The 72,089-nt window shown below is 44.4% G+C and overlaps 2 protein-coding genes across 2 annotated transcripts; both read right to left on the bottom strand.

Annotated features, from left to right (window-relative positions):
* Positions 1-24,223: 24,223 nt before the first annotated feature.
* On the bottom strand, positions 24,224-40,784 carry LOC115462424 (perilipin-2-like). The gene is made up of 8 exons (XM_030192435.1): positions 40,700-40,784; positions 39,587-39,648; positions 39,310-39,505; positions 36,777-36,859; positions 36,008-36,260; positions 30,678-30,859; positions 30,155-30,304; positions 24,224-25,192 (listed from the first exon to the last, which is right to left on the bottom strand). The coding sequence occupies exons 2-8, from the start codon at positions 39,632-39,634 to the stop codon at positions 24,785-24,787; spliced, it is 1,320 nt and encodes a 439-aa protein (XP_030048295.1). The 5' UTR covers positions 39,635-39,648; positions 40,700-40,784; the 3' UTR covers positions 24,224-24,784.
* A 16,533-nt stretch (positions 40,785-57,317) lies between these two features.
* Positions 57,318-58,322, bottom strand: LOC115462020 (taste receptor type 2 member 8-like). Its single transcript, XM_030192067.1, has one exon. The coding sequence runs from the start codon at positions 58,320-58,322 to the stop codon at positions 57,318-57,320; it is 1,005 nt and encodes a 334-aa protein (XP_030047927.1).
* Positions 58,323-72,089: the final 13,767 nt, after the last annotated feature.

The raw sequence follows: 72,089 nt of genomic DNA, 5'->3' as shown, positions 1-72,089 counted from the left end.
GTTAATGATAAAGTTTATCACACTGATATTGTATTAAGATCTCTTGTGAATTGGAGCATAACAAACCTTGTTTGTATAAGTGACATGACAGCTGGTAACATAATCTTTCTGTCATTTGCATCTCTTCACAGAACATCCCTTTAAAAATATGGAAAACTTGTCCTTGTTATAGGCTATAAGACACCAGCAGGCAGTCAGAGAGTCCAGACTTGTCCTTCAGTCTAACAGTAGCAGGGCAGTAGGACTTTGAGATGGGCTCCTTGTGGCTTTTTCTTCTGATATTACACAGAGAGCTGCGATGTGATCAGTGATTCTACAGGAGAAGATGTTGCCTCCAGTTAAAATTGCCATCATGGTCCTTGTCACTGCTTTCACAGTGCTAGGAAGTGTGATCAACATCTTCTTTGTGGTTATGAATGGTACTGAGTGGGTGAAGATCAGACATTGGAATACCAGTGACATCATCCTAACCAGTCTGGGTATGGCTAGATTCCTCCTCCAGTGTTTAGAAATGCTGCATTGGATCATATTTCTTTTTTATCCAAATATCTATACTTTGGCAGAGTTTCTTAGTGTATTCTATACAATCATGGCATTTATAGACCATGTTAATATTGGGTTTGCTGCTGTGCTTGGTGTTTTCTATTGTGCCAAGATTGCCAACTACAGCCACCCTGTCTTCATTTTTCTGAAATTGAAGATCTCTTGGATAGTACGCTGGTTGCTTCTGGGATGTATGTTGGCATCTTTGGTTACCAGCATTCCTGTAGTCTGGGCATACAAAGAATGCTACAGCAGCTCCACCACTGATCTCTCTGTAAGCAACAGCACAGTCATCAATTGCTCATTAGTCTGGAACTTGTGCAACTCTACCAAAGATACTTCACCAAATATTGCTTTACAAGGAGTTTTATTGGGCTGCACTAAGTATACTTTTCTGATGGTGCTATTATTCCTTGTATACGCTCTCCCTTTCTTCGTAGTCTGTGTGGCACTTCTTCTACTGATCAGATCCCTTTTGGATCATATCTGGCACATAAAAGGCAACACCTGTAATCCTAGGATTGAGGTGCATTTTTCTGCCATTAAAGCCATGCTTTCCTTCTTGCTCCTCTCTATTGCAAATTTCATATGCACTATGATTGGACTATCAGGTTTGGCTATCCTAGGAGGACCATTGTTTTGGGTTGTTACAATTTTTAGTACTGTCTACCCCTCTCTACACACTGTAATCCTGATTCAGAGCAATTCCAAGCTCAAGCAAGTCTTAGAAAGAATTTTCCATCGTGCAAAGTTCCTTTCAGGAGGAGATGTCACCTAAAATCTTCAAACTGGAGACCAGGGGAAAATAGATCTTCCCTTTTACAAAAAAAGGCAAGTTTGTTTGATTATTAAACACTCTGTGACTTCTGATAGACATCATGGAAATAATTTTGCCCTTTGATGGTTCAGCTTGGTGTTGGACTTACTGAAAAATGTTTTAAATACATGTTTTAAATTGCTAGAATATTTGTATTAATTTTGAAAGTGTCGCAGAAATGTACTTTTATAGGAAATATATGTCAAAGTATCAATATCTTGGAGTCAAGATGGCGATCCGAGCTTGAGAGGGCGTCGGAGGAGTGCGCTGTAATTCTCTGATTTTTCTTTGAACTCTCTTACAATATGCCTCATACTAAGAGAAAGGGGGTGGTTAAGGGTTTCCAATCGTCAGCCCTTATACCTACCCCCACTCAGCAAACGCTGCGATGCTTCTTATCGAGCACCCCAGTTGGAACCGGTGAGAGGGACCCCGCAGTTGGAACGTCCGGAGGAGCGGCGTTTCCATTAGGGGCTGAAACATCGCTATCCCCGCCGGAACTTAGTCAACCGCTTTTGTCCTGCTAATCTTCGGGCCATGCAGGAGGTCTTAACGGAATCGGAAGTCGGTGACCAAAGGGCCTCAGACGGTGGTGCACAGCCCCAAGCAGCAGAAGAGACGATCATGGAGCTTGCTGCTCCCCAAGCGGTAACCTTACAAACTATCTGGGCAGCGATACAAAATTTAACTAAGGCAGTTGCTAAAACATCCCAAGACACTGCTTTATTAATAAATAAAGTAGATTCTTTATCGCTGGCTTTGGAGACTGTTAAACAAGAAGCGAAAACTCAAAACATTCAGATACAAACTGATATGACATCTCTTAGAAATGTTACAGACATGTTAATAGTGGATAAAATGAAAGTTGCTTCAAAGCTGGAACAGCTAGAGAACTATAATAGACGACTAAATCTTAGGATTTAAAATTTTCCTATTTCTATTGGAATTTCACCAATGGATTTTCTTAAGAAATATCTTCTTGAAATTCTGGCATACCCTCAGTCTGCTATTCCGCTAATTAATAGAATTTATTACCTTCCAGAATCTAAACAGTCTGAGGTGAATCCAATAGTTAATGATCAAAACCCTGAATTAAATCTTCAAGATATTTCAGCTTTATTGGAGGAATCTATTTCAGAAGTGTCTACTCGAAGGACTTTACTGATATCGTTTGTTTTTGAACAAGACTTGAAGGATCTTTTGAAATTATACTTCAAAAATTCACAAAAAATATTTTGTGGACAAAAAGTGTGGATCTTTCCAGATGTAATGAGAACTACGCAGGATCGAAGAAGAACCTTCCTAGCTTATAGAGAAGAAGTTAGATCTTTAGGAGCTACCTTCTTGTTAGCATACCCTTGCAAATGTTGTATAAAGTACATGGGGAATAAATATATTTTCTTTGATCCAGATCAGCTTAAAAAGTTCATAGAAAATAAGAAATTGCCCAGATAGTTGGTGTAAAGGTTCTAAGGGAAATATAAAGATACAGGGGATTTGTGGATCAGGCCATTTTTCCTTTTACCTATATGTCATTAGACTCCTTATTTGAGTACTCCTCCCAAAATGATGGTGGTCTAAGGAAGCTGTATTTGCCTTTACTATATTTTTTTTATTTCTTTATAATTGATACAAAGATTTTATTGTTAATAATTCTGGCTATTACTATTTACTTTTGTAATTACTGCTGTGTTGCAACTTATAAGTTTATTTTGTAAACTGTAAGAAACTAATAAAGAATAATTAAAAAAAAAAGTATCAATATCTTAAGCAAAATGCAATAATAATGTCATACGTAATCTGCTTTCAGTGTTGTATTAAAGCAAGATTTCCCAAACTGAGGGTCACAAACCCAAATGTAATTGCACATTTGGGGTCGTGACCTGGGTGGCTTGCCAATTCAAACACTATCCACCTTATAATCGAAAGAGAAAAACGCCCATATTCCGACCTAAATCGGGAGATGGACGTCTTTCTCTCGCAGGCGCCCAAATCGGTATAATCGAAAGCCGATTTTGGGCATCTTCAACTGCACTCCGTCACAGGAACAAATAAGGTTGACAGGGGCGTGTCGGAGGCGTGGTGAAGGCGGAACTGGGGGCGTGGTTATCGGCCGAGGAGAGATGGGCGTCTTTAGCTGATAATTGAAAAAAAAGGCGTTTTTACCGCGATTTTGGGTCACTTTTTTTGGACCCTTTTTTTTAACGGACAAGTCCCAAAAAAGTGCCCCAACTGACCAGATGACCACTGGAGGGAATCGGGGATCACCTGACTCCCCCAGTGGTCACTAACCCCCTCCCACCAAAAAACCCCCCACTTTACAAACTTTTTTTGCCAGCCTGTATGCCAGCCTCAAATTCCATACCCACCTCCATGACAGCAGAATGTGTTCTATCCTCTGACAGCCTTTCCCTGGTTCTGATGTGGGTCTCGGGTGAGTGTGACACCTTTTCTGTTAAGGGCACTGCAGAGTTATATTAGCAATACATTGTGGTGGGTGTAGGGTATTGGGCTCCATGATTCCACTAGCTTGTGTTAAATGCTCACGATGTTGGTAGGCTATACTCCCATGGTGCTTTTCCCTCTGCTTACTGGGTCAGAGTGTGCCCTGTTTTGTTTCCAGTAGTCCATGAGGTAGTGGCCATTTTTGTAAGCCAGTTTTAGATCCTGTTCATGTGTTAGCCACGCTATAGCACTTAGTTCTTACCTTGAATGTTGCTGAAAGAGGACATTGTACACCATTCTGCCAGCTCGGACCTACTGCGAGACTCGTTGCCAGTGGGGCACAACCTCTGATCTGCAGTTAACTGAGAGTAAACGTGCTTATTCAAATAAAGGACTTTTTCAAAGAGATTAGTCTTCAGGTGTCAACTAGTGTGCCAAGGTTATACAGCAGCAACAAGCCCTGTCCCTGGAGCACTTTTAGCGGGTACTGCAGTGCACTTCAGGCAGGCAGACCCAGACCCAGGCCCATCCCCCCCACACCTGTAACACTTGTGGTGGTAAATGGGAGGCCTCTGAAACCCACTGTACCCACATGTAGTTGCCTCCTTCAACACTAAGAGCTATGGCAGTGTTGTACATTTGTCCCTCCCACGACCAAATGGCTTGGATTAGGACGTTTCTGAGCTGGACGTTTTTATTTTCCATTATCGCAAAAAAAAAAAAAAAGCGCCCAGCTCAGAAAGGACCAAATCCATGGCATTTGGTCCGTCCAAACCATATTTTCGAAACAAAAGATGGGCGCCCATTTTTTTTCGAAAATATGGTCTGTCCCGCTTCTTCATGTACCCGCTTTCGGACATAGACACCCATGGAGATGGGCGTTTGCGTTCGATTATGCCCCTCCACGTGTCATAAAATTTGGTATGTGTGTCCGCAAGTGTCTTTTTCGTGTGCTTCCGAGACTAAAAATTCACACTGTTGAAAGTAAAAGTAATGGCAGGGTTCCTGCCAGAACCAACCCATGTGACAGTTTATGAAAGACTCCAGTGCATTCAGGCTTCCTAATAACTACAGGCAGAAGAGAGACCCACAGTTTAGTAGGGTGAAAAAGTAGGAAAGGAAAATGAGCAAGGGAAAGATAGTGACTGCAATAATGAGGTCACGGCCAAAGAAACTTTGATAAGCACTGTATTAGAGTGTACATATTGAAGGTGTGTGACTCTTTGATTAGAAGTTCAGAAAATAATAATAATTATTTCTCTCAGAGTTAGAATTGTAAATGTTAATCTTGGTTTACCCTGCTTGCTTAAGGCCTCTAATTGGACTGGTTTGAAACTTTCCAAAAAATATTTGGGTCTGAAATAAGGTATATGAAGCATGCAGGAGGCACAACCCACCTAAATTTACCATTATCAGGCTCTGCTCCATCTCTACATTTATCAAGTCCTTATCTGAGCTTTTATTCACTTTTAGGGCTTCTTATTCCCACTTAGGTCAGGCATTATTGTGGCAGCATCCCATTTCCCCAACAAGTTCCCAATGCATATTATGGGAGGAAATTTTCAGCTTTTCTGTTCCACCCAGACAACTCTATGGGCGTCAGTTTTTCCTTTTTGTATGGAAATATTAGAATGAAAATGGGACAAATGAGGAAAAGTCCAATTTGATGCTATTTCTAATACTTTGTAAGAGACAGTGCTGCAATCACTACGTCATACTGTTCCACCTGTTTGATGAAAAGCAGAAATGGCAGTCATTACCTATTGTACAAGTTCTCCATCCACTACCCTCTCTTTTTCATACATCTTTCTCCCAAGCACTCTCACATGCACATACTATTGGGACCTTCAGAGTACACAGACACTCACATTCCTGCACTATCAAACATACATTACAGAAACTGTTAAAAATACCAGGACACCTAATTAAATGGAAAATAAGTTAAATTAACAAACTAAAAAGGAGTGGGGGAAAGCATTAAATAAATTCTTGCCTCCTCTCAGTGAATGGCTGAGATGCAGGATGATGGTCCAGATGTTCATTCTCCAGCTCTGGGGAACGGAATTTACCTACTGTTGTTGCTCTCAAAGAGAGAACATGAATATGGCCAGTTAAGGCTAAAAGAAAGAAACAAGGTAGAAAGGGCATGGGAAGAGGAGAGTCATTTCTTTTAGTTTTGCTTTTTTTCAAATTTTCTGTAAACTTTTCAGTTATTTTACTTTTATTATCCACATAAATTTAGTTTTACATACATAAATTCATTTTTATCCACACATTATTGACTGATGTGCATAAAAAAACTTTTATGCACATAAATGAAATGAAAGAATCAAAATGCACATTTCTTGTATATGGTATACTAGAGGTTGGAACTATGTGTATGACATCTTCAAGTGGTGACTGGTATGTGTTAGTGAATGAGTGCTGATGTTTGTGTAGGTGACTGGTTGAATGAATCTACTTGAGTAAATTTGCAACTACATGGATAGTAAGTGACTGGGTGTGGTATGTTTGAATGGATAGGTGCATGAATCGGACCTTCTCTCTCCTCCTTCTTCCCTTTCCTTCTGTCTCATCTCACCCTCTTCCTCTACCTCCCTTCTCTTATCTCTCTCTTCTCTTTAATCTCTACTCACACTATCTTTCCCTTGTCCCTTTTCCTTTCCTACTTTTTCATCTCACTAACTGAATATCACTCTACTGCCAGCAGTTGTTAAGAAGCCTGCCTGTACTGGAGCGCATCATAAATTGTCACATGGGTCTGATCTGGCAGGAACCCTGCCATTACTTCCACTTCCAATAGTGTGAATTTTTAGTCTCGAAAACACATGAAAAAGACTTGCAGACATAAGTACATAAGTAATGCCACACTGGGAAAAGACCAAGGGTCCATCAAGCCCAGCATCCTGTCCACGAAAGCCGCCAATCCAGGTCAAGGGCATCTGGCAAGCTTCCCAAATGTACAAACATTCTATACATGTTATTCCTGGAATTGTGGATTTTCCCCAAGTCCATTTAGTAGTGGTTTATGGACTTGTCCTTTAGGAAACCATCTACCCCCTTTTTAAACTCTGCCAAGCTAACTGCCTTCACCACATTCTCCGGCAACGAATTCCAGAGTTTAATTATGCGTTGGTTGAAGAAACATTTTCTCCGATTTGTTTTAAATTTACTACACTGTAGTTTCATCGCATGCCCCCTAGTCCTAGTATTTTTGGAAAGTGTGAACAGACGCTTCACATCCACCTGTTCCACTCCACATACCAGATTTTATGAGACATATACAAGGAAACGCAGGGTGGATGGACTCCACCATCCAGACCTGTCCTCCAATCCCTTGTACCCTTCAGATGCCTCCATGAGCCAAATGGATATTCTTGACCCCTCAAATTCAGTCTTTAGGGAGGTAGAAAGCGGAATGACCGGCTTGACCTACAGAACCAGCAAAAGCTGCATCCTGAGTCTTTAGTCTCAAAAACATTTTAAAAATTTATTAAATAATCATAATTGCACTATTCCATGAAGTCTAAACCAAAGTACTAGTCTAGAGCAAGGATCTTCATATCCAGTGGGAATGAATAGTGTGAACACACATGGGAAGTACAGTTGGGATACATGGAGGCTGGATGCATGTGGAAATATTTGCATGAACATGTTTGGGTGGGACATTTACTCAGTGTTCCGCCCTCATTTCCTGTTTCCGCAAGGGCGGGACGTTGAGAGAGAAGGGGAAGGCTGAAGGAGAACCTGCTCTACTCTGCTTCTTTTGCAGTCACGACTTCAGTCAGGTAAAATGAGTTCTAAGCACTGGCTGGGCGGCAGAAAGGCAAGGAGGGCTGTTGAGGGAGAAGAGGGCGGGCAGGTTGGGCAGGGGGGGTTGGAACTGGAACTTGGGGGGCAGGTGTGGAATGGGGCATCACTGGACATGGATGGGAGGGCAGAGGAGCATCGCTGGACATGGAGGGGAGGGCATGGGAGAGAGGAGAAATTGCTGCACATGGAGGGGAGGGCAGGGGAGAGAGGAGAATTGCTGGACATGGATGCAGGGGAGAGAGGAGAGTTGCTGGACATGGATGGAGGGAAGGGCAGGGGAAAGTTGCTGGACATGGGTGCAGTGGAGGGCAGGGGAGAGAGGAGAGCTGCTGGACATGGATGCAGGGGAGGGCAGGGGAGAGAGGAGAGTTGCTGGACATGGATGGGGGAGGGCAAGGGAGAGAGGAGAGTTACTGGATATGGATGGAGGGGAGGGAGGGGAGAGAGGAGAGTTACTAGACATGGATGCAGGGGAGGGCAGGGGAGAGAGGAGAGTTGCTGGACATGGATGGAGGGAAGGGCAGGGGAGAGAGGAGAGTTGCTGGACACGGATGCAAGGGAGGGCAGGAGAGAGGACAGTTGCTGGACATGGATGGAGGGAAGGGCAGGGGAGAGAGGAGAGTTGCTGGACATGGATGCAGGGGAGGGCAGGGGAGAGAGGAGAGTTGCTGGACATGGATGCAGGGGAGAGAGGAGAGTTGCTGGACATGGATGCAGGGGAGGGCAGGAGAGAGGACAGTTGCTGGACATGGATGCAGGGGAGGGCAGGGGAGAGAGGAGAGTTGCTGGACATGGATGGAGGGAAGGGCAGGGGAGAGAGGAGAGTTGCTGGACATGGATGCAGGGGAGGGCAGGGGGAGAGAGGACAGTTGCTGGACATGGATGGAGGGGAGAGAGGAGAGTTGCTGGACATGGATGCAGGGGAGGGCAGGAGAGAGGACAGTTGCTGGATATGGATGGGGAGGGCAGGGTAGAGAGGAGAGTTGCTGGATATGGATGGAGGAGAGAGGGGGGAGAGAGGAGAGTTGCTGGACATGGATGGAGGGAAGGGCAGGGGAGAGAGGAGAGTTGCTGGACATGGATGCAGGGGAGGGCAGGAGAGAGGACAGTTGCTGGACATGGATGCAGGGGAGGGCAGGGGAGAGAGAAGAGTTGCTGGATATGGATGGAGGAAAGAGAGGGGAGAGAGGAGTGTTGCTGGATATGGATGGAGGAAAGAGAGGGGAGAGAGGAGAGTTGCTGGACATGGATGCAGGGGAGAGCAGGGGAGAGAGGAGAGTTGCTGGACATGGATGGAGGGGAGGGCAGGGGAGAGAGGAGAATTGCTGCACATGGATGCAGGGGAGGGCAGGGGAGAGTTGCTGGCCATGTATGTGGCAGGGCAGGGGAGAGAGGAGAGTTGCTGGATATGGATGGGGGAAGGAAGAGGAGAGAGGAGAGTTGCTGGATATGGATGGAGGGTAGGACAGGGGAAAGAGGAGAGTTTCTGGACATGGATGGAGGGGAGGGCAAGGGAGAGAGGAGAGTTGCTGGACATGGATGCAGATGACAGTGGCGTAGCCAGACAGCCAATTTTGGGTGGGCCTGAGCCTAAAGTGGGTGGGCACAAAATTATCTCTGCCCCGCCATACCTCCACCTCAAAATATAAATAGCTAATGAGGATCCTCAAGCTCTGTTAGCTGAAGACTTTCTCCGAACTCCCTTTTACCAAGCTTGGCAGGCAGCAGCAATGTCCCTAAGCCACTAATGCCAGCACCATATGCGAGCTTAGTAGTCGGTGGCTCAAGGATGCTGTCACTGACTGGAGAGTTTGGTAGAAGGGAATTCTGGCTGCCTTTGGAGGAGGTTCTCAGCTGGGGATGCTTGGGGTTCCCCACCAGTTATAAAGCAAGGGTCAGGGCCAGTGTTAGACACGCTATGGCCCAGGTCAGAAAATAAAGGAGGGCACTTTCTCTGATCCCCTCTCCTTCCTGCCTCCCCTCCAATTTCCCCACCTGCCAATACTAATCACACCGACAGACCTTCACCAAATACAGACCAAGGGATCACAAATTAGAAATTAAAATATTTACACAAAAATTGAGAACCCCAAGAAGTTAAACTTAACATATACTACAACACTGGAGAAATAACAACAGAAATGCATTTCCTTTCTATTGAACACAATTGCACATTTCCGAAAGCTGATATATTCTATTTAAAACATTCAAAATAAAATGCTTTCTTCTACCTTTGTTGTCTGGGTGTTTTATTTTTCCATTATGTTGGTTCCAATTTCCTGTCATCTACTAATTCTCCTTCAAGCGGCTGCTGTACATTTGTCTTCTCTCTGCTGTCTATTCCCTCACTACACCTACCTCTGATATAATGATAATTCCTTTTTAGTTCTGTCCTCTCATTTTTTTCTTTTCCGCCTCTGTCAACTCAAATTTCACCCTCTTTCTCATCCTTCTCCTTCTTTTTACTTTTCAGCTACCTATCAGATTTCTATCTTCTTTCACCCACTAGCTCTCTCATTCCCCATCTCACTCCTTCCCCAGGCTTCCATTTCCTTCCATCTTTAATCTATTCTCCATGACCATATTTCTACCCTCTGTAATCACTATCCTCTCATCCATTTTCTTGCCACCCTTCTCCTCCCCTTCCTGACCTCTCCCACATGGTTCCACCATTCCCAGCTCCTTCCTCCCTCCACCTTTCTAGCCCAGCATCTGCTCTCTCTTTCTTCCATCCCCACCTTTGTAGCCTGATATATCCTGTCCGTTCTCTCTTCCCTCCTGTCCTGTTCCCTATGGTCCAGCATATCTCCTTCTCGCTTCCCTCAATCCCATTGTCTGGTATCTCTCCATCATTTTCATCTGCTCCTGGATCCATCTTCTTCTCCCCCCTCTCCACCTGTGCATCTCTTCCTGCCTCTCATCCAGTCCCATGTCCTACATCTCTCTATCCCCCTCCCTTGTACCCCAGAGCCAACTTCTCTCTTCCCCTTCCTCCCTCCCATGCAGCATTCATGCCCTTCCTCCGCCATGTCCAACATTTCTGCCTCGCTCCCACTGTCCACCATTTCCCTCTCCCCCCCTCCTTTGTGCCCCAGGTCCAACATTTCTCTCATCCACCCCCCCCCCCCAATGCAACATCTCTCCCTTCCTCCCTTCCACTGGCATGTCCAACGTTTCTCCCTATTTCCCCATGCACATCTCCCTCTCCTTCACCCCTATGTACAACATTTCTATTTCTCGCACCCCTCTCAGTCCATCCAACACTCCCGTCCCTCTTGTGCCCCCCCCCCCCCGGGTCCAGCACTTTTGTCCTTTCCCTAGTTTGGTGCCCCTCTCGGTCCAGCACTTTTCTCCCTTCCTCGCCGCCAGTCCCTGGTCTGGCACCTCTGTACTTTTTTTCTCTCTGCTTCTGCAACTTACAGCATTGGAACTATCCGGGCCAGCAGCGATTCACCCACGCAGGCTCGCATTGTAGCTCCGGAGTTCCCTGGCTTTGCTAACGTGACGTCCCATCCTAAATAGGAAGTTGCGTCAGTGAGGGCGTGACGCGGCGTCAGTGAGGGCGTGACGCGGCGTCAGTGAGGGCGTGACGCGGCAGAGCGAACGCTGGAGCCAGCCTGTGGGAATCGCCAATCTTGTAAGTTGGAAGCACCGCGGTAGAGAAATAGGGAGGAAAAAAAGAGAAGAGCCGGATCTGTGGGATGGGGTGGGAGTGGAGGGAAGGGATCATGGGTGGGCCTTGAGCTTAAGTGGGTGGGCCTGGGCCCACCCAGGCCCACCCGTGGCTACGCCCCTTGCAGGTGAGGGCAGGGGAGAGAGGAGAGTTGCTGGACATGGATGCAGGGGAGGGCAGGATAAATGCTTTGACATGGATGGAGGAGAGGGAAGACAGGAAGGAGATGCACATGGATGGAGGGGAGGGGAGAGAGGAGAAATACTGGACATGGATGGAGGGGAGGGAAGATAGGAGGAGATGCACATGGATGGAGGGGAGAGAGGAGAAATGCTGGACATGGATGGAGGGGAGGGAAAACAGAGGAAGGAGATGCACACGGATGGAGGGGAGAGATGAGAAATGCTGGAAATGGATGGAGGGGAGGGAAGAGAGGAAGTGAGATGCACATGGATGGAGGGGAGAGAGGAAAAATGCTGGACATGGATGGAGGGGAGGGAAGAGAGGAAGTGAGAAGAACATGGATTGCGGGGCGGAGAGAGAGGAAAAATGGTGGACATGGATGGAGGAGAGGGAAGAGAGAGAAGAAGGAGATGCATAAGCATGGAGGGGAGTGACGAAAGAGGAAGGAGATGCATACTGACAGAGATGAGGGAAAGGGAAAAGAGGAGAAAAACTACACACGGATGGAGAAAATAGATGCTGGATGGAAAGAGGGAAGAGAGGGGGCAGACGCTGGATGGAAAGAGGGAAGAGAGGGGTAGACGCTGGATGGAAAGGGGGGAGAGTTAAGATCGAGGAAAGAAGACACAAGAGACTGAGAAACACAATTAGAAACAGTAAACAGCCAGACCACAAAGGTAGGAAAAAATGAATTTTATTTTTAGTTTACGATAAAGTAGTGTGGTAGCTGTGTTAATAAATACAGAAAATGGAAGTAAGATGATATCTTTATTGGACTAATTTTAATACATTTTTTTACTAATGTTTGGAGACCAAACCCTCCTTTTTCTTGTCAGAACAGAATACCATAACAGCAGTACACTGTCCTGACCTGAGGAAAGAGGTCTTGGCCTTTGAAACCTAATTGAAAAATGTATTTAGTCCAATAAAAATTATATTATCATATTTTCCATTTTTTGTTTTATTTGTATTTGTTAACCTATAGTATAGTGATTGAAATATGTCAGTTTTTGAAATTTGCATCTCTTTATATTTGCACAGTACAGGGGGACTGAAGGGTAGGACTCTTCAGGGAAGAAGTCTTGGTGCAGGTTGCAGGCAGCCTTTGAGTGGTGCTGCCACTGCCCAGGTGAAGACTGCAGCAGACAGGATTTTAAGGTGGGGGGGGGGGGGGGGGGGGGGGGGGGGAGAGAACGCACTGCCTGTTAAAAAAAAAAAATTCAGCACCCCCAATAATATGGAAAATTGGCTCCTGTGGTGCCTAAAACTATGTGTATCCATTTACACAAACAAAAACATGGCGTAAATCTCAGTACATAGATTTAGGTACACTGGGCCATATTCTATAACTAAATGCAGAGATTTCGGAATGCCCGCCTATAACCATGCCCATTTTGCCTGCACACATTAAAATTTAGATGCTCTGCATTACAGATTAATGATTTGTGCGAATAAATTCTAATTATTGTCAATTAGACCTCATTATTGCTTGTTAAGTGCTATTAACAACAAATTGGCTTGTTAAGCCAATTAAGTTACACATGCTGTTATAGAATCCACTTGGACTTCAGCGCAGAACGCTAGGCGCGCTACATAGAATTTGGTTGATAATGGCTGGTTATCAACACTTAAGCAGCCAAGTGCTGACTCTGCCCTCAACATTGCCAGCATTGAGAGCCAGATGAACAAAGGTCCCGTTAAAATCCATCTGCATTTCCAAATTGGTAAAAATTTACCGATTTAGAAACACAGAGGGATTCACAAAGAGAATCACATGCAAATGAGCTGCTTGTTGCTTTTGCGACCCAGTTCATTTGCATGCGATATGGAGGAAGCCAGTTAGTGAGCTGAGCATGCGCAGAACAGTCAATCACGATGCGTGGCTGCTCTGCGCATGCCACAGACGGCTCTCATACATGCAGACAAGCTGCGTGTATGAAAGCAGTAGATGTAGCCCTTTTTTATTTTTGCAAGCACAAAAGCGTGTTTATTTTTTTGGGATGTACAGACCTTAATTGGGGCTCCCCGCCTTATCTCTGCTGGGAATATGCTCACTGCTGCTCTGGACTCTGACTCTGAGGAATCAGCATCAGGGTTTGGTTCCACCCCCCAGCTGTTCCTGCTGCTTCCTTCTATTGGCTGGCTGACATCCTGGAATGCCCATCTCCCTGAAGATGGACTCTCATTGGCTGGCTGCTGTCCCAACTCCTCCTCCCTGTAGTTCTTCTTTGATGACATCACTCTAGAGCTGTGAGCTGATTGGATCCAAACTTCCTGGCATCCCCCTCCAGTAGTGAGTAGGCGGGACATCCCATGCTGACACTGTCCAATTGGTTTAGCCCCTCTCTGTTGTACTTCTAAGCATGGGGGATGCTGTTTCCCAGCAGAGGCTGTTTGACCCTTGTCTTCCTTGCATTTTTGGTAAGTCACCATTACTTTTCTCCTGGACCTATCAAACCTAAGCCCCCTCCCCACAACACAAAAACCCTGGTGGTCCAGTGGGACCACAATCTATCTAGGTAGCCCGCCCTCTCCTTGGCGGCCTACCTCTCCAAAGTGGTAGGTGGAGGAGGGGGGGGGGGGGACTAGCACTCCCTCCCTCCTTGTCAGGGAACCTTCTCAAAATGGTGGCATCCTGCCCTTCCTGGTGCATCCCAGGATGCACTAGGCTGCACCAGGAAGGGGCCCAAAGAGGAGGGAGGGAGTGCTGGTCTCTCTCTCCTCAACTACTAGGTTTGACAGGTGTGGGAGAAAATTCCTGTCAAACCACTTTCAGTGGGTCTCCCCATTGCTCCCTCATTGGCAAACCCTAATGCCAGCTCTGAGATGGTGTAGGGTTTGCAGCAGGAGCAGCACCTTTGTTCGGCATGCTGCTCATGAGGGAGGAATGCAAGAGACCCTTGTTTGCATGCATTTAGTGTTCAGAGCCTGTGAGTGCATTATTCCATCAGGTGGGAGCAAACACAGGCACTAGTACTGCAGTGCTGGCCTCTAGTGCCTGCATAGGCATGCAGGAATTTCTAAGTAAAGTTAAAGACTTTCCTGTGGTTACAATATCTCTAGCAATCGGGCACAAACCAATCACACATCAAAATGCTATTGTGATTTAAAGGTCACTACTGATAAGGCAGAGTATAAAGGTGCGCTTTTGAGAGGCACGGGGTGGCTATCCTGATCTCACTCAACTCAGCACCGATTATCCAGATCATGGATCATGGACTCACCGAGATCAACACCACTGGCCAGCCGCCAACAGAGCCGCCCAATACCACCAAGGTCGTATGCTTCTGATATCCTAAAAGTCTGAGAACACCTGGGGATTTAGGATCTGACTTTTATGGTAGCGAGTGTTGATTCATCTTACTTTTATATGATCTTTCATTCTACCTATTTGAACTAGGAATTTGTTCTTCAGTTTATTTCTTCGGTTACATGTTATTTTGCCTTTTTTGTAAATAAAACTCATATTGTTCTATTATTATCACGTAAATTCCTGCAGCTTATCAGGGAATACTAAGAGGGAGGAGTTCAAACTCAGGTTAGTTAAACATGTGTCTTTCCCAGAGTGCTACAAAGTTATTAGTTAAGCAAATTTGTCCTACCTCTAACTACTAGGGGGTCAATGGTGATTACTGGTATTCCCTCACAAGAACACAGAAGCAGTGCAGCATAGGTGGTAGGTGAGGCAGGAGAGCAGCGATGGATAAAGCTGTAGCCAAAAGAGCAGAGTACCAGGCTCACCCTGTTCTCAGCTGATTCATGTATGGTATGGGTTAAGCCAGATGCAGAATCTGTTGAACCTTCATGATTTCCAGATATTGAAAGTATCACAGCTGAGGAGGATTTTTAAAATCTAGTGGTTAATGTACTAAGTGGTGACACAGTCAAAAGTGATACTGCCGCAGGTAGGGCAGTTAGGTGGAAAGTGTGAAGTATTACCCTGACCTTTCATCTTCTGCTCTTGTCCTCTACCCCAGTTGCACCAACAACAGCCCCAAAGGACAGAGAAAGGAAATGGGAGGGCCCCATTGGGAGATATGACTGGATTGGGGAGCCAGTATAGTTTCAGGGACAGTGGTGTTCCCTTCCATCCCCAGTGAGTGTTAAGGGGAAAGCACTGAACGCTAATGCCATTTTATTGTGTGTCATACAGCCAAGACTTGGACTTCAGTATCTCATGATCTTAGGTTTTAGAGTAGTGATTGTGAAATGTACGTTGCAAGGCACCAAACCATGTTCATACTAATATTTCCACATGCATCCATCCGCATACTCAATGCATCCCAACTGTACTGCTGTCAAAATGCCCAAGGCTGGCCAATGGTAGAGGCCACCTGATGATACACCTCCATTGCACCTTGGTCTGGCATTGCTCCAGTGTCCCCCTCCCCCTCACACATTGTGGACAAGATGCAGCAGAGGAAAGGCTGCACCGGCTAGAGATGCAGCTTTCAGTACTTTCTCTGCTGCAACTCGCTGCAGCATGTGAAGGACCAATAAGAGGGAGGAAGCTGGATTGATTCCAGACCCACATAGCTCTAAAGGGGGGGGGGGGGGGGGAGATCGGGACAGGAAAGGAAAGATATCAAACCTAGGTGCCACTGAAGAGATGCCGAACTCTCTGGTGGGGGAGAGATGCTGAACTTGGGTGGGGGCAGAGAAAGAGGGGAGGGGGAGATAGTGGGAGAAATGCTGGACCAGGATTGGGGCATGGAAGAAAAAGAGAGAGTTGGAAAGATCTGGAGCAAAGAGGATGGGGAACAGAGAAGGCAGATACTGGACCAGGGGAGAGATATGCCAGACCAGATGGGGGGGGGGGGGGGGGGGGGGGGGTAGGAGGGTCAGAGGAAGGGAAGAATGAAGCTGGACATGGGAAGGGGCAGGGACACAGCAAAGATTCTGGCTGTGGAGGAAACATATGGGCAGGGACACAGAGGGGTAATACTGGAAACAAGGGGAGGGATATGGTAACCTATGTGGATGATGGACAGAGTAAGATAAGGACACAAAGAAGAAACATTTATTTATTGAATGTATTTGATAATACCACTTGAGCATACACATAAGAGTGGTTCACACAATATCTGTACAGGAACTTTCTGTCCCAAGCAGGCTCACAATCTAAATATTATTTGTACCTGGGGCAATGGAGAATTAAGTGACTCGCCCAGGATCATAAGGAGCTATGGTGGGAATCAACCCCAGTTCTCCAGAATCTCAACCTACTGCTCCAATTGCTAGGCAGCAGCAGGAATTGAACCCAGTTGCCCAGGTCCACAACTCACTAGCCCACTCCTCCAGTCCATAGGGTGAGGATTGGGATAGAGAGATAGAGGGAAGAGGCTGGTCAAGACAGATAGGGACACACAGAAAAGATGCATGCTGAACATACAGAGAGAAGAAATGTCAGAAGTACAGGAGACCTTGGATAGCAGTTAAGAAAGAAACAGAGCGGAAAAAAAGACACTAGGACTAAAGCAATTGTTCGACAACAAAAGTATAAAAAAAGTATTCTTTTCTAAATTTATTAATTCTAATATATCAGTTTTGGGAAGTGTGCCCCCCCCCCCCAGTCCCTACTGTCTTGGGAGCGATAGTGTTACAATGGGCCCATTTCAGTTTTTCTGCTCGGGTCTCATTCAGTCCTAGCTATGCCACTGGTCGCAAAGATATCCATCTGTCACATTGATCTCAGATGATTTGTATTTACAGTTACTGTAGAAAATGCCTGTTCACACATGTGCATAGAACCGACCAAACTCAGCCCGACTAAAACCAGGATCTTTGGTTTCTGCTGAAACCGAATTTGTGACAAACTAACTGCTCAGTTTCAGTAGAAACCGAAACCAAAACTTTCCCCCCTGGACCTGGACTCAGCTACCCCCTCCCAAGCGCCCACACGCTGGTCTATTCTCAAATCGGCTGTTGTGACCCTCCATAGCAATCTTGCGAGACTGCCAGTGAAAATCTTGGCAGCCACTTTCCGGGCCTGGTGTGGGCAAGAGCAGGAGTAAATGGAGCTTCTCCTGTGCTCACTACCCCATTAACAAAAAGGTAGGCCCAGGAAGGGGCTGTTGCCAGGGTGTTGGGCTTGGGTGGGGGCTACCATGGCAGGGGACTCAGGAGAGAGTTGCCACCAGGAAGAGGCTTAGGATTGGGGGGGGGGGGGCTCAGGAGGTGGGAGGGCTTAGAGTAATTGCAAGGGTGGAGGAGAGAGTTTCAGCTAAAAGGGCACTGAAAATAACAAGCGGCAGCAGCAGCATAAGGAGTGTCAAAGCAAATGCAAGGCGCAGATAAAGAAGGCCAAGAGGGATTACAAAAAAAAGATAGCATTAGAAGCAAAAAAAACATAGTAAACATTTTTTTCAGTATATTAAAAGCAGGAAGTCGGCAAAAGAATCAGTTCAGCAGCTAGATGAGCAAGGGATAAAAGGGGCGATCAAGGAAGACAAAGACGTAGCAGAGAGATTGAATGAATTCTTTGCTTCGGTCTTCACCGAGAAAGATTTGGGTGGGATACTGGTGTCGGAAATGGTATTTCAAGCGTACGAGCCGGAGAAACTTACTGATTTCACGGTAAACCTGGTGGATGTAATGGGGCAGTTCAGCAAACTGAAGAGTAGCAAATCTCCTGGACTGGATGGTATTCATCCTAGAGTACTGATAGAACTGAAAAATGAGCTTGCGGAGCTACTGTCAGTGATATGCAATTTGTCCTTAAAATCGAGCGTGGTACCGGAAGATTGGAGGGTGGCCAATGTAACGCCGATTTTTAAAAAAAGGTTCCAGGGCAGAGCTGGGAAATTATAGACCAGTGAGTCTAACATCAGTGCCGGGGAACATGGTAGAGGCTATTATTAAAAACAAAATTGCAGAGCGCATCCAAGGACATGGATTACTGAGACAAGGCTTTAGTGTGGGGAAATCTTGCCTGACCAATTTACTTCAATTCTTTGAAGGAGTAAACAAACATGTAAGTACATAAGTAATGCCATTCTGGGAAAAGACCAAGGGTCCATCGAGCCCAGCATCTTGTCCACGACAGCGGCCAATCCAGGCCAAAGGCACCTGGCAAGCTTCCCAAACGTACAAACATTCTATTCATGTTATTCCTGGGATTTTGGATTTTTCCAAGTCTGTTTAGAAGCGGTTTATGGACTTGTCCTTTAGGAAACCGTCCAACCCCTTTTTAAACTCTGCTAAGCTAACCGCCTTCACCACATTTTCCGGCAATGAATTCCAGAGTTTAATTACACGTTGGGTGAAGAAAAAATTTTCTCCGATTTGTTTTAAATTTACTACACTGTAGTTTAATCGCATGCCCCCTAGTCCTAGTATTTGGACAAAGGGGAGCTGGTTGATATTGTGTATCTGAAATTTTCAAAAGGCGTTTGACAAGGTACCTCATGAAAGGCTACAGAAGAAATTGGAGGGTCATGGGATAGGAAGAAATGTCCTATTGTGGATTAAAAATGGTTGCAGGATAGGAAACAGAGAGTGGGGTTAAATGGGCAGTATTCACAATGGAGAAGGGTAGTTAGTGGGATTCCTCAGGGGTCTGTGCTAGGACCGCTGCTTTTTAATATATTTATAAATGATTTAGAGATGGGAGTAACTAGCGAGGTAATTAATTTGCTGATGACACAAAATTATTCAAAGTCGTCAACTCACGAGAGAATTGTGAAAAATTACAGAAGGACCTTACGAGATTGGGAGACTGGGCGGCTAAATGGCAGATGATGTTTAATGTGAGCAAGTGCAAAGTGATGCATGTGGGAAAAAAAGAACATGAATTATAGCTACGTCATGCAAGGTTGCACGTTAGGAGTTACGGACCAAGAAAGGGATCTGGGTGTCATCGTTGACAATACACAAACCTTCTGCTCAGTGTGCTGCGGCTAGGAAAGTGAATAGAATGTTGGGTATTACTAGAAAAGGTATGGAAAACAGGTGTGAGGATGTTATAATGCCGTTTTATTGCTCCATGGTGCGACCGCACCTTGAGTATTGTGTTCAATTCTAGTCGCCGCATCTCAAGAAAGATATAGTAGAATTGGAAAAGGTGCAGCGAAGGGCGACTAAAATGATAGCGGGGATGGGACGACTTCCCTATGAAGAAAGATTAAGGAGGCTAGGGCTATTCAGCTTGGAGAAGAGATGGCTGAGGGGAGACATGATAGAGGTATATAAAATAATGAGTGGATTGGAACAGGTGGATGTGAAGCGTCTGTTCATGCTTTCAAAAAATACTAGGACTAGGGGGCATGCGATGAAACTACAGTGTAGTAAATTTAAAACAATCGGAGAAAATGTTTCTTCACCCAACGCATAATTAAACTCTGGAATTTGTTGCTGGAGAACGTGGTGAAGGCAGTTAGCTTGGCAGAGTTTAAAAAGGGGTTAGACGGTTTCCTAAAGGACAAGTCCATAAACCACTACTAAACAGACTTGGGAAAAATCCACAATTCCAGGAACAACATGTATAGAATGTTTGTACGTTTGGGAAGCTTGCCCGGTGCCCTTGGCCTGGATTGGCGGCTGTCAGGGACAGGATGTTGGGCTCGGTGGACCCTTGGTCTTTTCCCAGTGTGGCTTTACTTATGTACTTAGTAGTTATGGCATTTTCAGGCAAAGCAAAGTTCAGGCCGGTTTCAGTGTCAAATCCGAAGCCCAACCAAATTTTGTTTGGCTTCCAAGAAGCTGGTAAAGTAGTCAGGAAAGCAAAGATTCAAATGGAATTAAAAAAAAAAAAAAGACAACACAATACACTGTAGTTGGGGGGACAAGACTTTTTAAAGATACGTTTGTGATAGGAAGAAGTGGAAAAGTAGCATTGTGAGAAAGACAAAGGAGAAGCTGATGAGGATAAAGCAAAATTGCTTAACAAACATTTCATTTCTGCATTCATAAACGAAAGGCTGGGAGTAGCATCACAGAAAACAAACTCATAGGAATGGCAGTGAGGTAGACCTGAAATGATTTTCAGAAAACTGTGTTCATGTGGAGATAGCTAAACTAAAAGTAGATAATGTGATGGGGCTGGATGGGATATATCTGAGGGTACTGAATGAATATAGGGAAGTTCAAGTGGCTTTGCTCTATGATTTTTTTTCCCCAGAATCAGGAGTGGTCCCGGAGGACTGATGAAAGGTAGATGAAGTCCCCATCTACAAAAGCAGGAGGAGAAGATTAGAAATTATAAACCAGTTAATCTGACCTCTGTGGTGAATAAACTAATTGAAATACTGCTAAAACAAAGGACAGTGGAGTTTCCGGAATCTAGTGGATTGCAAGATCCAAAGCAGCATAGTACTAGGACTTGTCAGATGAACCTGATTAAATTTCTTCCACTTGACCAGAAAGTTGGATTGAGGAAGAACACTAAATATGGTATATCGACTGATCAATATTTAGCTGATGGTGGTGAGTATTATTTTAAAGTGCTGTCATTGGCAAAATTATAACTGGATATTCAATGCTAGGCCATGTCCAGACTTATGCAGGTCCCTGCGGAAATTCTTCTAGGACTCACATAGCAAAGTTACTCACCTGTAGCAGGTGATGTCTGGAGAACAGCAGGATACGTTACCATGAATGGGTGACATCATCTGACAGAGCCCAGCAGTCTACAACTTATAGAAGCCTTTGGCAGCCCCAGCTACACATGTGCTCAACCTTCCTACCTGCCTCAGCTGTCTTATATAAAAATTACATCACTCATTGCCCCATCTCATAGGTCCTCACCCACTATCACTGCACCACTGCTCAGAATTTAGCTTTGCATTTCAAAAACAAGATTCTTTGCGATCTCTTACTACAGTTTCCTCAGCCAGCTCTTCTGCATCTGTAGTTACAAGATTTGCTCTTCTTTCTGTCTCAGTCCTCTATGATTATTAACAGTATGAAATCTATTACAGCTCCATCAGACCCAATTTCATCATCATTAAAAAAATTTCTGGACCCACTGCTTCCTTTTCTCCACTCTATATCAAAGGTCTTGAGCAGGGCCATTTTCTCCTTCCTTGGGAGGATAAAACAATCTCCTCTTGAATGAAATAACTATCAACCAATCATCAGTCTTTCCTTCTTAGCCAAAATTACATCAAGATACAGTTCCTGCAATCCCACCTCTTTCAATTGGACCAATAATAATTTATGGTCCACTGTACAAAGTGCTGAAGCAAGGTCTATGGAGATTAAACAAAACTGCCACTATAACAGCACATTTCATAAATTCTACCAGGAGCATATGTACTTTAACCTATACAAAAGGCAATTTGTCTTGCGTGGAGCAACACATAGCAACCTGTTTTAACACTACCTATTCAGTCATTTTCACCAAATAACAGATTGGATGTAGGTCTGTAATGATCTGGTTTCAACATATCCAGGATACAGTTCTTCAGAATTGTCACATGACCTCATACTTCCAGGCCTGTGGCACAATCCCCAAAGTCAAACTCTGGTTTACCCTCAAAAGCATTAGAGGCAAAGAGACCATGAACAGATAATAGTAGCCAATCCAAAGGAACCATGTCTAGCCTTGATGTACTTTTTAAATCCGATGTATAATCTTTTCAACCCCAAGAGTAGCTGCTTGAAATCTATCCCACATAACACCCTCTTCTGAAGAGAACAAAGACCTTCTGAGGTGAAGAGTCTCCTTTTGAGGTGAAAAGGGGTCCCTCTTAGTTCCAACTCAGACACCCATGAGCAATCTGAATCAAGGTACTTTGACATCCAAGTTGTGGCCAGACTCTGGGCAGGAGTACCAACGGATGGCTTCCTCCCTCAATAGGCTGGAGGGGACCACTGTCTTGGTTGGCTTGGGCCTCTGATATTCAGTGGGACACTGGTTTTGATGAACAGCCAATTGGCAGGGCATGGGCCTCCAGGATCAGCCATGACAGTGCCATAGCCATCACCAGCCTCAGTGCTTTGCAATGGCACTGAAGCTTCTCCTGCAGCATGGGCCAGAACTACTCAATGGCAGGCATGGAGACAGCTAGGGAAGAGTGTGGGACTGAATCAGAGGCTTCGTTCCAATTTTGGTGAGGCTATTTTGTCAGTACTGACACCAAAGAAAGGGAGCAATCATCTTAGCACTACTGCTAATGTCCTGACACTCCTGGCATCACTCTTTGCTGAGGTCCAACATCCATGCTTCTTTGCCTCTGCTTAATGCATAACATCGGGATCCCTTTGTGCCAACATCAAATCTTGTCATGCCATCAGTGTAGGGTCTGAGGATGATGAGCGGTACCAAAAGGCAGGCAGAGACCTCCTTTGTTCAGAATATCCCCAGTCTAGGTCTAGGACTTAGGCATTGGTTTTCATATGTTGATGGACCAGACTTAAGTGCCAAAGAGCTTCAAACTGCACCAACTCGAGGATACTTTTCTGCATTTGAAGGTGGTTTACAATTAGAAGCCTTGGGGTCAGTTCCTAAGCATAGCAAACATCCCTTGCGAGGGTCATAGCCTGTCCCACTGAGTGGGACTTTAGGGACACTGGAAAACAGCTGCAGTAAAATTAAATGCCTCAGAGGCAAAAAGGGTGAACAAATCTTGGGTAGGGATATGTGGAAAATTGAAGGAAACAGTGCTGAAAGTTAAATGGGAAAAAAATACAGGTCCCACACCACTCACACAATGCAGACAGCAAAAGTCAAGGAAGGTCACCAAAGACCACATGCTGTGGCCTGTACACAGAAAAAAAAAAAGGGTCCTAGGCTCTATGGAAAGCCTTCCTAGTTCTGAATAGCTGAAGTAGGGAGTAAGGTATGCATTCAGCACTGGAACTGCCAAAGGCATCTCGAAGATGAACACTAGGCAGTGTCCATAGCAGGGCTCTGGCAGATGATTATGGCAATATGCTGTTCTGTATGCCCTCAGAGAGGAGGGCATTTCCACTTTTTTTGCCCCTATTTCAACCACTCTTCTTCCTCCTCCCCCAATAAGAGCCATAGGCCTCTCTAACCTTAGGAAATGTTATAGTGGGATGTAAACCGTACATTCGAGTAACCCAGACACCTGCCTACAGATGTCTCTAATCTGGACTTGCCACCGACACCTACTCTTCCATGCTTTTACTGTACTGGGCTTTTCCAGCCTGTCAATGTTGGTGTGTTTTATTATACACTTGGGTTGGAGGGCTATTGCATGTGGCATATAAGTTTCAAGGCTGCCTAGAACATGAATGGAATACCCAATAGTGAGGTTAATTGTATAAAAGGTGGCATATACTGTGTGATGTGCCTACTTTGATGGTAGGTTATGCTTTAGATGTTGAGATTGGCACATGTAAAATGACCCTTTTAGAGACCAACTTGTGCATAATTTATGCATGTACAGACATTTTATGAAGGTAGGTCCATGGAAGCCAATGGCAAGCAACTTAAACCCCTGTTTACAGAGCTATGCTAGAGGCTGCTAAATGGCAATGCCCACACAACCCATTCAAAGTGACTGGGCTGTGTCAGCATTACCACACTTACAGCCACTAGTATGGCTTAACAGGGGTAGGCAAGTCTATAAAGACTAGGTGCCCATATGAAACCTAAGGGAACTCCAATATTAAAAAAAAAACAAAAAAAAAAACCCAGTCTGGTATTTTCCTAGGCAAAGAAAATGCCCCAGTATTTGGGTGGCCCTGTTCCAATAAACTAGCCAGTATGAAGGCAGTGTTCCAGAAGCATGATTCTGATTACATTCTCAAGACACCAATATTAAGAACTTCATGAAAGACAATTATGCCAAACATTTTATTGCTAAAATTACACATACCACCACAAACATTTGTTATGCCTGGTCTGCCATTTTTTTTCTTCAAAAGATATTTAGCCAAATCAGCTCTAGAAGAAGTTTTACGAGTGCTACTTACAAGTGACAGGGTCATTATATGCACATTGTGACATCTCTACAAAATTAAACAGTTTCATTATTAGGATTAGTCCAAGTGAAATATGTAAACAAAACTTGCAAGTATGAAGGAGTGATTTAAAATGTCTTCCATACCAGGTTTAGATACAGAAGTCACCCGAGTGTATTTAAGCATGATTTACCCCTGTAAGTCAATGCCCAAGTAAACGGCATTTCTTTATTCCCTTTAAGATCAGAGCATCAGTTATATCCAGTGATGAGATCAGACATATGTTGCAGTTGGTCTTTTCTCTGAAATAGTCTACAGCGCATCGCAGTGGCTAGCAAACTACAGAATACCATAGTTCCCAGCAACTATCCAGGCATAGAGACTAGCAAACATTAACATGGACAGAGTTAATTTTGTCACCTTTTCTAGCAGATAAAATTTCAGCTGGTGCTATGTTCACCCTCTTGCTGGTAAGATTGATCTTCCTGTTCACCTTCATTCTTTAGCTGCTCTTCCTGTTCACCTTCATTCTTCAGCTGTGGGTACATAGGATCTACCAGCCAGGTGAGTGGTGTGTTGTCGGCAAGATACATCATCACCCCATCCAAGTAATCCATTATTTTCTTCAGCTGTTCTTTGCTAGTAGTAAGGAGCTGGTCAGACACATCTCCAAAGGAGGTTGCAGAGTGGAAGTTCTGGTAGATGTTCCTAGCCATGCTGCTAAGATAGTAGGCTTGTTTTTGGATGGTTTGGGGCAAGCCTTGGATGCTGGCTACTAGTGCAAGGCAATTGATCTTAAGCTGGGAAGATAGGTCCTGGGCAATAACTAAGGCATGCGATGTGATATCCTGAAAGACAGAGCTCATTTTTTAAAAACTAAATGTGATACAAACCACTAGTTCTGTTTTGCTACTAATTACGTTGCATGAATGACAGTAGATCACATACAATTCAAAATATAGTTTGAATCTAATATACCATGTGCTGGATTTTCAAAAAAAAATTCCCATTGCTTTCAAATTGAAGATAGTACACAAATGTTAAATACACAGAACTTCAAACTTCCCAGTAGGGAAAGTGCCAAGACTAACGCATATCACTTCATATCAAAATGGCAGCCATTTTGATGTGAAGTGATATGTGTTAGTCTTGGTAATACATGCAGTGTGACAAGTAACGGGTTTGGTTCCTTCCTGAAACAGCTTTCTTGAGCGAAACAAGGTGCTCTTGTTGAAGGAAGCTAGGATTCTTGGATGGAATATACGAGATTTTACTTCCCTGTCTGGCCGGAGGACATTTTTTCGTAGGTGGTGACTTCTGCAACTACGTGTTCGTGGTGATACATGAAGATGGACTGTTTCAGCATGGACCTAACTGATTGAGCTGAATAGTCAAGAGCCGATGTAGACTTCCAGCAGGTAAGTGCTTATTTAGATTTTTTTTGAAGCCATTGCAGAAATGGCCACAGCTGTCCTTTGTAGTGCCTTTGACAGTAATCTTATGTTTTCCTTTAGTTTATTTATTATTTTGGGCAGGGTGTTTTTCCTTGACTTTTATACACCATGTAATGGATTTTCCATAGTTCCTTATTAGTGGGATTGTTTTTGTTTTAACCACCTGGCTTTTTCTCGTTTTTTTCTACGTTTGTCTGGTTTTCCAATTCTGTTTAAGAACCTATGATATACTCTGTTTCCGTTGTAGAGTAGTGGACTTGCTAGTGCCTTTTGGCACTTTCCCTTCTGGGAAGTTTGAGGTTCTGTGTGTTAGTGCTGAGAGCAGTGGGAATTTTTTGGAAAATCCAGCACATGGTATATTAGATCCTATATTTTGAATTGGATTGACATCAGCAGTTTGAATCCCCCCCCCTTTTTTTTTTTTGTAATAGTAGATCACATACATGCATTTATCATTGTTCGTAAGTTTTTGTTAAAATTAAAAACAGTGTTTCTGGAGGGGAAAAATATATGACATGGAAAGGGACTCAATATACCTCCTTTCTGTGTTTTTTTTTTGCACCTACCATTCAAAAGCAGTTTACCATAGTATACACAGGTACTTATTTGTACCCGGGGCAATAGAGGGTTAAGTGACTTGCCTGGAGTCACAGGGATCTGCAATGGGAATCGAACCCAGTTCCCCAGAATCAAAGTCCACTACACTAACTAGGCTACTTCTCAAGGATGGGGAAGTAGTGTTATGTCCCATATAGCTTAGTATTAGGGATGCAGAAAAAACATGCATGATCTGCATGGATACTACCTCATTACAGATTATCCAGAAAACCTGGCCTGTTGCAGACAAGTATCTCTGGCCAAGATTCTAGTTAACAGTCATATTATATGTTGAGGCATTTACCACAGACATATTAATAACCAACAATGACAAATCTGAAATGGTACTTCAGGGTGCCCCGTTGATATTCTGTGCCAAAAAAAAAAAAAAAATAATCCATAAACACGGGATGCTAAAATGAAAAGTTTGGCCCATATAGCTACTATATCCTATATAATAAAATCCACCTCCAACGTTCTGAAGCTGACTGCGTGGACACAAGCCTTGAGGCATTAGTGCTTCTGTTGATGCCTCAGCAGCAAAAGTGTCCAATCAAAACACAGCCGTGCTCGGAACGTTGGAGGCGCAGTTTCAGCCCTTTGCCACCCCCCTCCACCCCCCCCCCCCAAGGTCGCCGCAGCCACTGCTCCAAACCCCCCCCATATCGTCGCCGCTCCCCCCTCCGTCCGACAACACCTCAGCTGCCATTTCCATCCACTGCTGCTTCTCCTGTCGAGCAGCAGCGGCCGGTACAAAACAAATTGAACCTGCAAAAATGCTTTTAAAAAGGAACCGGGGCATCGCAGGCAGCCATCGGCTGTCAGCTCTGCATCCGCTCCTCCTCTCACGTCACTGGCCCTGGAGGAGAAGCGGATACAGAGCTGACAGCTGATGGCTGCCTGCGGTGCCCCGCTTCCTTTTTAAAAAGCATTTTTGCAGGTTCAATTTGTTTTTGTACCGGCCGCTGCTGCTCGACAGGAGAAGCAGCAGTGGCCGGAAATGGCAGCTGAGCTGATGTCGGACGGGGGGGGGGGGGGGGGGGGGGGGGGGGAGGGAGAAGAGGTATCTCTGGCACACACACAGTGTCTCTCTCACTCTCATACACTGTACCACACACTATCACATTCACTCTCTCTCTGTCACACAGTCACTCTCAAACACTCGAGGTCTCACAGAGAGTCTGTGTCGCACACACTCTCACACACTCACTGTAGCTCACATACGCACTCGCGCACACACACTGACACACATTCACTCTCACACACTCGTGAGGAAAACCTTGCTAGCGCCCATTTCATTTGTGTCAGAAACGGGCCTTTTTTCACTAGTAGCTACTAAATGCCAGAAAACAGCTTCAAAAAGTTGTGCACAATTTGCTACTGAATCTCAACATCTACAGTGGGGGAAATAAGTATTTGATCCCTTGCTGATTTTGTAAGTTTGCCCACTGACAAAGACATGAGCAGCCCATAATTGAAGGGTAGGTTATTGGTAACAGTGAGAGATAGCACATCACAAATTAAATCCGGAAAATCACATTGTGGAAAGTATATGAATTTATTTGCATTCTGCAGAGGGAAATAAGTATTTGATCCCCCACCAACCAGTAAGAGATCTGGCCCCTACAGACCAGGTAGATGCTCCAAATCAACTCGTTACCTGCATGACAGACAGCTGTCGGCAATGGTCACCTGTATGAAAGACACCTGTCCACAGACTCAGTGAATCAGTCAGACTCTAACCTCTACAAAATGGCCAAGAGCAAGGAGCTGTCTAAGGATGTCAGGGACAAGATCATACACCTGCACAAGGCTGGAATGGGCTACAAAACCATCAGTAAGACGCTGGGCGAGAAGGAGACAACTGTTGGTGCCATAGTAAGAAAATGGAAGAAGTACAAAATGACTGTCAATCGACAAAGATCTGGGGCTCCACGCAAAATCTCACCTCGTGGGGTATCCTTGATCATGAGGAAGGTTAGAAATCAGCCTACAACTACAAGGGGGGAACTTGTCAATGATCTCAAGGCAGCTGGGACCACTGTCACCACGAAAACCATTGGTAACACATTACGACATAACGGATTGCAATCCTGCAGTGCCCGCAAGGTCCCCCTGCTCCGGAAGGCACATGTGACGGCCCGTCTGAAGTTTGCCAGTGAACACCTGGATGATGCCGAGAGTGATTGGGAGAAGGTGCTGTGGTCAGATGAGACAAAAATTGAGCTCTTTGGCATGAACTCAACTCGCCGTGTTTGGAGGAAGAGAAATGCTGCCTATGACCCAAAGAACACCGTCCCCACTGTCAAGCATGGAGGTGGAAATGTTATGTTTTGGGGGTGTTTCTCTGCTAAGGGCACAGGACTACTTCACCGCATCAATGGGAGAATGGATGGGGCCATGTACCGTACAATTCTGAGTGACAACCTCCTTCCCTCCGCCAGGGCCTTAAAAATGGGTCGTGGCTGGGTCTTCCAGCACGACAATGACCCAAAACATACAGCCAAGGCAACAAAGGAGTGGCTCAGGAAGAAGCACATTAGGGTCATGGAGTGGCCTAGCCAGTCACCAGACCTTAATCCCATTGAAAACTTATGGAGGGAGCTGAAGCTGCGAGTTGCCAAGCGACAGCCCAGAACTCTTAATGATTTAGAGATGATCTGCAAAGAGGAGTGGACCAAAATTCCTCCTGACATATGTGCAAACCTCATCATCAACTACAGAAGACGTCTGACCGCTGTGCTTGCCAACAAGGGTTTTGCCACCAAGTATTAGGTCTTGTTTGCCAGAGGGATTAAATACTTATTTCCCTCTGCAGAATGCAAATAAATTCATATACTTTCCACAATGTGATTTTCCGGATTTAATTTGTGATGTGCTATCTCTCACTGTTACCAATAACCTACCCTTCAATTATGGGCTGCTCATGTCTTTGTCAGTGGGCAAACTTACAAAATCAGCAAGGGATCAAATACTTATTTCCCCCACTGTATATCCCACATCAAAGTCACAAAACTGGATAACCTGGTTCAGTGATACTGCTGTGTACTGCCATAGACCATGTCCAGCAAGGGAAAGCTTGTGCAACCATGTATACCCAAGCTTAGCTACTAGATTCTATTACCAGGTAGTATTTGGGACTTGGTTGTGATGGCAGAATTGGTTTTTTGGGGATGGGGGGGGGGGGGGATGGAATGGTGAAGCCCCGGAACTGCCGGGCCAAGTATTGTACAGGTGTGAAATTGTGTACAACTGGCATAAAGAAAAGCCATCTCCCATCTGAAGAGTTCAAAGCACCCCAGCCTTTCAGACTAACTGGACTTTCACATTGTTATATAGGGTTTTGCCCTTGTGATTCTGCACAAAGCTCAAACCAGCCAAGAATTTGAATTAGCATACTACATCAGAAGATGCATACTGGATGACTTGCACATTGATGTTTTAGGCTTCATTCACTAAGCAGAAAATTTTAATGGATATTACATGTCAGTAAAAGCGCACTAAAGCCTTTCCCTTTAGCTGATAGGGGCATGAGAAGCATCTTCCCATATGAGAAGTGGAAACATTGTAGGTTGTATCTAGCTCCCTTTTATGCAGTTAACTGCCCGATCAGCAGTTGACAGCAGTAAATACATAGTTATGTATAAGGCACAGTCCATGCCAAAATTGCACTAGTTCCCTTTTAACTAGCACTTTTTTCTAAGTGGGCCCTTAGATTGTTAAATGCTTGTGAGTATTGGCCATCTAGAAGATCTTTACCTCGCTGCTGACAGCTTCCTCTACATCCTGTTGTTCTATGCATCCGACAGCTTCCTCTGTATCCTGTTGTCCTGTGCTTATCTTCCATAATATCCAGGACTGGTATAGCATCTCCTGGGCATCATGAAGTTTTTGATTGGCATATGTCATCTGAAAAACAGCATCTTCTAATAGCGTTTTGATATCCAAGCATTTTGTACAAGTGTGTAGGTGTGCCACTTGAATTCCTGCTCAGTGCTGAAAAAAAGTTGAAGACCTCATCTAGTAATGCCAATAAGTTGGCAAGACTACTGAAGGTCCTCTGGATGTTGAGCTCTAGACCCATAACACACTAGTTAAGCCTACAATTCTGCCTCATGAACTGGGCAAGCAATCTGACCTCTTCCGTACTGGAACTGGTGAGAGATGACCAAGGAACTTAGAAGCATGATGTAGGCTTCCTTCTAGCTGTCTACATTTTGGACAGTACTAGCAACTCACTAGAGACCAGCAACTCACCGAAACCAGCTTAAAATATCCTTACCAGATCAAAGGTGTCGTGGAGCTTGGAGATGGCTTCTTGGCTCTTTTGTTTAGCATCTTTGACCCTGGTCAAGGCTTGTTCATAAGCATGTCTACGAACCTTGGATGACAGGGACCCCAGTCTGATGTAAATTGGCTTCTGGATTTCAGTTTCTGATTCTTCTGTTTTGGTAACATCTTTGGCTATGAAAAGAGAGAGTTAGCCTGGATACATCTCTTATCTCCAAGATGTAAAGATCCGTATCTGAGTACCTATACTGGGTACTGTGGCTATCAAAGGGAAGGCCATTAAAGGTGTTGCAGGATAAGAGCCCTGCTTATTGTGACAAAAATCTTTCCTGTGGACTGTTGGATGCCATAGGATACTAGGCAACTTAATTGAAGGCTGTTACCAGAAGTAGCATGTTTGAACTTCATCCCTCCACATGACAAGAGCAGCTGCCATGCTGGAATACATCCTCTGCTACCCCAGCCTGACTGCTAGTTTAAGCATGTGTCTTCATCCAGTTTAAATCAGCTGTCAGATCTGGGACAGCAGATGTAGCCAATTTTGCCCAACATTGGTGAGGATGGGGGAAAGTATGTGAAGGATGGGTGGACATTTTTCCCCCACCCCCAGTTAATCCAATCTGCAAATCTTTTCCCTGTTCTCTGTCTCTTCATATTTAGGCCATTGTAAGCAATCTCTCTTTCATAGAACAAAGTCAAATATTTCTAAACAAGGAAAGGTTGGATTTTGCAAGTCATTATCTATATGAAATGTAAGAGAAATGGCTTTTAAACTAGCTTTTTTTTCCCATATAAAAGAAAGTCTACCTTAATACAACTGGGGTCTGTGATTAAGCTAATGAACTGGAACCCAATAGAAGATCTGTATCTTTAGCTTAGTGCTTGATTAAGTGTTACGGGCTGTGTATCTAGACCACCCACTACCACACTGAAGAGTAAACTATTAAAGAACCCCTCCCCTCCAACCATAGGAGTCATCATCAGTGGATGTGGGTCCTTGTGGTTAAGTACAATAGACTTCATGTACCCTTTGACCAAGTTGTTTAAGGCTACTTATATATTTGTCACCACTATACAGTGCTGTTCAATAACAAAGATTTGGTGATCCATTGCCATTTCACTTCAACATGGTAGGCAAGCCAGCAAGAGGTACTAGGCATTGTAGGGTAAGTTCTGATTATCTACCAGATGAGTCCTAGTTTAGAAGCAAGCCTGAATGGTGGCTGCTTTCCCTGTCATCTCCATTTTCATGCTTTCCAATGGTTGTTTTTGGTGTTGCTTAGTTGCCATTGGAGAATACGGGAAGAGCAATGGTAAAGGGGCTACCAGCTGAGAATGAATAGGTATGCAGCCAGATTCATTCTGGTACATATGTTGGGAAGGTTTGAGAGACAGGGAGCAAGAGTGTAAGGAAAGTAACATTTAAAGAAATAGGAAGAGCATGCAGAGCATGGATCAGTCTTTCCAGCTTCTGTATGCACAGGGGTAGCTGGGGGGATGGATGCAACAGTTCAAGGAATGTTTTGGTATGGAAAGGTTTAGGGTGGTAGGTCCTCCTGCTCTTTCCTTTTTAAGCTAACCTCCCCCGAGTCCAGATCTTCACACCCAGCCTCCTACATAGCCCCTGATTACTCTTTGTACCCTCTAAACCTGAGACCCCCCTCCCTATGCTTACTGTCTGCCCTGTCAAGTGCAAATTGCCCACTTCCATTCCTTTTAATGCCCTCCCTGCAGGCACAATTACTTCTGCTTTTTCTCTGCAATCACCCAACACTCATCCTTGATGCCATTAGCACCTCAGTGATACAGCCCCTCCCACAGTGGACAGCAACAAAGGCCTGCTTGCTTCTGATTGCACAAGCCCATCTTGATGTCATAACTCCCACAGCCAACCAACATCACTGTCTCCTCTGGGTCCACATGGGCCTCTCAACCGACAGGAAAATGTTTATGCCTGCAGATGAAATCTGCACAAGAGAGAAATTTCTGTGCAAATTGGGCACAAGACAGTTCAAAAGGGGTCAAAAAGTATCTGCTTGCAATATTTCATTCCATGTCCAAGAAGGGAGAGGGAATCAGGGTAGAAGTTCCCTAAAGCAGTCTCCTTTTCCACTCCTCTACCTTTCAAACACCAGTTTACCAAGGGGTTGAAGCTGTTCCAGAAGCTCTCTACATTCTTAGACATTCAGCAGCAGTGTCTGGTGCATCATTTCTCCTCTTGCCTCCTTTACTAGTTGCCCTGTAGTATATTAGCTAAGATGCTTGTATATAGAGATGGTAGCTCATCTACAAGACATGTACAGGAAAACCAGGGGCATTATCCCTCATTGGGCTCTGTATGCTGGAGTACTGCATTAAGTACCAAGTTGGATGTGTGCCAAATCCCTTGTAAACTGGTGTTATGGGATTTCCTTCTCTCCATCTTAGAGGCAGCCAGAATCACAGGAGTTACCTGAACCCTGTTCTAGGCTGAGATATGCCTAGGACAGTAGGGGAATCATGCGAGAAATTCACCCTGCTGGACACCAAGGCCCCGCAGTGAGGGGAGTGACTTGCTAGGCTCAAGTTGCCTAGGATATAATAAAGAACCACAGATAGGAAATAGGCTAAGAGGGACTTGGGAGGGGGGGGGGTGAGAAAGAGTATTGTATGTTTTACAGATACGGAATAAGCTGGGTCATTGAAGAGAAAAGGAGAAACCTAGTTTTTTAGATGAAGCCATATTGGTTTAGCTTTATAAAAAAAATGTAAGAATGAATGACACTTGCGTAGGGTTAAAAGGTCAATATTCACAATGGAGAAGGGTAGTTAGTGGGGATCTGTGCTGGGACCTCTGCTTTTTAACATATTTATATATGGCCTAGAGATGGGGGTAACTAGTGAGGTAATCTAATTTACTGTTAACACAAAGTTATTCAAAATCATCAAATCACAGAAAGATGTGAAAAATTACAAGAGGACCTTACAAGACTGGGAGACTGGGCGTCTAAATGGCAGATGACATTTAATGTGAACAAGTGCAAAGTGAAGCATGTGAGGAAAGAGGAACCCAAACTATAGCTACGTCATGCAGGGTTCAGCGTTAGGAGTCACGGACCAAGAAAGGGATCTAGGTGTCATCGTTGATAATACGTTGGAACCTTCTGCTCAATGTGCTGCTGCGGCTAGGAAAGCAAACAGAATGTTGGGTATTATTAGGAAAAGAGATGGAAAACAAAAATGAGGATATTCTGCCATTGTATCGCTCCATGGTGCGACCACACCTCGAGTATTGTGTACAATTCTGGTCGCCGCACCTCAAAAAAGATATAGTGGAATTAGAAAAGGTGCAGAGAAGGGCGACAAAGATGATACAGGGGATGGGACGACTTCCCTATGAGGAAAGGCTGAAGAGGCTGGGGCTCTTCAGTTTGGAGAAAAGGCAGCTGAGGGGAGATATGATAGAGGCCTATAAGAATGAGTGGAATGGAAAGGGTCGATGTGGAGCATCCGTTTACGTTTTCCAGAAATACTAGGACAAGGGGGCATGCGATGAAGCTGCAGTGTAGTAACTTTTTCTTCACTCAACGCATAGTTAGACTCTGGAATTCATTGCCGGGAAAAGTGGTTAAGGCTGTTGACTTAGCAGAATTTTAAAAAAGGGTTGGACAGCTTCCTGGAGGAAAAGGCCATAGAATGTTATTGAATGGACGTGGGAAAAATCCACTATTTCTGGGATTGTTTGTTCTTTTGGCCGCTGTCGGAGACAAGGTGCTGGGCTCGATGGACCCTTGGTCTGTCCTAGCATGGCGATGCTTATGTGCTTATAAGATGCCTGAAAATGATTGGTGCAAGCGGTGTCTACACAAGTTTGGGGTGACAACAGGGAGGCAAGCCAAAAAGTGACATTTCTATACATCATAACCACCCCCCCCCCCCCCCCCCCCCCACACACACACACTTTTAAAATAAGTCAGTCCCAAGGGTCTTCCATATATAAAGAAACCCACTAGCTAGGAAAACCACCATTGTAACATATAACAAAGAGGCATATTTTTAAATTACATAGAAACCTATTAAACTTTATAAGTCTTTTTTGAAAACGAGCCCCTTTGTCTTCTATATGGGAGTGAAATCCAGATATGCCAAGTTATAGTCCCCAATTCTAGAGATCCCATAACACACCATGATAGATTTGTCAGAATGACTGTAACCGGCCTTTAAACCTCCCACTTGGAGCTGGGTAACTAGGCAGCTCTGCAAATCTCAGTATAAAACCTTACCCCCGATAGTCAGAGGCATTTGACTGGTCAGGATCAGCACCTGGCCACTTAAATGCTAGATAACCCAACTATCTGCCGATATTCAGCAGTACATGGCTGGTTAGCAGCTAGTATGTTATACTGGCCAATAACTGGCCGTCTGCCAATTTGGCACATTGCTGCTTAAAGTCGGTGGCCCCAATCAGCCCCACTCACCACCCACCGCTTGCCTGGATATAGTACAGGAAAGCTGCAGGGCCTTCTGTCTTGCATACGTGACAGAAGACCACCGGTCTTGCTCCCACCCCTTCTGAAGTCACTTCCTGTTTTTGAGGGCAGGAGCAGGATTGGCAGAGTGTCACATATGCAAGACTCTTGCCATCCTGTAGCAGTGTCTCTTAACTGGCTGTGCCAATCGTAAAGAACATCCTACAGAAGGATGAGGCTTGAAGCTCTCCTCCTGCCAAACAGAGCACCAGAAACTATTAAGCAGTTTCTGCCTGTGCCCCTACACTGCCTGAGAGGAGCTCCACATTATTAAATTTGCATCCGATAGTTAAGTGTAAAAAAAACAGGCACACAAGTCTTTATGACAAGCATAGTTCTAGATTTTCAAACCGTTTTGCAGATGGTGATACTTTATAAATAAAATCCCAGGTGGTATCTAAAAAAAGGTGTGCACTTTTAATGTGCCTGATCTCTATAGAATTCCCTACCCTACCATCTCATTTATGATTAAAACCCCCTTTCAGGCATTCAAAGGTCTGAATACATTTGTAGATGCCTTTGACAATTAATATACTTAACCTCAGCACTAAAGTACTAGATGGAGAGACCAACTGTGGAGTATGAATTTTTAGCCTTATTCTTACCCTAGAGGCTGTAAATCTCAGTCTACATTTTATAAAGATTGCTGGGAAGGTACACCTAGAGATGGAATATCAAATATACATGAAATGTGTCATAAAAATCACTACCTTAACCTGCTTCAAAATGTAGGAAAAGTCATGTTAAGGGAAGACAGATTTAGAGAAAACTGATTATTGAAGCTCTCTTGCAACACATTTACTTTTCTCCTTACCAGCTTGCTCTTCAGCCATTGGGAGGTATTGATCCACAAGAGCCTCAGACTTGGTCAATGCTGCATCTACCCCAGTGCTCACTATCTGTAACATGTGGCTTCCCAGAACAGTGTTCATGCTGTCACTCACAGCTCCCTTGGTCTTCTCCACCACTTCAGTGATTGTATAGGCAACAGTGTCCTTGGCACCTGTCACAGTCTCTGCTACAGCTTCTTTTGCACTAACCACCATATCAGTAGCATTAGCAACAATCTACAAGGGAAAGAAATTAGAACTTGCTATAACTGTCAAGTTAAGATTGGCGAGCCTAAATATGCAGATGCAGTCACCTCCGTTCCCTGATAGCTTAGATCAAGCTCAGGAAACCATTACTCCAGCCCTTAATGTCCATGGCGTCCCTTAACGTTTCTGAATTCCTGCTGACCACCATCAGCAGGATCCTTTGTTCTTGTGTGACCCTAGTTCTAACTCTTTCAGTGTTGAATATTAGGATTTCAGCACTACAAACTGGCAACCACTACATAATGGCATCCTCTCCTATGCTTGAGGAGCAACTTGATCTATAGAACTGGTATCTATCAAGCCAAGTGTCCGTGCATGGTAGATGTACTGCTTTAAGGCAAATTGATCAGGTTTCCAGCTGTATAAAGTGGTAAACTAGTTGGTTTTACTAGTTATAGCAATCCAGAGCTGGACCCTGCCAGGGCTATAAACTAATTTCCTACACTGTGCACTAATATGGACTAAGAAAGGGATAAGTTACTTTACTTCATCAGTTGGTTGACAGAGGATGGGCAACTTCTGTTCAATTCTGTCTAGTCCAATGCAGGCGTAATTATTGGCAAGAGCAACTGCAAAAGGAAAACATAAAAAAGGTAGCTACGAACATACCTAGTCTTAAATCTTTCTATATCATATAATAGAAACGCTTCCTTTCTGCTTCATTACACTGCCAACTCACAATGAACCCCAGCTCCAATTATCTCCACCTTTTACAACATCTTGTTTGGTCACTGCTGTGAATCGTGGGCTGCAGCCATACATGCAACCTTTCTGCAACTTAACTGGGGCCTGATCTGGTCACTAGTGTCACCTTCAAGCTGCGACACTAACCTTTGCTTGAAGGTCCCACCTAGGGACTAAATATTCTCTACAGAATTCCCAGTGGGAACCAAGCAGAAGACCCCATAAGAACATAATAGCCATACTGGGTCAGACCAATGGTCCATCTAGCCCAGTATCTTGTTTCCAACAGTAGCCAATCCAAGTCAAGTACCTGGCAGAAACCCAAATAGTAGCAACATTCTATGCTGCCAATTCCAGGGTAAGCAGTGGCTTCCCTATGCCTCTCAATAGCAGGACTATGGACTTTTCCTCCAAGAACTTGTCAAAAAAAGTTTTGGGACCTTCTGCATAACAGAACACTAGCCACCTAGCAAGCTAAGAGGAGTGCCTTTAAGACAAACAACAACAAGTGAGAGGCTGTGGCAAAGCTGTGATCAAACATTAACCCTAGAGCAAGCTAGTTGCAGGTCCCAGATTCACATTTACCCTTTTAGGTTAAGGCAGCAGTGTTGCTAGCAGTTTTGTCTTGTTGCACTGGCAGGAAGGGGCTTGAGCCAGACTACAATGGCAGCAGGTTGCACCAAGTGTCAAATAAGCAAAGCCAGACAGTTGTGCTGGGAGCACTGAGCCAATGTTCAACTATGTAGGCATAGTACTTGCAGCTTGCCTGTATTAATGAGGGAGGTTGGGTAGTGCTAGTGTTAAAATGTTTATTGGCTCCAAAGACTAACAGCTCCTCAAACTATTGAAACACTGAGGTACAAAACTCAGGGCCCGATTGGGATAGCAGCAGTGCTGAGGCTAATTTGGTGCCATCCCCTTTGTGTAACTACAGCCCACATGCTAAAGGTCCAGGCTCTCTGGTGCCCCCTATAGTTAATGAACAAATGGATCAACTCATCTCAACCCTGGAGCAGGAGCTCAAGGCAGGGTGCATGCCTTCCCCCATTTAATGCAACTTCAGGATATAGGTGATATGCTCTTTATAGGAAGTAATGCAGTAGATGGAAATTGGCTTTTTAAGTATGATAAAGCTTGCAGATTTTAAACCATGCAAGATGCCATAACATGATCTTCACAGCAGCAAAGAGTAAGATAAAAAACGGGCCACAGTTCTGAGACATAATGGTATTTGAATTTTTGCAAATAAGGCTCAATCAGAATTTTTTTTTTTTAAAGATACAAAACCCAGATCAAATTAGCTTGATTCTTGGAATGTAAAAAGGGCCTAAACTAACTATTCTCATACTCCCCTAACCCAAATGAGCATTCACAAGTTTTTAAGTTAATAAACTAGTGACATTCCCTCACTGCCATACAGCCTGTGCCTTTTGCATTAAATCTCCTGGATAAAACCCAAAGCTTTACAAAAATGATTGTCAGGAGGTTAGTACTGATTAAATAAAAGTGAAGCTGCACCTGCAGCTAATTTAAGCCCTGTTCCAAAAAAGGGCCAACATGGTTGCAGAAGCTTCAGCTGTTGCTGCAGTGACCAGGTGTAACCAGTGCATTACTGAGTAGACCATATAAGAACTAAAATGTGGTGATATTGTTTATTTAAGACAGACAAAACAAGTTCTTTAATTCAGTAGGGCTGAATGCTAAGGAGTGTGGTTACTCCTTTAAAAGCAGTGGGTCTCAACCCATTCCTTGGGGGCTGCCTAGCTAGTCAGATTTTGAGGATCTGAAGTCTTCCATCTGTATATGAATTTCTAAGTAATCCCCCCCCCCCCCCAAAAAAAAAAAAAAAAAAAAACAGCTGAAAGACAAGGAAAGCAGGCAGTGTATGAGAACATGTTCAGATTGCTGACAATCTCAGTATAAATACAAAGCCAAGTGAAAAAAAAAATTCACAGTATAGCCCAGTAACCCCATTCCCGGAAAAGTGACTTTTCATTTACATATGGGATGCCATTTTTCTGCATGTCAAGATATTTAAGTTACCTCAAACTCTGACTAGGTTAGAAGCTTTCTACAATTAGAATATACCATTGCACTAGTACAGTATTAGATCCTTAAAACAGGTTCAGCCTGGTCTTACGTTAGATGCATATTATATGGAAATATCAGTTCTGTAATGAAGCTGTCCTGTCACAAAATGCTTTAAAGATCACAGCAAACCTTAAGACCCTAATTAGTGCCAACAGTAGGCCATTTAGGTACCACTTGCTGGAAAATTCCATGTTCTCTTGCATGGAAAAAAGCCCTGTTCAAGTAAATAAATATTATTACTTACTCTCAGGCTCCAGTTTTTGGACAATTGGCTTTACACTTGTGAGAACTACATCACTAATATTCTTTACCCCTTTCTCTGCCACCTCACAAGCAGATTTCAGGTATGGATGGTTCTCTTTTGTGCTAATGTAAGCAGATGACACCAGACCATACGTAGAGCTCACCAGTGGCAGGTTTGCCACCCTCACCATCACATTCTGCCAAACAAAATGTTGAGGGAAGTTAACAACTGCAGAAGTACAGCACACTGAATGAGTTCATACTATTTTTATACATACTGTTTCATCTACATCCAACTCCATTTTCTCTTCAACTTCCAAGTCCATTTTCTTCTTTAAGCCTACAAAGTAGCAAACAAACAGTTCATTTACTTGAAAGAAAATAAGTTTTGTATACATGTAATACAGGCAGCAAAGTGCACTTCTAGGATGACAGGAGCACAAAGTTGCCTTCCTGTCTGAGCGTGCATTAATGAGAGGCAGGGAAGTATTTTTATAGGGCAGCAGTGGCTGTGTAGGCATCCGTGCTTATTACTATGGAAAGGTGTAACCCAGGTAGTGTTGAAGTATTCCCCTCCCCCACTGTGTTCTTCCGTTTGCCCTCTCTTGCCACTTTCCATGTTGGCCTACATATGTTTTTTTTTTTTAAGGACCCAAGCCAGCAACTCCTACATAGCTTCAGTGGCAGGATCTAGCCTCTCTACCAGCCACTGCTTCTTCCGTAGGTTCTGCTTTTTATCACACATGTGCTTACATGTGTGCAATATAGCTAAGTGAACAAAGAAATGGACTGGCTGAACATGAATTCATTCTTTCTATAATAGAAATCTTAACATTTAAAAAGAAAAGGAGGTGAGCAACTTCAAATCTCATCATGGGAGTGAGCTGGTCAGACTTTTAAGATACCACAGAAATAATACACACAAAAGTTTTGTGGGTCTGTGAACAGACAGTATGCCCATATGGTAGTCCTCTTAACATAGGCACCAGGTCAGGATAAGGAATAATCTATACCCCCAGACAGGCTTATAACAGACTCAGAAAAAATTAAAGAACATTAAAGTGTCTCAAGTCAGTGACCTACAGAAAAGTCACTGTTTCATCTATTTTACAGCAGTAGACCATGCATAGTTATGTATAACTGGAATTCCTGAGCTCTTTCAGCACTTAAAACTAGAGCATATCCAAATTATAAGAGACCCAACATCAGGTACTAACTAGACAAACATATTTTGCAGGTCCCCAGTATACAAAACTGCATGTTAAACCTGGCCCCATACCAGCATTTAAAGAAGCAAAACAAAATAATCAAACCAGCTTCAATTGAAAAAAATACTTAAAATGTCAATTAAATTAAAAAAAAAAAAACTTTACTCCAACACTACTTGTTACCTTCTTCCCAAAGACCAGCCTAAAAGTAATCAGAACAAATACTTCTCCCCCTCTGTTCAAAGCCTTTTCTAGGAAAAACAAGAGAGGGGGGGGGGGGGGGGGGGTCCAGAGATTCAGCACAGCTGCTCCACCCCTTGGCTCTTCTTGAGAATTTTTATTACTTGGCTATTTCTGCCCTCCTGCACCTATTTCCCCCTGAACTAGATTGTTTTTATGTTTCAGGTTCTCTTTCCCTTCTCCCTGGTTTGTGCTTCAGGAAACATACACTCCTTCAGGTGGCCCTGGTAGCTTCAGTTCCAGTGGGGGAGATTTTTGTTAATGGAAGTCAAGGCTCTTCAATCTTTTTATTTTATGAGAGGGCCCCAAAGAACATTTAAAATCACTGAGAGGGCTGGATAAAAACCAAAAAGCTATCCCATTAGTATCTCCCTCTTGCCCTCTGCCACACCTAGTGCCTCCTCCTGTCTAACTTTCCCATCTCAGTGCACATCTCCCCCATCTATCTTTCTTTCACCCCCCCCCCCCCCCCCACAACTGCAAAGTTAACCATAGTTCTGTTCATGTCCGCAGTTCTGATATCTCTATCCTGATACACCACACTGGTTTGAGATGTAAATTCAAAGCCAGGGCTGGACAAAAGGTTTCCCTCCTGGAACTGGGCAGTTTGGAATCTCTACACTCCAGGGCTGACCCCTCTTCTTCCCCATTCTCCATAGGCCACAGCACTTTTTATTCCTTTACACTAATCTCCTGCTTTTTTCTTATCTTAATGTGCTTGCTCAATTGCACCTCTTAGTATTTCTGTTGCAACATCATGTGTGTACAGGTAAAGAGTGTTTAGGCACTCAATGCCTGAGTGGTTGCTGACCTCCTACCCCCCCCCCCCCCCCCCCCACACCTCATGCATTCCTGTTTAGAAAGGAAGCACTGAGAGAAAGAACAGGCAGGTGCCTGCACAGACACAAAACACCTCAACACTCCCTGTTCCTGTTCTCATAGTAACCTGATTGCCAGACATGTCTGCAAAGAATGGATGAATAGGGAGATGTGATATATGAACAGGGGTTATAGGCTGTGCGAGTGAATTATGGACTGGGGAGAAGGGGAAAGACTGGGAGCTGGTGATATGATTGAAGGTATCAGGCAGGGAGCCGGAGGTATGTGCAGGGAATGGGATATGAGACTGGAATATGAGTGGTGGTATCTGAGATAGGCTGGAGGTATTACTAAGTTTTGTAAGACAGGGGATGTGACCTGGGAGGCTGAAAGGTGGGGAGAGGAGGAGAGATGATGTGAAAGCTCTGAAGAGTGAGGTAGGAAATAAGATGCAGTGTAAAGGGATGAGACTGGGGAGAAGATAAGAGGGTGAAACTGGGGGGACTGCGGAAGGAGTGGCAAACTGGGGAAGTGGAAGTTTGGGGAAGTAAAAAGAAACTGAAGCCAGGGAGACAGGGTGAGTGACAGGGATGTTGATGACTAGGAGATGCTGAGGAAAGTAGATGACAACTCAGGAGTAAATGAAAACAAAGGATGGAAAGAAGTAAGGAGTCAATGAAAGATAAAGATAAAAGGGGGAAATATGAAAATTGAGGGGCCCTTTTACAAAAGGGTGTTAGGCCTTAACGTGTGCTTAGTGTGTGAAAAATAGGCTGCTGCAAAATGGTAATCAGACTTTTTATTGTTAATGCCATCACATTCATGTTAAAGGAGATACATTTGCCCCAGAGATTTGAGAATCATGAAATGGGAGAGGTGCCTGGGCCAAGGGGTGGAAAGGGGAGAGAGTGGAAGATGCTGGGTATGGGGTGGGGGGGGGGAGGGAGATTGAATATGGAGATGGGGAATGAATAGGGAAATGGGGGAGGTGTTGGATATGGGGGAAGGAACAAAGAAATGGAGGGAAGATGCTGGACATGGCATGATAGAAAGACAATTGAGATTCTAGATATGGCAGCAGAATAGGGAAAGAAGGGGGTGCTGCACATAGGAAGATTTTTAACCTTATATAGAGGAGTGTGGTAGCCGTGTTAGTCCACTCTTAAGGTTATCAATAGAAATCAAACAAAATAAAACATGGAAAAGAAAATAAGATGATACCTTTTTTATTGGACATAACTTAATACATTTCTTGATTAGCTTTCGAAGGTTGCCCTTCTTCGTCAGCGAAGAAGGGCAACCTTCGAAAGCTAATCAAGAAATGTATTAAGTTATGTCCAATAAAAAAGGTATCATCTTATTTTCTTTTCCATGTTTTATTTTGTTTGATTTCTATTGATAACCTTATATAGAAAGATGCCCCTGAACAATGGTATTGTGAGTCTACTGGTAGGGGTCATGGTGGACATTTTGGATCCCAGTGAAAGGGAAAGAGGATGGGATTTTATATGCCACCTTTCTGTGGTTACAATAAAATCAGTTTACATATTATATTCAGGTGCAGTACACTCCATTTAAGTGCACATCGGATAAGCGCATGCTCTGTTTAACTGCATGCCGTACTTCGGTCCTTGGCGCTATCAATTTCTATGGGGACAAACTTTGGTTTAGCGCACCACTGATAAGTGCAAGATACGCTTATATGCATGGTTTAAGACTGCTCCTCTGCAGGAAAGACTCTGCATAAGCGCACGCACGGAATATGGAAGCTGATTGGCGCGTGACAAAGGGGCTGTAAATATGAAAACTCGTTAGTTAACTGTCACAGGCAGAATAAGCGAAAGAATGTTGTTAGAGTGTACACTGGAGTTGTCATCGTCGTCGTTGCACAACTGTAAGACTTTAACACTGGCTGAACGAATATAAGTTCTTAAAAAATTAGAAAACAAACAAAGTCAAGCATCGATTGCTAAAGAATATGGTGTCAATCCCAGTCAAATTTCATGTATCTTGAAGCACAAAGACCAGCTTCTGGAAGACTGGCAAAACAATACAAATCCACACCGGAAACGTAAACGGGTGGGAAAAGCTGAGGATGTAGAAGATGCCCTTCTTCAGGGGTTTTCTCAAGTCAGGAGCAGACAGTTTCCTGTCAGTGGTCCACTGCTTTTGGAGAAAGCTAATCAGCTAGCTGAAAGTCTTGCACTAACTGAATTCAAAGCCACTGTTGGATGGTTGGAAAGATGGAAGGAGAGGAACAACATAAAATTCAAGAAACAGCATGGTGAAAAACAAAACGCTGATGACTTTGGTGCTGAAAATTGGGTTGTTTCAGTTTTTCATACCATCTTGAATGAGTTTGCACCTCGTGACATTTAAATGCTGACGAAAACGGTCTCTACTGGCAAGCGATTCCTGATGGAACACTTGCATTCAAACAAGCCGAAACTACAGGAAGTAAAATGTTGAAGAACCGACTGATGATCCTCCTTTACTGCAATATGGATGGGAGTGAGAAGTTGGAACCCCTCGTCATTGGAAAGAGCAAACAGCCCCATTGCTTGAAGAATGTTAAGCGACTTCCTGTGCCATATGAGGCTAACGCAAATTCATGGATGACTGGGGAAATTTGGAAGCAGTGGCTAAAGAAGTTAGACACTAGAATGCGGGCACAAAAGTGTCAGATTTTGTTGATTTGTGATAATTCCCTACATATGCAGAAAGAAGCCTGGAATCATGTTACACAGGCAACCATTGTGAACTGCTACAAGCAGACAAGCTTTGTTAGGGATGTGGAGAGGGACGAAACAGATGCAGCTGTTGCAAACACGTCAGATGAACAGGCTATTGACATCCCAGCCAGTGTTACTGAAGAGGAGTTTCATCACTACGTAGCTGTTGATTACGATCTACAAACAGCTGACGACAGCACTCATTTTGAGATATGCGCCTACACGCAGGCAACGGCTGATGATGAAACGATGAAATGAGCAGCAAGGCACATGGTGACGAAATTCAACAACCTCCTGTCACTTTTGCAAGAGCGCTGGAGAGTCTCAACACCGTGTGGGCCTATCTGGAGGCCACTGGATGTCAGTGCTATCACAGCTTTTACCATCTGGAAGACGTACTCTATGGAACTCACAGACACAAGAGTGTACAGAGGACTATGACTGATTACTTCAAGTAAGCCTAACGTCAGTTAATGGAGATTGTATAACGTCAGTTAACGGAGACTGTATACTGTATGTATAATAAACAGTACTGTACATATGTTTATCAGATGTCAAGTTCTTTGGGTCACAACGGTTAAGTGCACGCTCCGGTTAACTGCATGTATTTCTTTGGTCCCAGAACCTTGCACTTAAGCGGATTGCACTGTACTCAAGGAAAATGGAGGATTGAGTATCTTATGCAGAATCACAAGAAGCTATAGTGCAAATTGAAACTACTACTACTACTACTTATCATTTCTATAGCATTACTAGACGTACGCAGCACTGTACACTTGAACATGAAGAGACAGTCCCTGCTCAACAGAGCTTACAATCTAATTAGGACAGACAAACAGGACAAATAAAAGATAAAGGAATTACTAAGGTGGGGATGATAAAATAAGGGTACTGATCAATTAAGGGTTGGGAGTTAAAAGCAGCATCAAAAAGGTGGGCTTTTAGCCTAGATTTAAAGACGGACAGAGATGGACCTTGACGTACCGGCTCAGGAAGTCTATTCCAGTCTTATGCCATATGCCATATGGTGCGGCAAGATAAAAGGAATGGAGTTTGGAGTTAGCGGTGGAGGAGAAGGGTGCAGATAAGAGAGATTTACCCAGTGAACGGAGTTCCAGGGGAGGAGTGTAGGGAGAGATGAGAGTAGAGAGGTACTGAGGAGCTGCAGAGTGAATGCACTTATAAGTCAATAAGAGGAGTTTGAACTGTATGTGGAAATGGACAGGGAGCCAGTGAAGTGACTTAAGGAGAGGGCTAATATGAGCATAGCGACACTGGCGGAATATAAGTCGTGCAGCAGAATTTTGAACAGATTGAAGAAGAGAGAGATGGCTATGTGGGAAACCTGTGAGAAGCAAGTTGCAATAGTCTAAGCGAGAGGTGATAAGAGTGTGAATAAGGGTTCTGGTAGTGTGCTCAGAAAGGAAAGGATGAATTTTGGTGATATTATAGAGAAAGAAATGACAGGTTTTAGCAGTCTGCTGGATATGTGCAGAGCATAGGCGCCGACTCTGTGGATGCTGTGGGTGCTCGAGCACCCCCAATATTTCAGCCGCCAGAACCGGAAGTTCCCTTCGCCATCCCAGTGCCCGCCCTCGCCTTCCTGCGTGCGGTCCTGAATTTTAAAAGTCTTCTTACCTCGGGGTCTCGGCAGCAGCAGTGAAAGACGTGCAGGCTCGGCGCTTCAGCCTTCCCTTCTCTCTCTGTCAGCTCTGGTCCCACCCTCATTTCCTGTTTCCTCAAGGGCGGGACCAGAGCTGAGTGAGAGAGAGAGAAGGGAAGGCTGAAACGTCGAGCCTGCACACCTTTCACTGCTGCCGCCGGGACCCCAGGCAGGTAAGATGACTTTTAAAATTTGGAGGGAGGGGGGCCTGGAAATCTGAGGGAGGGAGGGTGGGGGGGCCTGGAACTCAGAGGGAGGGGGAGGGAGGAGAGGGAGGGGGATGGGAGAGAGGGAGGGGGAGGGGGGTGAGGGAAGGGGACGGGGGGGAGGGGAATGGGGAGGGGGGAATGCAACACCTGTAAAAAAAAAAATTTCAGCACCCCGCATTCATTTTGAAAAGTTGGCTCCTATGGTGCAGAGAAGGAGAGAGAGGAGCTGAAGATGACCCCAAGGTTAAGAGCTGATGAGACGGAGGATGAGAGTGTTATCCACAGAAATAGAGAATGGGGGAAGAGGAGAGGCTGGTTTAGGGGGATAGATAAGAAGCTCAGTCTTGGTCATGTTTAGTTGCAGATGGCGGTGAGACATCCAGGCAGCAGTGTCAGACAGGTGGGTTCTTAAGTTGCTGTACTAACCAGTAGGCTACTCTTCTATTCAGTAAATTTCTAGGCAGAAGAAGAAAGGTAACGTTCCACCTGGGCCTACTGAGTTATCAAAGAAGAACTCTGGGTAGATCCTGGGGGGGGGGGGGGGGGGAGGGAGTAGTCAGTGGATGGGGGGGGGGGGGAAGTTGCAACTTTGGGGAGAGGGTCTTTAGGCCCAGGGGTGGGTTTTGCATCTTTGGTCCCCCATCCTCCCTCAGAGAACTAGGTAGCAGCTTCCATAGACCCGACACCTGTGTCAAGTGCTATGGTGGGCAACTTTAGTTCAGCGGGTATCACAGGCTGTGGCAGGCCCTAAGATATTTGCCATCACCTAATTTTTGGCTACTGGAGGCACAGCATGATAGTTTGGGGTGTGGACTGAGATCTTGGGTGGGGCAGGTATGAGTCCCAGAGGCCCTTCTGCTGCAAGGCTCAATAATTCCCTCTCCTTTAGAACAGTCCACTGGTAAAGCACTGGACATTCATGGGGAGCTGCTCTGATTGTGGACACGGAGGGCTCTTTGGACACTTCTCTCCCCATCAGGAACATCCTCCCTCCCCCAAGTTCTGCTGTCTCCCTTTCCCAGGACTTGTCTAGTAGTGGTCCACCACAGCACCTGCCAGCCTTCCATATCAGGATATCAACTCATTTTGTACAAAGCGGAGACACAGACCTTTATTTACCAAACTATTTAAACCTTGTATTTCTCAACTTCAAACATAACTATATCTGTGGGGATAGTCTATTTGCTCTCATTGAGGTGGATCACTCCTCATGGAGCTTCTAGAGCTGGGCTACAATCATTTATCTTTGAGCTGTAAGCACCTGCAGCAACTCCTTGTGCGTGCCTGAGGCTTGCTGCAGAAACTGGAGTTGGGGTCAACTGGGGTGGGCCCACTAGTAGGTGTGCCTGATGTTGCAGCACAGCCTGGACCAGATGTGCCTTCTAGTATAGACAAGGGAGGGCTGTTCATGCCCCTCTTCTTCTACCTCCAGTGGGAGCATGTCCCTCCAAAGGTCCTCCCCCTCCTTGGCCTCCACGTGCTGTGGCAGGAATGGCACCTCCCAGTGCCCAGGGTCCATCCCCACCTCGTCCCATGTTCTCTCAGGGCATACTGGTCCTGGGCTAGTTCAACTGCAGCTGGAGAGTACCCTGTATATGTAAAAGGTTTTCAATTGGGATCAACACATCCTACATAGTAACATAGTAACATAGTAGATGACGGCAGAAAAATACCTGCACGGTCCATCCAGTCTGCCCAAGAAGATAAATTCATATGTGCTACTTTTTTTATTTGTACTGTCCTCTTCAGTGCACAGACCTTATAAGTCTGGCCAGCCCTATCCCCGCCTCCCAACCACCAACCCCGCCTCCCAACCACCAGCTCTGGCACAGACCGTATAAGTCTGCCCAGCACTATCCCTGCCGCCCAACCACCAGCCCCGGCACAGACCGTATAAGTCTGCCCAGCACTAGTCCTGCCTCCCAACCACCAGCCCCAGCACAGACCATATATGTCTGCCCACACTAGCCCCGCCTCCCAACCACCAGCTCTGCCACCCATTCTAGGCTAAGCTCCTGAGGATCCCTTTCTTCTGCACAGGATTCCTTTATGTTTATCCCACGCATGTTTGAATTCCGTTACCGTTTTCATCTCCACCACCTCCCGCGGGAGGGCATTCCAAGCATCCACCACCCTCTCCGTGAAAAAATACTTCCTGACATTGAGTCTGCCCCCCTTCAATCTCATTTCATGCCCTCTCGTTCTACCGCCTTCCCATCTCCAGAAAAGGTTCGTTTGCGGATTAATACCTTTCAAATATTTGAACGTCTGTATCATATCACCCCTGTTCCTCCTTTCCTCCAGGGTATACATGTTCAGGTCCGCAAGTCTCTCCTCATACGTCTTGTAACACAAATCCCATACCATCCTCGTAGCTTTTCTTTGCACCGCTTCAATTCTTTTTACATCCTTAGCAAGATACGGTCCAAAACTGAACACAATACTCCAGGTGGGGCCTCATCAACGACTTGTACAGGGGCATCAACACCTCTTTTCTTCTGCTGGTCACACCTCTCTCTATACAGCCTAGTAACCTTCTAGCTACGGCCACCGCCTTGTCACACTGTTTCATCGCCTTCAGATCCTCAGATACTATCACCCCAAGATCCCTCTCCCCATCCGTACCTAGCAGACTCTCACCGCCTAACACATACGCCTCTCTTGGATTTCTACTCCCTAAGTGCATCACTTTGAAATTTCTTCGCATTGAATTTTAATTGCCAAACCTTAGACCATTCTTTTAGCTTTTTCAGATCCTTTTTCATGTTTTCCACTCCCTCCGGGGTGTCCACTGTGTTACAAATCTTAGTATCATCCGCAAATAGGCAAACTTTACCTTCTAACCCTTCGGCAATGTCACTCACAAATATATTGAACAGAATCGGCCCCAGCACCGATCCCTGAGGCACTCCATTACTCACCTTTCCCTCCTCCGAGCGAACTCCATTCACCACCACCCTCTGGCGCCTGTCCGTCAACCAGTTCCTAATCCAGTTCACCACTTTGGGTCCTATCTTCAGCCCATCCAGTTTATTTACGAGCCTCCTGTGGGGAACCGTGTCAAAAGCCTTGCTGAAATCTAAGTAGATTACGTCTATAGCACGTCCACGGTTCAATTCTCCGGTCACCCAATCAAAGAATTCAATGAGATTTGTTTGGCACGATTTCCCTTTGGTAAAACCATGTTGTCTCGGATCTTGCAACTCATTTTCTTCCAGGAAATTCACTATCCTTTCCTTCAGCATCGCTTCCATTACTTTTCCAATAATCGAAGTGAGGCTTACCAGCCTGTAGTTTCCAGCTTCTTCGCTATCACCACTTTTGTGAAGAGGGACCACCTCCGCCGTTCTCCAATCCCTCGGAACCTCTTCCATTTCTAAGGATTTATTAAACAAATCTTTAAGAGGACCCGCCAGAACCTCTCTGAGCTCCCTCAATATCCTGAGGTGGATCCCATCCGGTCCCATGGCTTTGTCCACCTTTAGTTTTTCTAGTTGTTGATACACACTCTCTTCCGTGAACGGTGCTATATCCACTCCATTCTCCTGCCACCCGGCACCATGACCCAGCCTTTTAAAAAATCTACGAAGCGGCGGAGCGGTGCCTCGCGTCTGCCTGTGACAGAAGAAAAATCACCTCGTTGGCCGGTCTTCCCTCACTGTGTTCCGCCCTTGCAGGGAACGTTCCTTGGTGACAGAGAAGAAACTGGAAACTACAGGCCGATAAGCCTCACTTTGGTTATTGGAAAAGTAATGGAAGTGATGCTGAAGGAAAGGATAGTGAACTTCCTGGCATCCAACATGGTTTTACCAAAGGTAACTCATGTCAATCAAATCTGATTGAATTCTTTGACTGGGTGACCAGAGAATTGGATCGAGGACGTGCGCTAGATGTAATCTACTTAGATTTCAGAAAAGCCTTTGACATGGTTCCTCATAGGAGGCTCTTGAATAAACTTGGCAGGCTGAAGGTAAGACCCAGTGGTGAACTGGATTAAGAACTGGTTGACAGACAGATGCCAGAGGGTGGTGGTTAATGGAACTCACTCAGAGAAAGAAAAAGTGAGTAGTGGAGTGCCGATTCTGTTCAATATATTTGAGTTTCAATCACACACTGTGCACAATATTATATATACTCTTATAGTGTTAACACAATCTGAAAATGCTGCTCAGATAATGGCAGATGGGGTACAGGCACAAGATAAAAGCAGGCAGTTCCCTTGAAAAAGCTGATGGCGAAACAGGTTCCCATCGGGATTGTTGCAAGAAGTTAAGTGCTGGCTTTTTGTGCTTGATAAAAGAAGTTCTATTTTGATACTTTAATTGCAAAGAAAAAAGTAAAAATAAAACGGAGGTTTTTTGACCCATGATTCAGCTGTGTACCTATTTAGTGCTAAAAACTGCCTGTGCTGCGGCACTGAGCATGGTAGGCTTCTGAGGTATTTTTTCCTCCTAATGAAGAAATCTAAAACCCTTAAAATAGAAAAAATCTGGGGAATATTGATTGTGTTAACATTATAAGAGTGTATATAATATTGTGCGCAGTGTGTTTTTTATACCTATGCTACAGTTTGTGTATGCAATATATTTGAGTGACATTGCCGAAGGGTTAGAAGGTAAGGTTTGCCTTTTTGCAGATGATACCAAAATTTGTAACAGAATGGACACCCCAGAGGGAGTGGAAAACATGAAAAAAGATCTGCAAAAGTTAGAAGAATGGTCTATTGTTTGGCAATTAAAATTCAATGCAAAGAAGTGCAGAGTGATGCACTTAGGGAGTAGAAATTCAAGGGAGATGTATGTGTCAGACGGTGAGAGGCTGATGTGTACAGCAAGTGAGAGGGACCTTGTGGTGATAGTATCTGAGGATCTGAAGGTGACTAAACAGTGTGACAAGGTGGTGGCTGTAGCCAGAAGGATGCTAGGTTGTATAGAGAAAGGTGTAACCAGCAGAAGAAAGGAGGTGTTGATGCCCCTGTACAAGTTGTTGGTGAGGCCCCACCTGGAGTATTGTGTTCAGTTTTGGAGGCCGTATCTTGCTAAAGATATAGGAAGACTTGAAGCGGTCCAGAGGAAGGCGACAGAAATGATATGGGGCTTGCACCAAAAGACATCTGAGAAGAGACTGGAAGACCTAAATATGTATGCCCTAGAGGAGAGGAGGGACAGGGGAGATACTTGAAAGGTGGAATGGATAAGGATTCGTTACCCCCCATAACACGGGCCTATTACATCTGGAACCCGAAGGGGGGCGATGGAAACCCCCCAGTAGTGGGGGATGGAATGAATCTGACTTCATTCCTTGAGAGCTCACTGGAAATTATTACCCAGAGGTCAACTATGCTGGTCACTTTTGTCCTGGAGCCTGATCGCAATGCTATTCTAAGACTTTCTTTAAGACATTTAGAAAATCTGTTTTTGGGCTCAAAGATCCATATTTTTCCAGATCTCTCAAAGCCTACACAAACTAGGCGCAGGGCTTTTTTGGAGCAGCGTCCTAGAACGTTGGCATTGGGAATAAATTTTGTATTACGATTTCCTTGTACATGTAATTTACTGCTTGAGGGTAAACATTTTCAATTTGTAGACCCAAAACAGTTAAAAGAATTTCTTGACGCTAGAGTAGATATGAATGTTGTATGCCCTCCATAACTAGCAGGCTAGGGTCGGCAACCCGAGGTAGCAACCGTTAAATTATTTTCTTAAATACTTTAAGTTATTTATGTTTCTGAATTCTTGGAATCTAATTTTCCTTAAATTGTGGACGAATAGGCCTTAAAGATTTTTTTTTCCTTATTTTATTATGGATTTCCTGATTGTAATGCCGATTGCATACTCACAGTTTGTAGTGAAATGTTGAAATATATTAATCAATAAATAAATAAATAAAAAAAAGAAAGGTATTAATATAGAAACAGATATTTTCCAGAGAATGGAAAATGGTAAAACTAGAGGACATAAATTGAGGTTGCGGGGTGGTAGGCTTAGGAGTAATGTCGGAAAATTCTTTTTCACAGAGAGGGTGGTTGATGCCTGGAATGCCCTCCATGGTGGAGGTGGTGGAGAAAAAAACTGTGGCGGAATTCAAAAACGTGTGGGATGAACACAGCGGGATCTCTAATTAGAAAATGAATTGTATAAAAAAACAAAACTTAAAGGGTTGCATATGTGTTTGCATATCAAGTGGTGCTTAGATGGCAACTCTGGCTGCATCTACTAAGGCCGGTGCTGGGCTGGCTTGTACGGTCTGAGTGCCGCATATAGCGATCTGGTTTAGGATGGGCTGGAGAGCGCTTTGATGGAAACTCCAGCAATTTGGAACGTGAGGATAGTGCCGGGCAGACTTTTATGGTCTGTATCCCGCAAATGACAAGACAGATTCGGATAGGCTTTGACGGCAACTCCAGTAGTTGGAATATAAGGACAGAGCTGGGTGGATTTCTACGGTCTATGTCCCAGAAAAAACAAAGAAAGACCATGATCAAGTATATAACATCACATTCATTGTTGATTTAATCTAAAATTGAGAATGAATTAGGCTGTTGGGCAGACTGGATGAACATTCAGCTCTTTATCTGCTATAACTTACTATGTTACTAAGTATGTTCAATGTAACTTGTATTACCAATACTTTGTAATAACCATTAAAAAAATTATAGGACTAAAAAAAGAAGATACTGTTGAATATATTAAGAAATTTTGACAAAGTATAGAAATTTGGATAAATAATAAACGTGATCCAATACAACAGTGTTGCAGCCTAGAGAAGGAATCTCGCTATATCTCGACTGGTCAGGATGATGTCACCAGCATTTAGATATCTGGTCTTCACCCAATACCAAGTCAATACCAATCACAACCACAATGAAGATGTTGACCATACTCCCTAGCACTATGAAAACAGTGATGACGATCATTGTGGCAATCTAAAATTATGGCAACATCTTCTGTAGAATCACTGAATGCAGCTCACCTAACTGTGTAATATCAGAGGAAATATCCACAAGGAGCCTATCTCAAAGTCCCATTGCCCTGCTAGTGATTGACAGAGGGACAAATCTTGCACCTTCTGACTGCCTGCTGTTACCTTTCAGCCTACAGAGCATGAGAACGGAATTAGGAGCGGGGACAAGTTTTCCATCTTTTATTTTTCAAAGAGAAGTTGTGTAAATAAATGCAAATGACAGAAGGATTCTGTTACCAGCTGTCATGTCACTTGTACAAACAATGTATGTCATTTTTTCAATTCACAAGAATTCTTAATATTAATGAACTTAACGAGGAGTGGCCTAGTGGTTAGGGTGGTGGACTTTGGTCCTGAGGAACTGAGTTCGATTCCCACTTCAGGCACAGGCAGCTCCTTATGACTCTGGGCAAGTCACTTAACCCTCCATTGCCCCATGTAAGCTGCATTGAGCCTGCCATGAGTGGGAAAGTGTGGGGTACAAATATAACAAAATAAAAACTCATCCAGGAGGAAGTTACTGCCATGTTATACAGCAGAGTTTATCTAATTGTAACACTCTTCTACTTTTGTTATTTGCAGTCACCCTACACTTTCATGCCTCGCATCAAGGAACAGCCAGGAGCTGATGGAAGTGTGGCTTCAGTTCAGCTTTAGTCCTCACAAGCATGGCTGCCTGAGCATGTCATGGCTATATGGGATTGCCCTATGCAAAGGACCACATAACTGCAAGAGCAGTTGGAGCATAGAGAAGGATTCGGGCTGTAGAAACGCTGCCTCACTTTGTGTGTACGTTGGCTCCTGAGACTAGTTGCCCACCCCTTTGATGTGTGTTAGGCTCATGGTTTGCCCACTTTATGTATGGAGGAGAAGGCCCACAAATTGGATGGCAGGATGCTGTTGGACAGAGGTCCTTGGAAATGTGAGTAACTCATTTCATCCATGCTCAAAGGAAGAGATTTGTGTTGGAATCTGGCATTGATCAATGAGTCCTCAGACTTCCTTTTCTTAAACCAAATACAGCTGGAAACAAATACCCATTGAACCAGAGAAACTGACTACCTCTTTAAGGGGCCTTTTTACAAAGACACAGCAAGCCTACAGCGGACTTGCTGCACGCCAATTTGGCACTGCCACAGGACCCTGGCAGTAGTTCCAGCCTCCACTGCATGCCATTTCTGACAGTTAAAAATATATATTTCTATTTTTAGTGCTGGGGGCTTACCTGGATAATTGGGCAGCACCATGCACAGTCCAGTTACCACTGGGTTAGCGTGAAGCCCTTACCACCTCCTAAATAGGTGGCGGAAAGGGCTCCCCCAGGAAATGACCATGCGGTAAGTGTTTAACTTATTGCACAACCGTTTCCTTTTTTTTTGTTTGTTTTAAAGCCTTTTACCTGCTGCAGTAAAAGGGGACCTTGGCACATGGCAAATCCGCGTGCTGACACTACCGCTTGGATAAAGGGGTCCTAAGTGTAATTCAAGAATGGGATAAAAACAACAAATTTTGCCTGAACCCAGCTGATCTCCTTTGGATCCCTAACTGAAGAGGTCACATACCTGATAACAAAACCTCTTCCAGGGGCCTGTAGTGTGTGTGTGTGGGGGGGGGGGGGGGGGGGGGAGCAGTGCTGGAAACAAAGGTGGGACTGCAGCAGGGGACCAAAGACCCTTTCTGCTCGGGGGCCCAGATCACTGTCAGTGCACCCCTGGAGCAATCATTTAAGACTAAGTTAAAAACTTATTTCTGTACCAAAGCCTATTCCTGTCCTTAATATAGGAACTCTACTAGTGATGGCAGGTTCCCCTTTGCAGTAAGGGAAGCAGTGATGTGATTGTTCTCGTTATGACTGTGTTCTTTCCTATTGGTTAATGGCTTTCCTTTCTTAATCTGACTTTATAATTATTGTACATCGCTTTGATTTACATGTTTAAAAAAAGCAATTAAAAAAGTTTTAATAAACATAACAAAATGAAAAAGTGAAATAAATGAAAAAAAAAAAGAAAAATTGAAAAAGCTAAATTAAAAGAAATGACTCTCCACCCAAGCACTTTCAAACTTGATTCTTTCTATTAGCCTTACCTGGCCAGGCTCATACTCTCTCTCTCTCTCTCTCTCTCTCTCTTTCTGGGAACAGCAAAAATAAGTGAAGTCCATCTCCCAGAGGTGGAGAATGAATATCAGGACCATCGATCTGCATCCCAGCCTTTCACTGCAAAGAGGCAGGAATTTGTTCCATAATTTTCTCCCCCGCTCCTTTGTTAATTTAAGGACTTCTTTTTGTTTGTTTTAAATTAGGTGTCCTGATATTTTTTTTTCAGGTTCATTAATGTGTGTTTGATTGCTAGATGTGAATGCAGGAATGTAAGATCCTGTGTACTGGGTAGGTCCCAATTTTTCTTTGAGCGTACTTGTAGGAAAGACATACAAATGAGAGAGGGGCATGCTTGGATAGGAGGTTGAGAAGCTTCTGCAGTTGATAGTGACTACCATCACTGCTTTTTATCAGACAGGCAGAATAGTGTGCCGTAGTGATTGCAGTAAAATCTCTTAAAAAGTATTACAAACAGGGTTTGATTTCCCACTGCAGCTACTTGTGACCTTGGGCAAATCACTTAACCCTCCACTGCCCCAGGTACAAAAACTTAGGGTTTTTTTTTTTTTTTTTACTAAAAGTTAACTCGAGTTATCTGCAGCAGCTCCCATTTCATTCCTATCTGCCCTGCTTCAGATAACTCTAGCTAATCTTTAGTAAAAGACCCCCTTAGATTGTGAGCCCTCTAGGGACAGAGAAAGTACCCGCAAATAATGTGTGCAGCGTTGAGTGCATCTAGTAGCGCTATAGAAATGATTAGTAGTAATAGTAACATTAAATTGGATTTTTCTCATTTGTTCTTTATCATTTCATACCAATTTCATTCCAATGTTTCCACACTAAAATGAGAGACTAAGGCAGAGGCTGACTCCCATATAGTTCTCTGGGTGGAAACGAAATGAGAAACTGGAATTTCTCTCCCATATTATACATTGGGAACTTGGGGAAATGGGATGCTGCCACCACACTAAAGCCTGACCTAAGCAGAAGCCTTTAGGAAATGAATAAAAGCTCCTTATCTAGGGCAGTGAATTAAAGGTTGTGGATGGGTGTAGAGGTGGAATGAAGCCTTAATAGTAAATATAGCTGGGTTCTCCCTCCAGAACCTTCCAAATACTTTTTCAAAAGTTTCAACTCGGCCAAGTAGCAGCCTTAATATACTCTTTAGCACCATTCAGTTGAAAGACTTGTGAGTCGCAACCCAGTCAGCTTTTCAAGACTTCCACAATGAATATGCATGAGATTGATTTGCATGTACTTGTATGCATAGTCATAGTGGCAATTTTGAGAACCCAACTGGGTTATGGCCGTCAATGACTGTGGTTGCCCACTCCTGTTTTTTTCCAGTGTTTCCCTCCTTAAGTAAGCAGGGTAAACCAATAATAACTTTTAAAAAATTTTATCTATGAAACAAATATTTATTTTTAACTCTCCTAAGCTGTTTATCAATTAGGCACACACCCTATGTATTTTTCAATATGGCACTGAGACTAGATCATTAAAGGCTTATTATTATTATTGCACACAATTTTATATATTAATAGCTTTAACATAACATTTCCTATAAAGATAAATTTCCACTACACTTTTCTAAATTAAAGAGAATGGATGTTATGCCGGTTAAAGCATTCTTCTACAACTCCATCACCAGATGACCTAGGAAAAGCCAAATTATTTCTCTGAAGTTTACCAAATGTCGTGGATTATAATTATAATCAAAGCAACTTGACATATTTTTCAGAAACTACAGCAAAGGAATTTTTTTAATGAATTTTATTTATTTGTTACATTTGTATCCCACATTTTCCCACCTATTTGCACGCTCAATGTGGCTTACATAGCACCATAAAGGCGTTCGCCAATTCCGGTATGAACAAATACAGTAATGTTGTGGTAGAATAAGGTTCATGTGTACAGACACATTATGGAATCATAGAGAAGAAGAGAATCGTAGAGAGGAAGAGTTATTATATGTCCATTACGAGCTTTGGTTTCGTTGTGTTGCAGGGTACAGGTATTTAAGTTGGGTCGGTCTAGGAAGAAAGAATTATATTGTACTGGTCTCTGACTGAAGGTTTTAGGTGATATTTCCTCTTGAAGGGACCTTTGAATGATGGAAAATCCTTTCTAAGACTTGCCGGAGCTTGGAATTGTTCAGAATCAGGATCACAGAGTGCAGAGAGGGGTAGGCAGCACTCACAATTGATAAAATATGAAACAGTAGACCTTTAGAGGAGAACAAATATGATGTTCCAAGGATATTGCATATGAAACCACAAATACAGAGCAGTAAGAAAGAAACCATGACTCTAATGGCAGTGAAATAAATCTGCAGACTGGGATTACAGTATTCCATGGTGTTGCCTTTAATGTGCCAGGTGTGGTCCCACAGGGATCTGATCAGCAGAAGAAGTGCCACACAGAATATGAAGAAAGGAATTGCATATCCAAGGCATAACACGATAATAGGGTACATCGTGAAAGCTCCTGTTGAAGAAACATGTAAAGAGAAATCTTCGGTGGAGTTCTTTTGGTAGCCCTTACACACATTCCAGGCAAATGAGCAATTAGTGGCTGTACTGTCGTTTGAGGAAATATTGGTTGTGGAGTTACTGTGGGGTATTTCGAAGACCCAGGATATAGAAATGCTGGTAATTAGGGATGCCAGCATGGAGCCCAGAAGCAACCAGTGTATTGTCCTAGGGATCTTCAGTTTGAGAAAGATGAAGACAGGATGGCTGTGGTTGGCAATCTTGGCACAATAGAAAACACCAAGCAAGGCAGCAAACCAAGCATTAACAAGATCTACAAATGCCCAGATTGTGTAGAACATCTTAAGAAACTTTATCAAATGATAGATATGTGGAAAAACAACAGATATGATCATATCCAGCATTATTATCCACTGGAGGAAGAATCTAGCTATACCCAGACTGGTCAGGATGATGTCACTAGTGTCCAAATGTCTGGTCTTCACCCAGTCTATACCATTCACACCCACAATGAAGATATTGACCAGAATCCCTAGCACTGTGAAAGCAACAACGAAGGTCAGTGTAACAGTTTCTAATGGAGGCAGCATCTTTCCAATGTAGACTCACTGATCACAGCGCACCTTACTGAGTAATGTCAGAGGAAGAAGCCACAATGAACCCATCTCAAAGTCCCACTGCCCTGCTAGTGTTAGACTGATGGACAAATCTTGCAGTCTGACTGCCTGCTGATGTCTTACAATCTAAAGAGCATGAGAACACAGTTGGAACAGGGACAAGCTTTCCATATTTTATTTTTAAAAAGGATATTCTGTGAAGAGATGCAAATGACAGAAGGGTTCTATTACCAACTGTCATGTCACCTGCACGAAGTCTGCCATATTCCTATTTACAAGACATTTTAATACAGTATCAATTTAGTGACTTTAATATTGACTTATCCAGAAGAGGTGTTGTGAGGACTTTCAGTGCAGCACAGAACTTTATTGGTAAGTTATTTGTTTGGAAATTGCTTTTAAACTAGGAGAAAGGTAGACTGAGAGTTAAATTTCCTATTTAAATTTCCTTTCCGTTGCCTATTTCTACCTATTCATCTCATCTATTATTCTGGTATATTTAACTTTTAACCTCTCTAACAATATTCTGTATTCCTTTTACTGTGTAAGGCGCATTGAACCTGCTTTGAGTGGGAAAGCGCGGGATACAAATGTAATAAATAAATAAATAAATAAATAAATAAATAGGTAATCTCAGTGTCTTTATTTTTAAGTTACTCCACTTATTTAGTGAAAGCAGTTTAAGGAATAGGGTTTTGCTTGTTTGTTTAGAATTTATGTTTCAACTGCTTTTATTGATGATACAAGATCTGTAACAAATCCTTAATTTACAACCATTGATAAAGCCATTGATATAACATTTTGATCAAGCATGTCTGTAACTTGTGTCACCAACTTGTGTTTTGTAATTTCCCCCCCCCCCTTCTCCCCCCAAGCCTCACACACTACTATCGCTGTACTCAAAAGAAATTGACATCCTTTGTTAAAGTGAATAATAAAGAATAATAAAATAAAAGGTTGTCGTCGCGAATTTCACTTGTTGTGTTATATTTGTCAAGGTACCTTGTTTAGATTCCTTATCCCTCCCCCCTCCCTCCCTCCCTCCCTCCCTCCCTTTCTTGGACTACCGCACTCCTTTCCTTTCTTCATGGTGTCTACTGTTTCAATCCCGCACCAAACCTCTGTCCACTTTGATATGATTGGATAATACACAGACATCCCCTCATTAAGTCTCCCTCCACTTCCTTCGCCTGTTGACTCTTCCCTATTGCCTTCCTTCCCCCTCTTGGTATAATTCCTTCTAAAGCATATGAAACTTATTTAAAACAGCGCTTCTTGCTTTATGGGAAATAGATTGCAAATACTTGTTCCAAATGGAGACAAAAAGTTTTTTTGGACTGCTCTGGGCTGCTCGTGCCTCCCAAAGCATGAGTTCATGGAATCTATTTCTCCAATACCAAAAGGATGGTGGTTCTTCCTGCATCCAATGCCTGAGTATACACTTTTTCCCCACTGCATATGCCTTGCATAGTAATAGACCTGAATTTTGGTCTGTGAACCCATAGGCCTCCCTTTTATTTAATAACACCCCTTTCCAAGATGAAATTATACTTTGCCCCAAAAGCTTCTCGGGGTATTTATGTATTGATTTCCAATATAATTTAATCCTATCACATCTCCAAAATGCATGTATAAAAGTGTTGCTCTCTCTTTACACTTAGGACATTGATCATCCGATACCCATCCTGCTCTCGCTGCTTGTTTTTGAGATATATATCCTTTGTGTATTATCCTATATTGACTCTCTTGGAGCTCTGCCCCCCCCTACTTGCTTTGGGATGTCTTTTATCAGTTTTGCAAAGTTTACCTAGAATTTAAAGTTTCTATTACAGTGCCATAGGCTAGCAGTTAAGGGACTATTCTAGGGTTTACCATACATAGCATCAGTGTAGAGCAGAGCTGATAGTCACAGGAAACCTCAGTTTAGGGTTCTAACTTTAGTTTGCAGAACAACTTAGTTTCCATAGTGTAAAACCCTTTCCCCCATTGTTTAAAACTTAAACTTTCTGTCACAGCCTACAACATTAACAGATAACTTCTAGAAGGCACAGCTGGGCCTAGTTCAGGCTTCATTTCCACCCACCCTCCCCAACTCCTGCCCACCCCTAGCACATCTCTTCATTTATAGATAGTCATTCTAATTAGGATAATAAGAGGGGGGGGGTCTTCATTACAGAATTTGTTACATTTTATTATTTTCAGAGAAGAAAACACTAAATAAAACATAATATACCAATGCGTAGTTGAGATGTCTCAGGATCCACTGGAGCAGAAGCTATGGGGCAGCTAACAACACAAGAGTGTCTAGGCAAGTGTCCGGGGATAAATGCCCCACTCTGAAGTTGGTGTCTGACATCATCCACTGCACTGGCAGCTGCAATGCATGTCCTGCGATGCTGCAAGGAAGGCTCCAGCCACCGCACACCGGCAGCACACTCCAGCTTCTGAGTCACTGTAGGGCTGTGAAAGACAATCAATGGGACACTGTGTTAACAGGGTACATATTATATCGCAATGATTGAGTGGATCAAATTGGAGAGGGGTTGCGCTATATGTCAAACAAAATAAACATTCTTCGTGAAACAGATAGCAGTGTGGAATCCTTAAGGACAGAAATTCCATGTGTGAAGGTAGGTAGTATTCTTACAGGACTGTCCCTTCCTCTCTGCATTTGAATGATAACTCTTCAGTGCAACCTCTGATGAAGGTTATCCAAAACTTGGCCAGGTTGGATCTAGTTTTCATTAAAGTTACATTTGAGTAAACTTTTGCAGTCTTGTCCTTCCCTGGATCACTGCTGCTGTTTGTACTGTCTGCTTAAATACTTCAGCTAGTTGTCACCTGCTTTGTTTCTGCTGTACTAACATTCCACTAGGACAGAATGAACAGGCATATGAAGAAATATATAGAAAAATTAGAAAGCTGGCTATAATAATGGGTGATTTCAATAACCCCACTATTGACTGTGCTACACCTCTTCGATTGAAACTACACTGGCTCCCTATCAGGGATCGTATAACTTTCAAAATTTGCTCTCTAGTTCACAAGATTATCTACGGTGAGGCCCCAGGATATATGATTGATTTAATAGATCTTCCAGCAAGAAACCAAATCAGTTCCTCACGTACCTATCTGAACCTTCATTATCCAAGCTGCATTGGACTCAGATACAAATCAACCTATGCATCAAGTTTTTCATACTTAAGTACGCGAATGTGGAATGCATTACCAAAGAGCGTTAAAATAATGCCCGCCTCTCAAGACTTTAAATGAACTTTAAAGACTTACCTATTTCGCAAGGCCTACCTTCTTGATTCCAACTAATTACCTCAACCCTTTACTGCATCTTTATATACATTGTAATGAATTTTGGAATTTAAACTCCATGTCCTTATTGTGTCCATTTACCTTTATCTACCTGACCCTTTTAATTTTTGTATTTGTTTAATATCTGCCTTACTTGACATCCACCATGACGGTACTTTGTAAGCCACATTGAGCCTGCTAATATGTGGGAAAATGCAGGATACAAATGTTACAAATAAATAAATAAATAGATAAATGTCATATCAGGGAGCATTAGAAAGGTAAAATTCCTAGATTTAATAAATGACTGACTGCTTCTTTGAGCAACTGGTCAATCTTGGAAGCCCAGATCAAATGCATTCCATAGGTGGAAAGAGGAGAAAACGACAGCCAGCATGGTTAAAAGGTGAAGTGAAAGAGGCTATTAGAGCCAAAAGAACATCCTTCAAAGAATGGAAAAAGGACCCAAATGAAAAAAATAAGAAGCAACAGAAGCACTGTCAAGCTAGATGCAAAGCATTGATAAAGAAGGCTAAAATACAATATGAAGAGAGGCAGAATACCGCAGAGGCAAAAACTCACAGTAATAACTTTTTCAGGTACATCAGAAGCAGAAAGCCTGCAAGGGAATCCAAGGGACTGTTAGATCATGAAGGAGAAAAGGGGCACTTGGGGAGGACAAGGCCATAGCATAGAGGCTGAATGAATTTTTGCTTTGTTCTTTACAGAAGAAGATATAAGAGATCTACCTGTAAAAGAAATGGTTTGCGGAGGAACTGAAAGAAATCTCGGTGAACCTGGAAGATGTACTGAACTAAATCGACAACTTAGAGTGTTAAATCACCTGGACTGGATTGTATACACTCCAGGGTACTGAAAAAACTCAGAAATGAAATTGCTGATCTGCTGTTAGTGATCTGTAACCTGTCATTAAAATCATCCATAGTACCAGAAGATTGGAGGGTGGCCAATTTTTAAAAAGGATTCCAGGGGTAATCCAGGAAATTATAGACTAGTATGCCTGATGTCAGTGCTGGGTAAAATAGTGGAAACTATTATAAAGAATAAAATTATGGAACACATAAACATAGTTTAATGGATTCAGCCAAGGGAAGTCTAGACTCAACAATTTGCTTCATTTCCTTGAAGGTGTGAATAAACATGTCAATAAAGGTGAGCCAGTTGATTATAGTATATCTAGATTTGACAAAGTTCCTCGTGAGAGACTCCTGAGAAAATTAAAGAGTCATGGGATAGGAGGCAATATTCTGTTGTGGAATAGGAATTGGTTATTGGACAGAAAGGGTAGGGTTAAATGGCCATTTTTCTCAATGGAGGAGAGTTAATAGTGGAGTGCCACAGGAATCTGTACTGGGACCGGTGCTACTTAATGTATTTATAAATGATCTGGAAATTGGAATGACAAGTGAGGTAATTAAATTTGCAGATGACACAAAACTATTCATGGTTGTTAAAACACATGCGAACTGAGAAAAATTGCAGGAAGACCTTAGGAAATTGGAAGACTGGGCATCCAAATGGCTGATGAAATTTAATGTAGAAAAATGCAAAGTGATGCACATTGGGAAGAATAACCCACATCATAGTTACCTGATGCTATGATCTAATTTGGGGTCAGCACCCAAGAAAATGATCTAGGTGTCATTGTAGACAATATGCTGAAATCTTCTACCCAATGTCCAGTGGTGGCCAAAAAAGCAAACAGGATGCGAGGAATTATTAGGAAAGGGATGGTAAATAAGATCAAGAATACTATAATGCCTCTGTATCATTCCATGGTGCGACCTTACCTTGAGTATTGTGTTCAGTTCTGTTTGCTATATCTCAAAAAAGATATAGCAAAATTAAAACAGGTTCAAAGAAGAGCGACCAAAATGATAAAGGGGCTAGAACTCTTCTCATATGAGGAAAGGCTAAAGAGGTTAGGGCTGTTCATCTTGGAAAAGAGGCAGATGAGGGAAGTTAAGATTGATATCTACAAAATCCTGAGTGTTGTAGAACATGTAGAAGTGAATCAATTTTACGCTCATTCAAAAAGTACAAAGACTACAAATGAAGTTTCATGGAAATACTTTAAAAAAATTGGATGAAATATTTTTTCACTCAACAAATAGTTAAGCTGTGGAACTCATTGCCAGAAGATGTGGTAACAACGGTTAGTGTATCTGGGTTTAAAAAAAAGTTTGGACAAGTTCCTGGAGGAAAAGTCCATAATCTGCTATTGAGACAGACATAGAGGAAGCCACTGCTTGCCCTGGGATTGGTAGCATGGAATATTGCTACTCTGGGTATTTGTGACCTGGATTGGCCATGGTTGGAAACAGGATACTGGGCTAGATGGACCATTGGTCTGACCCTGTATGGCTATTCTTATGTTCATCTGAGAGAATAATACCACTGTATTATTATAATAATAATAATAATAATAACTAACATTTCTAAAGCGCTACTAGGGTTACGCAGCGCTGTAAAATTTAAACATAGAAGGACAGTCCCTGCTCAAAGAGCTTACAATCTAAAAGTCAAGAGAACAATCTAAAGACAAATGTACAATCTAGAGGACGAGTTAATCTGATAGGGTGGATAGATTGGGGCATTCTATATTTCTCAAGCGGTTAGGCGCCGAAGGCGGCATTGAAGAGGTGAGTTTTAAGCAGAGATTTGAAGATGGGTAGGGAGGGGGCAAGGCGTATGGGTAAAGGAAGATTGTTCCAGGCATAGGGTGAGGCAAGGCAGAATGAGCGGAGCCTGGAGTTGGCAGTGGTGGAGAAGGGTACTGAGAGAAGGGCTTTGTCCTGTGAGCGGAGGTTACGGGCGGGAACATAGGGGGAGATGAGGGTGGAGAGGTAGTGAGGAGCCGCAGACTGAGTGCATTTGTAGGTAAGGAGGAGGAGCTTGAATTGTATGCGATATCTGATCGGAAGCCAATGAAGTGATTTGAGGAGAGGGGTGATATGAGTATATCGGTTCTGGCGGAATGTAAGACGTGCAGCAGCGTTCTGAACGGATTGAAGGGGGGATAGATGGCTGAGTGGGAGGCCGGTGAGGAGTAAGTTGCAGTAATCAAGGCGAGAGGTAATGAGAGCGTGGACGAGAGTTCTGGTGGTGTGCTCAGAGAGGAAAGGGCGAATTTTGTTGATGTTGAAGAGGAAGAAGCGACAGGTCTTGGCAGTCTGTTGGATATGCGCAGCAAAGGAGAGGGAGGAGTCGAAGATGACTCCGAGGTTGCGGGCAGATGGGACGGGGAGGATGAGGGTGTTATCAACTGAGATAGAGAGTGGAGGAAGAGGAGAGGTGGGTTTAGGAGGAAAGACGAGGAGCTCGGTCTTGGACATGTTCAGCTTCAGGTGGCGGTTGGACATCCATGCCGCAATGTCGGATAAACAGGCCGATACCTTGGCCTGGGTCTCTCTGCGGTGATGTCAGGTGTGGAGAGGTATAGCTGGGTGTCATCAGCATAAAGATGATACTGAAAACCATGAGACGAGATCAGCGAGCCCAGAGAAGAGGTGTAGATTGAGAAGAGAAGGGGTCCAAGGACAGATCCCTGGGGAACTCCAATAGATAGTGGGATGGGAGTGGAGGAAGATCCATGGGAGTGTACCCTGAAGGTGCGGTGGGAGAGATAAGAGGAGAACCAGGAGAGGACAGGGCCTTGGAACACAAAAGAGGACAGCGTGGCAAGAAGTAAATCATGATTGACAGTGTCAAACGTGGCGGAAAGATCGAGGAGGATGAGGATGGAGTAGTGACCTCTGGATTTGGCCAGGAGCAGGTCGTTGCAAACTTTAGAGAGTGCCGTTTCTGTCGAGTGCAGAGGGCGAAAACCGGATTGAAGTGGATCGAGGATGGCATGAGAGGAGAGAAAATCAAGGCAGCGGCTGTGAACGGCGCGCTCAAGTATTTTGGAGAGGAAGGGTAAAAGAGAGATGGGGCAGTAGTTGGAGGGGCAGGTAGGGTCAAGTGAAGGTTTTTTGAGGAGAGGTGTGACAACGGCGTGCTTGAAGGTGTCAGGGACAGTTGCAGTGGAGAGAGAAAGGTTGAGGATGCGACAGATGGAGGGGGTGACAGTATGGGAGATGGTGTTGAGTAGGTTGGTGGGGATGGGATCAGAGGAACAGGTGGTGCATTTCGAGTAGGAAAGAAGGCGGGAAGTTTCATCCTCGGTGATCTCAGGAAAAGAGGAGAAAGAGGCCTGGGTAGGTTGGTTGAGGGAGAGGGTTAAAGGGTGAAGAGGAGGTGGTGGCTTGGTCGTGAACTCAAGGTTGATCTTTTGCACTTTGTCGCGGAAATAGTCGGCCAGTGATTGAGGAGAGAGAGAAGGGGGAGTAGGAGCGGGGGGCACTTTTAGGAGGGAGTTAAGGGTGGTGAAGAGACGACGAGGGTTGGAGCTGAGAGAATTGGTCAATTGGGTGTAATAGTCCTGTTTTGGACGGAATAGGGAGGAGTGGAGGGAGGATAGCATGAATTTGTAGTGGAGGAAGTCTGAAAGGGTACGAGATTTCCTCCAGAGGCGCTCAGCGGATCGGGTGCAGGAGCGAAGGTAACGGATGCAAGGAGTCAGCCAGGGCTGGGGATTGGTGCGCTTTGTGGGACGGGAGATGGATGGTGCGAGGGTGTCCAAAGCAGAGGAGAGAGCGGTGTTGTAAGCGGAGACCGCTTTGTCGACAGTTTCGGAGGACGTGATGGAGGGGAGGAGATTAGAGTTAGTAGATGATAAGGTGGAGGGGTCAATAGCCTGGAGGTTCCTGGAGGTGGTGGTTAAAGTTGGACGGGGTGGAGGGGGGGGGTGAAGAAGTGTGAATGTGATCAGGTGATGATCGGAGAGAGGAAGAGCTGAGACATGGAAATTGGAGGGTGAGCCGGAGGAGGAGAGGAAGAGGTCAAGACAATGGCCGTCACGGTGAGTAGGGGTGGTGGAGCACAGCTGGAGGTTGAAGGAGGATGTTAGGGTGAGGAACTTAGAAGCATGGGGGTCGGATAGGTCGTCAGCGTGTACGTTAAAGTCTCCGAGAATGAGGGACGGAGATGAAGGGTCAAGAAAGACGGAGAGCCAAGCATCAAAGTCGGTGAGGAAGGAAGGGAAGGATTTATCAGGGGGGCGGTAAATGACTGCCACTCTGAGTGGTAGCGGGTAGAATAGCCGGATGGAATGGGCTTCAAAGGATGAGAAGCAGTGAGACTGCGGTAGGTGGAGGGGTTGGAAACTACAGGAGGGTGAGAGTAGTAGCCCAACGCCTCTGCCGCGGCCAACTGGGCGGGGCGTGTGGGAGAAGAGATAGCCTCCATGGCAGAGGACTGCAATTGAGGCAGAGTCTTCCGGGGAGATCCAGGTTTCGGTTAGGGCGAGCAGTTGAAGGGAGCAAGAGATAAAGAGATCGTGGGTGAGAGACAGTTTGTTGCAGACTGAGTGGGCATTCCACAAGGCGCATGAGAAGGGGAGGGAGGAGGGGGGAAGGAGGGGAATAGAGACGAGATTGGAGACATCCCGGGATCGTTCGCAAGGATAGGATGGGGACAGGTGAGGGGAACCTGGATTAGGGTTAATGTCTCCCGCAGATAGCAGGAGGAGGAGCAAGAGAGTGCGGAGGAGGGTGGGGGAGGTCGGGTGACGAAGGCGACGAAGACGGGGTGTACTTAGGAGGAATGGGGGTGGGTTAATGGCAGGAAGGAAGTGCCGAAGGTTGAGCGCCAGGAAGGAGGGGGACAAGAGGGATGGTGAGGTGAGGGATGGAGGTGGGAGGGCAGCGGGTTCTAATGGTAGACAGTGGGAGTGGGGGGGAAAGAAGATTAGGAAGGGACAGGGCAAGGAAGAGAACATGGACAGGGGCCATAGGTGGTGACTGAGGTGTAACAGGTGACTATGTAGTGACAGAGGTGTTAAGCAGTTAACAGGTGTTAATAGGTGACTCTGTAATGACTGAGGTATTAAGCAGATAGCTAGGGCTTGAAGCTAGGTTTTGGGTTGGCGACTAGGTAAGTCAATGGCTGATAAGCTAGCAGGCAGGTAGGTAAGTCAATGGCTGAGAGGCTCGCAAGCAGGCAGGCAGGTTACTCGATGTGTTAACAGGCAGATGGATTGGAGCAAGCCGGGACAAGCTGAAACAAGCTGGAACAAGCCGGAACAGGCAGGAACAGATGGACAAGCTGGAACAAGCAGGAACAGATGAACTGTGTCAGGATGAGCAGACGGACAGGCTGGGATCAGGAAGACTGGAATGAGCTGGGATCAGGAAGACTGGAACGAGCTGGAACACGCTGGAGCAGAAGAACTGGAGTAAGCAAGGCGAGGCTGGGTCAGGTAGGCTGGAACACACTGGAGTCGATGGACAGCAGGGGGAAGGCTGGATCGGCGGACTGGAACTAGCTGGACACGCTGGATCCGGTGAACTGGGGCAAGCAGGAAGAAGCTGAATCAGGTGGACTGGAACACACTGGAGCCGATACAGGATCAGGCGGGCTGGAACAAGCTGGGCTCAGGAGAACTGGAACGAGCTGGAACACGCTGGCTGGATCAGGCAGGCTGCAACACGCTGGAGCCGATGGACTGGAACAAGCGGGGGAAGCTGGGTCAGGCAAACTGGAACAAACTGGGATCAGGAGGACTGGAACAAGCTTGAACACGCTGGAGCGGATTGACTGGAGCAAGCAGGGAGAAGCTGGATCAGGCGGACCGGGACACACTGGAGCCGATGGACTGGAACAGGCAGGGGGAAGGCTGGATCGGCGGACTGGAACAAGCTGGATCAGGAAGACTGGAACGAGCTGGAATATGCTGGAGCCAGTGGACTGGAGCAAACACGGAGAAGCTGGGTCAGGCGGACTGGAACGAGCTGGAACATGCTGGAGCCAGTGGACTGGAGCAAACAGGGAGAAGCTGGATCAGGCGGACTGGAACACAGTGGAGCCGATAGACTGGAACAAGCAGGGGGAAAACTGGATCAGGCGGACTGGAACCCACTGGTGCCGATAGACTGGAACAAGCGGGGGAAAACTGGATCAGGCGGACTGGAACAAGCTGGAACACGCTGGAGCCGATGGACTGGAGCAAGCAGGGAGATGCTGGATCAGCGGACTGGAGCAAGCAGGGAGAAGCTGGATCAGCGGACTGCTTGCCTGGGATCAGGCTGGGACACACAGGAGCCGATAGACTAGAACAAGCAGGTGGGAAGCTGGATAAGGCGGACTGGAACAAGCAGGGATCAGGAGAGCTGGAACAGGCTGGAGCAGGCATATATCTAATTGCAGCATATATCTAATTGCAGCACTCCTACCGTGCACTGTATGTAGTCAACTCATGCTTTCATGCCCTTCATTCAGGTGCAGTTAGGACATAAAGGAAGTGTGATGTAGATGGATTAGGGAAGGGGTGAAAATAAGATTGGGATGTGGAATTTGCAACTATAATTGACTGTAAAATAAGTTTGTCACGTTTGGTTTTCAGTGACTTAAATTGCTGAGTTTAATTGTGGGCAAAGGGGTGCATTTTCGATATGAAATCTAAATCTGTCCAAATTCTGAACAGGAAAGAAGGTCATTTTCAACAACAAAAAAACCCGTCTATCTTTTTCATTTGAAAATACTGTTTTGAAAAACGATTTGTCATTTGGATGTTTTGTTTTTCGGTCCATTTTCAAACAAAAAAAAACGTCCAAATGCATAACGCACAAAATCCAGCCATTAGGATACAGACCATGAGAAAAGGTTCAGTCACAGGAAAGCATTCATAGAAGATAACAAAGTTCAAACTGCTGTAGAATCAGTCAGTTCTTATACATCTGAAAAATTATTTTGTAGGAAGACTAATATTTCAAAATATCAAAACATTCAGAAAAATGAGAAACTAGTGCTTGTTCTGACTGTGGTGCTAGTGTCCATCAGAAGGGAAATCTAGCAATGAACCATAGAATCCATTCAGAAGTTAAAACAGTTGCATATGAACAGTGTGGTGAAAGCATCATTGAAGACATCCTCACAGTCCACCAGAGAATCCATGTTGCAGTGAAACAATATACATGCCCTGAGTGTGGTAAAGGCTTTAGGCAGAAGTCAGACCTCACAATACACAAGAAAATCCAAAATAGAGTGAAACCATTCATATGTTCTAACTGTGGTAAAAGCTTTGGTTTTGTAATGTAAATCTCAAAGTGCATCAGAGTCCACACGGGAGAGAAACCATTTGTATGTATAGAGTGTGGTAAAAGCTTTGGTCAGAAGGTAAACCTCACAGTGCACCAGAGAATCCACACAGGAGTTAAATTATTTACATTTCCTTAGTGTAGTAAAAGATTCAAAGACAAGACATCCCTCATAGTTCACCCTAGAGGACATGCAGGTGTAAAACCATTTACATGTTCTGAGTGTGGTAAAAGCTTCAGAAAGAAGGCATTGCTTGCAGTGCACCAGAGAATCTACACAGGAGTGAAACCATATATATGTGCAGAGTGTGACAGAAGCTTGTGCTGGAAGGGAAACCTCACAGTGCATCAGAAAATTCACACAGGAGTGAAACCATTTACATGTAGAGTGTAATAAAAGCTTTTGTTGGAAGGTAAACCTAACAATGCACCAGAGAATACACACACACATGAGTAAAACCATTTACATGTTCTGAGTGTGGCAAAATCTTTGGTTGGAAAGAAAGCCTCACACAGCATCAGAGAATCCACACAGGGATGAAACCATTTACATGCACTGAGGAGGTAAAAGTTTTGGTTGCATTGGGAAAAGTAATTAGGGAATGTACATTCTTGCTATGAAGTATGGAAAAATAGCACTCTGGTATTTAGATATATGTAATGGGCCCTCCTTGTTATCTATAGATCTGAATTTGAAGCCCAAATCTACTGATAAGCAATAGACACAAGGCTCGGATGTTATAAAAAAAATAGAAAGCTTGGCATAAGGTAGAATAGTGGAAAAGTGACATCCCAGGAAAGCAATAGGGCATCCTTGGGGGCACTGCAGTGGACTTTATAAAATGCTCCCAGGAACACATCTCAGCATTGCTCCCTTACCTTGTCTGCTGAGTCCCCCAAAACCCACAAAAACCCAACTGTACACCACCACCATAGCCCTTACAGGTGAAGGGAGCACCAATATGTGGGTACAGTGGGTTTCTGGTGGGTTTTGGAGGACTCACAGTTTCCTCCACAAGTGTAACAGATAGGGGAGGTAGAAGCCTGGGTCCACCTGTCTGCAGTGCACTGCACCACTACCAGACTACTCCAGGGACCTGCATGCTATTCTAATGGACCTGAGTATAACATCTGAGGCTGGCAAGTAATATTTTAATCACATTTTTGGGGGGTCAGAGGGAGTTAGTGACCACTGGGGGAGTAAGGGCAGATAAAGGATGAAGTGTCTGAATCCAATGGTTCTTTAAGTACCACCATAGAGGACACATATGCAGTTTTGCTAATGGTATGACATTGACTATCAAGGCCATGTGACCTAGAGGGGCATAATCGAACGGCGCCGGCCAAATAGCTGGCCGGCCATCTTCGGGGCCGGCGCTGTAAGTGGGCGGAGCCAACTGTATTTTCAAAAAAGATGGCCGGCCATCTTCTTCTTCGCTAATGCGGTTGGGCCCGGCCAAATGTCAGAGTTCGCCGGGTTTGAGATGGACGGCATCAGTTTTCGGCCATAATGGAAAATAATGCCGGTGATCTCAAACCTGGTGAAATCCAAGGCATTTAGTCGTGGAAGGAGCTAGCATTTGTAGTGTACTGGTCCCCCTGACATGCCAGGACACCAACCGGGCACCCTAGGGGGCACTTCTAAAAATGTAAAAAAAAAAAGCTTCCAGGTGCATAGCTCCCTTCCCTTGGTTGTTTAGCCCCCCAACCCCCCCCCCCCCCAAAACCCACTCCCCACAACTCTACACCATTACCATAGCCCTAAGGGGTGAAGGGGGGCACCTACATGTGGGTGCAATGGGTTTTGGGTGGGTTTTGGAGGGCTCCCATTTACCACCACAAGTGTAACAGGTAGGGGGGAATGGGCCTGGGTCCACCTATCTGAAGTGCACTGCACCCACTAAAAACTGCTCCAGGGACTTGCATACTGCTATCAGGGAGCTGGGTATGACATTTGAGGCTGGCAAAAAAGTTTTCTTTTGTTTTTTGGGGGGTGGGGTGGGAGGGGGTTGGTGACCACTGGGAGAGTAAGGGGAGGCCATCCCCGATTCCCTCCGGTGGTCATTTGGTCAGTTGGGGCTCCTTTTTGAAGCTTGGTCATGAAAAAAAAAGAGACCAAGTAAAGCCGGCAAAATGCTCGTCAAGCCTGACTTTTTTTCCCATTATCAAGCAAAGCCGGCCATCTCGTGAGCACGCCCCCATCCCGCCCCTCCTTCACTACCCTACTGACACGCCCCCTTGATATTTCGCCGGCTCTGCAACAGAAAGCCTTAAT

Source organism: Microcaecilia unicolor, chromosome 2, assembly GCF_901765095.1.
Source record: "Microcaecilia unicolor chromosome 2, aMicUni1.1, whole genome shotgun sequence".
Lineage (NCBI taxonomy): Eukaryota > Metazoa > Chordata > Amphibia > Gymnophiona > Siphonopidae > Microcaecilia > Microcaecilia unicolor.
The sequence above is the reverse complement of the archived record's forward strand: the minus strand, read 5'-3'. Positions and strand labels throughout refer to the sequence as shown.

What these genes read in the sequence shown, in the direction of transcription:
- LOC115462020 (XM_030192067.1), bottom strand. Translation starts at nt 58,322, where the DNA reads ATGCTGCCTCCATTAGAAACTGTTACACTGACCTTCGTTGTTGCTTTC.
- LOC115462424 (XM_030192435.1), bottom strand. Translation starts at nt 39,634, where the DNA reads ATGGACTTGGAAGTTGAAGAGAAAATGGAGTTGGATGTAGATGAAACA. An exon ending in CCAAAAACTGGAGCCTGAGA is followed by an intron (nt 36,860 to 39,309) that starts GTAAGTAATAAT and finishes TTCCTTTTGCAG; the next exon opens with TTGCTCTTGCCAATAATTAC. An exon ending in AGGAAGCTGTCAGCAGCGAG is followed by an intron (nt 25,193 to 30,154) that starts GTAAAGATCTTC and finishes TCTGTCTTTCAG; the next exon opens with GATATCACATCGCATGCCTT.